This window comes from Pterocles gutturalis, unplaced genomic scaffold (genome assembly GCF_000699245.1).
Source record: "Pterocles gutturalis isolate BGI_N339 unplaced genomic scaffold, ASM69924v1 scaffold8732, whole genome shotgun sequence".
In the NCBI taxonomy this organism is placed as follows: Eukaryota; Metazoa; Chordata; class Aves; order Pterocliformes; family Pteroclidae; genus Pterocles; species Pterocles gutturalis.
This window is the reverse complement of record NW_010112798.1, coordinates 18,683-85,531: the sequence shown is the minus strand read 5'-3', so window position 1 is coordinate 85,531 and position 66,849 is coordinate 18,683. Positions and strand designations below refer to the sequence as shown.

Sequence of the window (66,849 nt, the reverse complement as noted above, 5' to 3'; positions counted from 1 at the left end):
TGTGCCCCCCGGCAGCACCTGCGACCCCCGGGTCACTGGGACGTGGCGCAGGGAGGGAAGCCGGGGTTGGGCAGCGGCAGCTGTGGGGGGAAAAATTGTCGTTGGTTTTCATAGTACCGGCAGGGAGAAATGGGGGGAAAGATGGACAACTGTGCTCAGGGTTTTGTTGTTTTGTGTCTGAGAGATGTGGATGCTGCTGTGTGTGTGCTCAGCACCTGTTCCCTTCCCCTCTCACGCTGGCTGTTACTTTTCTCTCGGGAATCGCTTCAATCGTCATCATTTTCCTTCGGAGCTGGTGTGGCAGCGGAGCTGGAGCTGAGGATCAGTTCCCAGTGTTTAGTACCTGTGCCCAGTTGACGAGTGGCTGGCAATCTGGGAGCATCCTGAAATGAGCTTTCCTAGAAGACATTTTTTTTTTTTCCCCAGACAGTTGGAGCAGACGGTTCTTCCTAGATAGCTGGTTCTCAGTGCTCATGTTCCTTCAGGAAAATAGGATTATTATTTTTTTAAGTGATGGGAGCAATATTAGGCTCTTATTACACAACTTGATGTGTACCAGCGACCAAATTAGTTTTGCCTGGGGTTTATCTTTTGTTGTCCTCTTCTGCTGTGTGAAAACATGGTGTTTCCAGAAGATAAACTCCAAGGTGAAGGCCAAGTTGTTTATTTTAGAAGTAACTTGCATTAACAATTACACTGGTATGGGGCAGTGAGCTTGATTTGAACGATGTATCCAGTGGATGGGCCTCAGATCTGGGAACATCCCTGTAGGTTAATGTAGCTGGATGTCTTGGCCTGTTCAGACACTGGGCTCTCCAGCCTGTACTTAATGGGGAACATGAGGTTTGTGACCCATGTGAGTATTTCCTCCCCCCACCCCAAGGTGTTGCCTGTGGAAAAAAAAAAGGCAATATCCATCAATCTGAATAAGGACTAATAGATGGAGGGCTGAGATTTTTTTCATTCTCATTGGTGCTTTTTTTTTTTTTTTTCTCTACTAGTCACAATGGGAAATGCAAGGAATTCCATGCTAGGTGAATATACGAAATAATGGTAGCATAGTAGCTGCTGGGTGGCTCATTTTGCTGTCAAGCAGGGCTGTAATGCTATTTGAGAATTGGCAGTGTTGTTTTCTCAGAGGTTCTTTTTTTTTCTTTTCTTCAGCCATTGAGTTAACAAAAGTTAACATGCAAAACTTAAAATGTTCTGAGCACATGGACATACTTCGTTAAATGCCCGAGGGGTTTACAGCACTCTCCAGTACCTGTATGTATTCCACTTTCATCAAAGCAGTAGATAAGTGTGTATCTCATATAGCAAGTTACCTGCAAAAGAGCACTTTGCTGTAAAATAGAAATACTCAGCTCTGCTACAACTACAGTTGCCTTCCAGGGTTGCATTATCACTGGTGAGCTGTGCGAGTTGCACGCTTGCTGTTTAACATCAGTAGACCCACTCAGCTGCTTCACAGCTACTGCCAGGTTGCACAATCCTGTGTGTGTTTTGGAAGCTTCCCCTCAAGCCAGAGGAGCCTGCAGGCTGTGTAGCGTCTGCTCGTCATTCCTGGCTGGAAGTGGTCGTAGGGCTGAAAGGTGATCAGGTCACCCAAGTGTGCTTCCAAACAAGGCAAAATCAATTTGCCGATCTTCTTGACCTGGGTCTGTAAATACAGAAGATTGATCAGGATGATGATGGACTCGCGGTCTAGCCTGGGAGAGGGAGTGAGAAGAATGTCTGTTGGCTTTGCCCAGTGTGGTATGCACATATAAATGCATGCAATGCTGAACAGGCCAAAATGGGCTGCTCTGTGAGACACATTGATGACAAATAATGGTTTTAGTTGAATCAGTCTTGCAGTTGGCTATCATTATAGATGATGATTATTTTTCTCTGTCAACTTGTGGAGAAAAATAATCTTTAAGAAGATCGTGTGCATGCATGATAAATAGTGAATATCAGAAAAAAGTGCAAATTCTGTGTGGTCTCTGCAGTCACTGGGGGATGAAACCAGGTGAATCACATACATATGATTTAGCTGGTGTATACATGTATTTTGTAGTATGGTACTATAAATGGAGGAGATAGAGGATATTTTGCTATTCACACTAAACCAGATGAATAATTCCTTTGAAAGTCTGGAATATCAATGATCCAATTGAAAATGTGTCAGCTGAGATGAGTCATGTGTTAGCCTCATTCAGTGACTAAGAAATGGAACAGCCATCGATGTCCAGGCTGAGTCACAGCTTCGGCATATCTCCTGAAATAATTTCTGATTGATAATGATGGAGCAGTTGAAATTGCTGTATTTGTTTGTATTGTAATTTGCAGTCTGCAAAACACTAGTATACATGTTGTTTAGAAGATTAGACAAGTAGCTAGAACAAACCGAAGAGGTATTTCAGACAGGGTGTGGGAATAAGGAATGGTGTCCTGTAATTACCTCCCTTTATTTTTCTTTTCTCTGTTACAATTATTTCTTCCTTGTGTCACTACACATGTGCATCATGACGAATGAGGCAGAAGTGACCCTTCTGACTCTTTGACTGCAAGATAACAGCACTTTAAAAAACTGGTAACAAATAAAAGAAATTCTAAGTATAGCAGACAGTATATCAGTTTTGTTCTTAAAGGCAGTCTTATTCATTTACTGTGGGTGTTTCAGAATAAAAAGCATGACATCCGATAATTTTAAAGCTTTACACTTTTTTTTAAAGGTATGAGGAAGGATTTTAAGAATGTAGAACTCAGTGGTCCTCTTGTTTTCTCGTTGTACTTCATTAATTTCATCAGTTCATTTCAGTGGAGTCTTACAGTGAAATAAGAAAGACAGATCAAAAGCAACACATCTCCAAACCAAAGTGTGAATGGTATTTTTGCAGTGGAAGGTGTTGGGCATCCTTGAGTGCATGGGACAGAGCAAGGAGAGCCAAGATGACTGTTGCTGGTCTGATGGTGAAAGAAGTCTAGGATGCAGCTTTCTGTCCACAGGAATTTCCACACTTAGGAAATAAAAACACAGCAGAGCTAAACCACAAGTATAGAAAACAATATTCAAGATCCTCAAAATTGTAGTTGAGGCAGAGCATTGCAGACTTAGAAAGTCAGATTCAAAGATAACTTCCATGTTTGATAAACTCTGCCTCCAGAGATGCACAGGTGATTGAGTCTGTGGAGTTCACACCAATATCCCTGCTCCTTCATGGAAAGGTTCTTGCAGAACCCCCATGTCAATCTTGGTAATTAATCTTGGTAATTAATATCCTTCCCTATCTTCATTTGCATCCAGCTCTTGATTTAGGATTAAAAACACACGACTGCAAGAAATTGTGCACTTTTTGTCACCGGATCACTTTTCATTTACACTTCTCCCTCTGCATGTGCCCTTACTTAAAGTTCAGGAGTCACTTTCTCTGGCTACACACCAGAACAGGCTGTGCTGGTTTGTACTGATAGAGAATAAGCACAATTTATTTCTTATAAAACCATCAGTCTTCATGAGGCATGTTTTCCTGTGATGTTTTGTGCAGCCAAACTTCCCTTTTTCTGTGTCTGCTGTAGGTTAAATCTCAATGAAGGACTTGATAAGGTTGGGTGTCTTGGAGGCAGTTATTGAACTAGCCATCCATCTTTGTGCCCTCCAGGTTATTCAACGGGAAATAAATAAACAAACTGCTGTTTTTACAGTACAGTGTAATAGTGCTTTCAGGTCTATTGGTGTTGGTAAGGCTTGTTCAAATTTGGCAGGTAAAATAAACCAACTTATTTCTGTCCTTATTTAAAAGTGGAGAAGGGTGGGAACAAATGCATATGTGAGAGTAACAGGGATATGACAACACACAGATGTATAGCAGATTAAAGGTTAAGTGAATGAAGAAGAAACTCTCTGGAAAGTGATTAGAAATGCTGGTCAACAGCCTCTGTTCCAGCTAGTAATTAAAATGATAAAAATATGTGACTTGAATATCATGTACCTTGTGTAGTGTTTTTTCTCTCCTTATCACACCTGCTCTAGTATCAAGTATTTAAGTCCATTGTAATGGAGATGAACTCTCTATTTTATTTAATATTGCTGCCTTTTGTTGAGGATGAAGACATGAAAGAGAAATTGAACTAGAACAGGACTGAATTGCTAGTATTATGTCACTAGATGCAAAACTGAATATGTGCCCTTTCAAAAATTGTCAGACAAGTTATTTCGTAGGAATGAATGTTTCTAGGAAGAGCTGCAATAATGTCTTTGTAATCATATGTCATTACCAAATAGCTATGGTCTTTGCCATATCTATTTGTCTGCTTGGTACCTACTTGTTATGGTGTCAGGGTGCGTGTTCTTACACAGGTTTCCACACCACGGTTTTGCCTCCAGCTGCTTTTTCTTGCAGGAATGTAGAAAAAGTTAACTTTTTGTAAAATGCTCACAGTGTAGAAAGATGTGTCCAGAAGATCACCGCTGAAGTTAATGTACACAGGCAATGGTTGCCACCATGTATGTTGTGAGGTGTTTGGTTTTGTGGTGGGTCTTTTGATTTTTTTTGTGCTTTGTTTTTTTTTGTTTGTTTGTTTTGTTTTTCCCAAATGATTACTGCTTTGCAGGCATTTTGTTATTTGGAATTTCTCTTTCATTATCAATAGTACAGTGGTGATGTAGGAGGTGATCTTAGCCACTGGATAAGAAGTGGCCTTTCCAAAGTAATTTCAAAGCTCTCAACTTAGTTGTGCTAAACTCCTCCTAACCTTCCATATGGTTAATGTTATGAGCTTTGTGTATGAGCATGTTGAGGGGGTTTTTTGGGGTTTGTTTTTTAAATTATTTTAAATTTTTCTCCTGAGTTTGTCAAGCTAGATTGTCAAAGTCATGTTTTTGAAAAATAGTCTATAATCTTGCTTTTACAGAGCTGAAAGTTGTGGGTTCAGGTTGCTCTTAAACCCTCCACCACAATTACAAGTATTTACATTTGGTGGTTTTTCCTTTTTTCCCCCTCAGTGACCTACGTCCCATGAATGCTATCTTGTCTTTGTGCCTATGCTGTGTGTCTACTCTGTCTTTTTGTTTGTTGAGTCTGTTCAATCTGTTTGTGTCTTGATTAGTATCTGACTAAAGCTCCGTCTGATAAATACTTGTGCACATCAGTAATTTTATGTATCCAAGTAGTTACTGGCATCTGTGCCTGACTAGGACTGGCTGTGTGTGTAGCTTTGTAGAGTCGGGGGAGTTAGTATGCAGCGATTTCAGCTAACAATAAATCCAGGGCTGTGTTTTGGAACAATGGATTAATTCTGAAGCATGTTTTAGAAGTTTTAACTATGTGTGGCATTTGTGCCACTAATCAGTATATGCACATAGTAGATGTTTGGTACTTTTTTGTTTTGTTTTGTTTTGTTTTTTTTTTTTTTTGTGGCTGCCTAGAAAACCACAAAATTTTACTTAAAAAAATTGGATAGCATGTAACATACAAAGCAAAGGTGCTTCAGGATTTTTGCAAAATTGAGACTACAAGGGAAGACCTGTTTGTTTTTTTTTTTTCTGAGTAGCGACCCTGAGAGCTCCAAAGAGCCAAATAACCTTTGCAAAACTGTACAAAAGTGATCCAGGAGGAACAGTTATAAAACAGCAACCTATCTCATGCTTAATAAGTTCATGCCAAAGTTTGGACTCCTGCCTGGGATGAACACGAGATTCGTTCCTGGAGCCACATCAGAGGTTAGGACAGTTACATCAGGTTGCTCGTGGCCCAAAACATTTGTAATGTGTGAGCTTTGAGGTTCTTCTTAAATGGAACTGTTTACTTGCCAGCTGGTAGTACATTCATAGCAACCATAATGTTTCACTGTATTGAATTTTAAAATGCCCTTTTTGAATTTCTACATGTGACTGCTAACAGTCTTGTAAGCTTTGGGGCTAGTGATAGATGTGGTTGCCTTGGATGTGTACTCTTCTGCCCGAGGCCTGTACAGCACAGGGTGAAGTCAGTGTGTTCTGTGCATGAAGAACGTGAATGTGTGCTGAGTCCCTCTTGGGCTGTGGAACCCAGCTTTTTAGTGCTGCCCTGAAGCTTTCTGGCTTTCCCATCTTTCGGGTCAAGTTTTCCTCCTCTGCTTTGATCTATGTTAATAGTCTTGATTTTATTTTTTCCTGTGTTTTACAGTGGTTTGAACTTTATTGATTTGATGGTGCGACAGGGGAATATCGACAACCCTCCTAAGACGCCACTTGTTCCTGGGTTTGAATGCTCTGGAATTGTAGAAGCTCTTGGAGATAGTGTGAAAGGATTTGAGGTAATATTTTCTTTATTTGCAGAGCAAGACTAAATAATCACCAGTTCACTGAGTATGTTGTCTCTAATCTCTTCTGGTCTGCCAGTGACAGCAGCCTTCGCCACCCTGTTGAGATTTGAAAGGGCAATTTTTCCTTGCTGCTTCCCAAGCATGAGAATGACCTCTTGAATTAGTTTCTAAAGCCACCACTGTCATCTCCTTCAAATCCTTCCTGAAAAGTCACTTATGCCATGTGCTTATCGTCATGCCGGAAAGCATGACTGCTGTGCTTTATGAAAGTAAAAGAAATTGAGTAAACTTGTTAAGTTTCTTTTCTTGGCCATGTTTGGTATCATCGTTGCTCTGTTCCTCAAAGCCCATGCACTGCTAATTCTAGTTCCATCTTTTGATCTTAACGAGACCTCCAGCTACAATAAGCATTGCTTCTTACAACTATGTGCATCCATGAGATGCAGATAAAATTGGGGCCCTGATTCTGGGTGTAAGACTTACTCTGATCAGTCAGGAAAAGGATCTTTTTCACCTAATAAACAGTGATAAATGACAAATAGTTAATGTATATAATAAAGCTTTCATAACTGGTTAGCATCATGTACTCTTTGGTACCTCTAACTACATATAAATGGCATTCTGTCCTACCTCCTATTCCATTATTGATGTTAAACGTCTATATTCCCTCTAATCTTGCACTTCATTTCCTCAGTAGCTAGAAAAATTTTGAAATAAAAAATGAGTTAATGCATGTCAATCCTATCTTAGATGTTTGCTGAGCCAGTCATGTCATCAAGTAATTGCATTTTCTGAATTCTTGGTGTATCTTCATCTGAAGAAGGCAATTACCCAAAATATTTTTATTAAAGGTAGCATTTTTGCTCTTCTAGAAGAGCTGCAAAGGTTCTCAGTTGAGTGAAGATAATGGCCAATTTAGCTTCTAGTAGGGTCTCAATGATGAGCTCTTCTTAGGACATTTCTCTGCCTTCCCTCTCCTGCCCCATCTCTGCCTTGAAACAAGTTATCATCTTCCAACCTTTTTTGTGACAAACAGAAACTGAACAGTATCTTTGCTGTTTTAAAAACTCTGCAGCTTCAGTTGTTCCCCTCTAGTATCTGTGTTTTATAGTTACGTTCCATATCAAAGAATATGCTACGAAAGGAGCAAGCCTCTGCTCTAGATCAGTGTTCTCAGTTTAAAAGTTCTTGCTATTTTTGAAGGGCATCGTGAGGCTACAGCATATGGTGCTTGTTTGAATAGCATCGCACTTGACTGAATATACTGGGTCTCTTTTGAAGTGATATCTTTGTTCTGACTATAGAACATGTTTGTGCTCTGGTGTACTCCCTGAAATTGAAATGAGCCATGGTATTTTACTTTTTGCATATAATCTGCATAGCCACGGTAGTGTTTGAGTGATCTGGAGGAAGGGTTGACACTCTGTGCACAGGTATGAACCCATCAACAGGAGAATGTACCACGGGGAAGATGCAAGAATATTCTGTCAGTTTCTTTATGGGTTTCTTGCACAGGACAGGAACGGGGCACATGCTTGTTGTCTCCTTGACAGAAGCTTCTGACCTTCTCTCCCTTTGTAGATCTCTTCCAGTTCAAGTCATGTTAAAGTCATGAGCATTTCATGCTCTGGAAGAATGTCTGTCACTGGCCTTAGTCTTTAGTAAGATACTACCCCTGAGATATTTCCAGCCATTTGTTGTTTTCATTTGCTGTGATTGCATCGCATGACAAATGACATCATTGAATGGCAGTCCATTTTGACAGCAGTGTGTAAGTACGTATTTTACATTGAAAGAAAGCCTTATTGGAAGAATGGTGTAATGCCTTTTCCTTCTCCCATTAAAACAGAAAGCTGATTACTACTGAGGTCAAGGGTATCAGGGCTTATCTCTCCAGTTTTGGGGATGATTCTCAGGAGCTAAGGCCTAATCGGACATGACAGCTAGGCTCTGTATAGTGTTTGTGGTAAAATACGGTATTCATTATTACCGAGAAATCCATTAGGAATCACCAGGAGGGACTTCTCTGCATTCTTTTTGGTAATCAATTATATTTGTTTGCAGGGATGTAGGATTTATTAACATCTTTACAAATTAATCCTAGCAGACTTCACATTTAGATGCTTCTCTAACAGCAAGGGGAACCACAGAACGGTTACCAGTGAGGCATTGTTAATTTGAATGTGTTTTTCAAAGGAGGAGGCATTCTGGTGGAATTGAAATGACAGTTCTGTTTCGGCATCCTCACTCTGAAAGAGACAAACCCTTCAGAACTGTCAGCAGCACCTTGGCTTTTAGCAAACCTGCAATATCCCAAAGCCAAAGTGATGACAAGTACTTAGGAGACCAAAATGTGCTTGTGCTATAAACACTTCCCTGAAGGTAATAGTGTTGTACATTACTCCATTGCTGTGGAATATCGTTGAAATAGTCCAAGAAGTATTTCTAAAGCATTAGTGGGCATTAATAGAATGTAAGATAGAAAATATCAGAGGTAGATAAGCAAAGGTGTTTTAGTGAGACAGCTGCTGTTAGTTTTAATTAAAACATGGAGTCCTGAAGTTTGATGCTATTCCTGCCTGTATCTAACATTAGCATAAAATCTTTATTTCTCCATAGTGGAATACTCTTTCACTACTATACATTTTCCAAAGCAACTGGGTAGAGAAATGCTGCATTCAGAATCCAGAGGTATATTTTTGATGTTTAAGGTGGCTTATTTGAAGTTTCAGGATCAAATTCTGTTCTGACACATGGCTGTAGAAAGGACAATTATGGAAATGTATTGGTGGAATCAGTTATTAAGATAATAAAAAAGAGAGTGGATACAGATGGTGTTATGTTTGAAATGAGTGGTTTCCAAACCCTTTCATGTGCTCTATCTACCAGAGTACAAGGCGTCTCCTTCTCAATCCACAGAGAGGAAAAGTAGCTCTAAATTAGTGTGAAGACTGAGAAACCAAAGCGAAAATTATTTTAGATGTAATTTTGTTTATTCCATGCATCTCATCAATATCATTATGATCTTTTTTTCCTAATAAATAAAAATAAAAAGTTTTTCTGTAAGCAAAGTTTCTGGTTATTAGTAAGAATGCTGTTTTCATTGTTTACAGCCCCATTTGTTGTTTAGGAGCTCTGCTAGCAAAAGATGATCTGTATTAGTGATGATGGAAAATTGCTCCATCAGAGAAGCAGAGTAGCAAAAAATAAGAGGTGGCTTTAACTTTCTTTGGATATTTTTGTTGAGTTTAACTTTTTAAATAAATACAATTAAAAATGTTAAAAGCCCAAAGCTGAGCAGCTTAACTGCTGTTTTGCCAAGGATGTGGAGCACCATTATGTTCGCAGCTGGTGACCCACAGGTTGAACAGGAGAGTTACAGGTGTTACAAGCTGCTCTCTGCAGTGTCAATATCAGCTGTATCCTCAACATTGTTTTTTTCCTTGTTTGTAGATTGGAGACAGAGTCATGGCTTTTGTAAACTACAATGCATGGGCTGAAGTAGTATGTACCCCAGTAGAATTTGTCTACAAGATCCCAGATGACATGAGTTTTTCTGAAGCTGCTGCGTTTCCCATGAACTTTGTAACTGCCTACATGATGCTCTTTGAAGTTGCCAACCTAAGAGAAGGCATGTCTGTGCTGGTTCACTCAGCAGGAGGAGGGGTGGTAAGTTGGAACTTTTCTTACTTTCCTGTCACCAAGTAACTGAAGCAGTCTGATGCATCTCAGTTTCTGAAATGAGCCAGACCATGCAGTTTGATTCGATATCAGACTTCCTATGTGAGGGATTGCGGTGGGAGGAACTGCCTCTGTTTTCCCATCAATTGGTGATGTGAATGGTTGGCAGTAGGTTTTGGTGAAATAAAAATGTTCTGATGATAAACCCCTCCATAAACCCGTAACTGGTTGTCAGAAATCAAGGAGCAAGTGTTGTCCCAAGCATTTCCCTCCTGAACTTATGCACCATGTACTTCTATGTAAAAGAGGGCTGTAATGAAAGGAATAAATAAATCGACTCCCTGCACAAGGTATTTGAAGGTAACCATAATCCTCCTTGCAGTAAATGACTCTCTTGGAATACTGCAAATACCATGCACAGGCGTGTGTGATGCTTTCTCTGTGAAAGACTTTTTTTTTTTTTTCCCCTTTTGTTGTAGGGGGATTGAAAGCAATGAAAAGCCTTATCATGCCAACCCTGAGGAAAAGATACAAATGATGACTTTGAGTCAGTGGTGGCTGCTGCCTGTCGTAGTTCCGATCATTAGTAAGGAGGCATTGTGTTGCATGGGCAAAGCAACAGTAGGATGAATTTGGTGGAATATCAGGCCACACAGTGAAATAAAACGTCATAATTTTGTGTTACCACTTCCTTGAACTATCTCTTAGTAAAATCTCTCTCGTTTGGAAAATATTTAAGCTTGTGCAAAATATTAAGATACTGACAGGGGAGTTTGCATTTGAAATTGTGCAGTCCTTTTCCATAAGACAGATTTTATGACCTGAGAACATCTGCAGATCTCAGCCTTTCAAATTGGAGTACCTCTTCTGTTTTCATGTTATACCTTATTTATGCTAAATTAATGTTCCGTTGTCTGCTGAGGTCTGGTGGGCAACCCTGCACGCCTTATCCCTAATTCTATGCCCTTAGACCTTCTTTCAGGTTCTCATATAAAAGAAGGCTGTAATCAAAGGAACAAATTCATGAGTTCCCTGTACTAAGTATTTTTAGCTAACGATAATCCTACTTGCAGAAAATGCTCCTCTTGGAATACTTCTGTAAATGAATGGAATTTATAATCGTATTATGCTTCGGCACAGTACAACCTACAGCGTTATGGCTGACTTTATTGTTCTTTAATATTAAATCTTTGTGTGTGGAATTTAGGACTGTTAAAGCAACATGAGGCCACCCATTCAGGAGGACTGTATATTCTACAGGAATCAAAGGCTCAGCTTTAGCTGGAAGGCCATTTGCCCATCTGACATTATACAGACACAGGCTGAACATATAGAATTAGCAAAACACTCAAAAGCAGTCCTTACACATATGCATGTATCTAGAGAAAATGAACTCCTCCTTATTAAGATAAAGCATCCTTGATAAATTTATTTCTTTCTTTCTCTCTTCCTCTTTGTAACCTCACTTGCCTCTCTTATTTCTTCCTTCTGTTCCTGAAGCACTGTTAATGCTCTGCTAACTCTCACGTAGTATTCAGTAGTGCCTGCTCTCTGTGCTGGGCTGTTCCTGTGAGGGCACTGCTGGGTTCCTCTCTTTTGTCAACAAGCAGTTTTTGACTAGTTCTCTGCTGTGGCTGCTTGTGGACCTTCTCTGAGAGAAGCTAAAGGGAGGATGGGTCCCGGTTGGCTGCCAGGAGAACAAGGAGAAACCAGAGCCATCACCTGCTAAGTAGTTAGATAAAACAGACTTTCCATGGGAAAGACCAGAGCTGCAGGAAGAGCAGCTGAGTTGGCCGATAACTGCTAAAGGTCTGTGGATGGTCCAGGGAGACTGTACATAAGAGGGAGACAGGGTCGGCTGGGCTGCGAGACAGGATGCTGACTGCTGTCGCAGAGGAGAGTGCCTCATGCAGCCTGTTGTTCCTGTTGGGGAAGAACATGTATAGCTAGAATTGGGAAGGAAAGACTTTTCTCATTTGTTGGTAGGTCTTACAGATAAAATACACTCTGGAGATGCATGGAATTTTCCATTTCTGTTAACTAGACATAAAGATTTCAGAGGGATCTGTGTTACTCTTTAAACCGCTCAAATAATCTGCCTGTTAATCCTTTGAAAAATTTAACAGCCTCAGTTGAACAAATCATTCTCACAAAGTTCATTGTTAATAAAATGGAAAACTGGCACTGAAATCGCTATGGGAAGAGGTATTTTTTGTGCTGTTGCTTTAATAGACAGAAGGCCCATTCCCACTTTCAGCAAGTGAGAAACCTGTCCAGTTTGTTTCTAAATGTCATAGAAATTCCAGAACACTTTAATGAGACAATAGGCTCCCTGTGGGACTAGAAGTTTGTAATTGTTCCTTTCTCATTATGCAAGATCATTATTTTAGCTGCTTCGGGCAGTTTATGAAAAAGAACTTGTTGCTTCAAAAATGTTTATGAGGTTCTTTGTTCTGGCTCCCCAGTGACCTTTAGGAGGATCCTGCAGCTTTTTCAATAAATTGAATCAGAGAAAATTCTCTGGACCTTTACTTACATATTGCCTGAGTTTATTTATGTGGCCTTATTTTTGTTTATAGATATTTTTGGTCATGAGGTGAGTACAGCAATTGTCTTCCCATCTGTGCCTGGGGTATGATAAGTACGTGATGGTATCCTTTAATGCCTGACAGGATGCTTTAGATAACTCAGTTTACTTATTTCCAGAAGTTCCAGGGGATGTCAGAAGATGATGTAGAGAATAAGGAAATGTAGCAAGAAAACTTGCCTTGAAGAAAGTCTCACATACCTGTCTCTCTCTTACAGAGACTTGAATCCTGTTCCATATACCAAATGAGTCTGCACTCTGCTGCCCACGCAGCTGAAAGGGCAGGGCGTCATGCCATCTTCCCTGTTCATGGTAGGAGGAAACGTGGCTAGTTGTAGAGAAGCACCTTGTCTCTCTGAACCAAGAAGAGACAGGTGGATGCTCACAAACTGCTTCTGACACTGTTGGTGTGTTGTAGCCTTCCGTCTGAAGAGGAGGACCTGCTGCAGTGCTTAGGAAAGGGGGTTTGAAAGAGGAGAGATTGTATTTGCTGTTGTTTCCTAAGGCCAGCTTATTGATTTTGATTGTTTGGAAAGGGGGCTGCTGTGGGAGTTGGTTTGGTTTTCCTGCCTTTTCTTCCCTCTTGAGATGGGGGCAGTTGAGAGAGACTGACTCTCAGCTCCCAGCCTGGACAGTGAAGTAGGCTGGAGAAGTTGTAGGGGCCTTCTAGGAAAACATGGTACAGGCTCACGGTTGCATTGCGTGATTCAATCAGACTTCAATGAGAAATCTATACCTTGCAAAGCATTCTGTTATCAACTGGTCGAGCTGCTACTGACCAATATTTAAAAATGACAACAGTTGTCACACGCTCCCTTTCAGGCCTCTCTTTGGCAGGATGCTTAACACTTCTGCTTAAACCATTATATCGAGTAGCAGGGCAGTTTTTAAATGCTTAAAGCTATGGAAATGTTTAAGTGTCCTTCTGAACTGATTGCTAAAATGAGGAGAAAGTCAGCTAACACTGAACTTCAAAAATTTCCTGTTATCCATACATAGAAACTAATGCTCAGAAATAGGAGTTTGCATGAACATATGACTTACTGTAGGGCATATATTGGCCTATCTTAACTGTAAAATGCTGTAATTTATGTTTGAAATGACTAAGACAATGGTAGAGTAGCTCCCTTCACAAATATACTCCCACAGCTTTTTTTTTCAAGGGAAGCAAAGTGGTGACTGAGGAAAATACGCTGAGAAAACTGAGCAGTAGCATGCACCCCACTGGGACTGATCTGCTGTATGAAGCAATTAGTTCTTTAAAATTAAGACTATTTAAGCCAGTGCATTCGGTGCGAGTCATAGCACAGGCTTCTATGAGATCATAAATCGTAGAGTCATTAAGGTTGGAAAAGACCTCAAGGATCATCAAGTCCAAGTCCAACCGTCAGCCCGCACCACCTAACTCACTAAACCATGTCCCTAAGCACCACATCTACATGTTTCTTGAACCCCTCCAGGGATGGTCACCCCCCCAGTCCCCGGGGCAGCCAGTTCCAATGCCTGATCACTCTTTCAGTGATGAAATTTTTTCTAATATCCAGCCTAAGCCTCCCCTGGTGCAACTTGAGGCTGTTCCCTCTTGCCCTATCAGTTGTTACTTTAGAGAAGAGGCCAGCACCCACCTCACTACACCCTCCTTTCAGGTAGTTGTAGAGAGTGATAAGGTCTCCTCTCAGCCTCCTCTTCTCTAGACTAAACAACCCCAGCTCCCTCAGCCGCTCCTCATAAGACCTGTGCTCCAGACCCTTCACCATAAAGCTGCTCTTAAAATTATTAATGTAAACTTGTAAACTGTATCCTGGATTAGTTGAATTAGTATAAGTACAGGACCGTTGTATTAAAAGAAAAAAAAAAAAAAAAACAAAGCCAAAAATCAAAGCAAAAAACCTTAAGGTCTTCTAGCTTTAATAAATCCAGTCTCTCTCTGATATCGATCTGGCAAACGAATTCTTTCAGGGATTTAGATTTCTGAGAGACAGCCATTACGCCCATTTGCTTATTTGTTTGCTCTTTATGTACTCTTCCTACTCTGAATATTTAGAGCACAAAACTTTGGTCATTTACCAAGATTGTGTAAACACTTCATCACTTAACCCCTCAGATGCAAGGCAGAATTATTAGCCAATTCTTGAGCATTTCAATCTTACAGATGCTAAAGTGATGCTGCCTTTCATGCAGGAGCATCAGTTGCTATCCTGAAGCTGTGATCTGACCTTCCCTTTCGGTCTCAGCAGCAGAGGAAGTGCAAGCAGAGTAAGTTACAGATGCAGCTATAATGTTTGAATTTGAAGGGTAAATCTGACTTGGCAACAGATTTAGGTCATCCTGGCAGGATTGGTTAAAGCTTGGCAGGAACCCTCTCTTTTTATTGTGTCTCCCCTGCATAAATTGCAAATATTTGAGGATGTGTTCCAAACTGAATCACTGAAGTGGTGATATTTTATCTGACAAAGAACTGGCACTCCTTAGTAAATCTAGTCACCCACTATCACAGGCAGCATATAGGAACCCTTTTGAGAGAATTATCAAATGTCTTCATGAAAAAATGCCTACATGCTTATTCCTTCAAATTCTCTCTGGTCTGTCTTGCATGGTGAGAAATCTTTCTCAATTTCCAGACTTTATTTATAGCCAGTTCTTTGTTCTTTTGCTGGTGTTGTCCATTAATTAAAATTAGCTATTGCTTCCTCTTGGGGCACTTCTTTCAGACCTTTTTGATAGGATGTATATTTGTTTATGGCTAGAACAAGCTCAGAATCAACTCTCTCCTGAGAGATTTTCCTCCTGAAAGCAGGTTGGTTTGTTCATATGCCTTTTTTGTAAGGTCAGATGTCTTGTTTCCTTGGTCATCCTACAGGCACTGGTCCGGACAGATACATACATATTTCCTGGGCTCTGAGCTGCTTGGCAGCAAAGCAGCAGTAAGCTGGTATGAAAGCCAGAGCCTTTTAAAATAGGTCTCACAGCAGCCCTGATCCTTTTAAACATTGTATGGGTAGCTAGACTTTAGGTCTGTCTGCACCTCGCAGGTAGGAGCGCATTAAATAGCACTCTTGTGTTTGAGTCAGTCCTCCCTGAATGTGAATAATTAGAATTTACTCTGCTCTTCTGGTGGTCCTGGCCAGCATACTGTACAATGGCATTGCATTAATGCTTCCCATTTTGCTGAAATCTTTACTCAATACTTCCCAGGTCTGCACTTGCTGTTCTCATATTAGCAGGTCATAGCCACTCTGCATTTGATGAATACACCCGAAGTGCTTTCCTCTTATTTCACCTCCAGCAGCCAAGGAGGGGAATAAATCAGCTCCCACAGCTCTGTGTAACCAAGGCTAGGATGCTTTAAGTGCCCAGGCTGTCTCACTTAGAGCCAGACCCGGTGTCTGTAGCTGAGCTGCCCGCTGCTGCTGAATGCCTCTGGAGCGTGGATGTGCTCCCTCAGCAGCTCAGGAGAGTCCCAGGGCCATGCCCCAGTCTATTTCCAGACACTGCCTCAGAGCATAATCTGTTAATCAAACACAAAAGCCTGGTGAGCCATACACAAAAAGCAATTTCCCTGACCAAAGCCGGCTGCAGTCTCTGAGGGCCTTTCTTTTTGCCTCTCACAGCCCCGCACTCCCCAGAGGACGTGTCCTTGCCCTGAATCCTCTGCTGAGTCATGTCACAGGCAGGCAGTGCTTAACTCTTCCTTGGCCATTCTGCCTTTTCAGACAGAGTTTGTATCTTCTGGGCGAGGATCTCTGATGGAGTATATTGTCATAGCTCTGCTAAACTGAAGAGGATTTATAACAGATGGAGATTCAGCTCTGAGTTTTGGCTGCACCTCAGCTGCACAGTTTTGCAAGAGGGTGGGAAAAAACACACCCTGCTAATTGTTGCAGAAAATAAGAGATTTTTGAGGGTAAAAGATACTATTATGTCATGGTGACTCTTTCTTCCCTGCCTTCTGCTCCAAAACTTATTTGTGGTGGCAGCGAGTGTAGCAGGTGCTGCATTACGCTTGTTCAAGAATCACATTTCAGTTTGTCCACTCTGCAATGTTCACCTTAGTGTTTGGTTTCCAATTTCCTCTGCTGTAATTGGAAAAACAACACCTTCAGGAGATGGGGTGTTGTGTGTCTGACTTCTAACACCAGAGAAAAGTTTTCATTGATGCCAGAAGATGACTAGATGTCTTCTCTTGCAATTTTCCTACTGTGTTTGTGTACTCTGTACCACCTTCAGATGTGGTTATATGGTATTTTGGAAATGTGGATTCTCCTCACGTTCAGTTCCAGACAGGTTTCTTGTGCAAGATTAAGTCTGAATGATTTTTTTTTTTTAAAATGCTGTAGCAGCTCTGGGCTGCAAAAACGTATCATAGAAATGATAATTTCTTACTGATGCTATTGGTTCTAATAGATGTGGTTTTGCAGGGTGGTATCTTTTAGATGGTTTGTTCTCTCCTGCTATAAAACTGGGCTCAGTTGACATAATAGCAGAAAAGATGCTTTCATGAAAGTATGCTGATCTGTAACCGCTGTGATTCAGTGTACAGCTTGGACATCAGACTGAGGTCTGGCTTGTGCCACTAGATCAGACTCTTTCAGAGATCCACTAACTTATATTGCTTATTTATATTTCATCCAGTTATATTAATAAGTATTCATAAGCTAATTAAATCAATAAGTTTTCTTATCTTCATGCTTTCTATATTGACTTTTAAATGCCAGTGACCTTTTTTTACTTTGAAATTGTTTAAATGTGCAGAACAGTCTATTTCCCTTTTACTTCCTAAAAATCTACTTTTCTGTTCTTTTACATTATTATCTCAGTATGAGAAGTTTCCAATCCTGCAGGTTTAAATTTGGGTTTTAAAGCAAAGGAATGTAAAGAAATCAATCTTTTTACTGGTTCTAAAACTACTATAAGCATATCAATTTATAATAAATTCTATAATAATTACATGTGTAGATTAGGTTCAACATGCTGATTTTATAAATTGACAGGATACCTTGAAAAGGAATCCATCAAACGGACTTTGAAGCTAAAAAGACACAAGACTTCTATGCCAAATCCAGTATTAGGAGACATGCTTCACTTCACAGAATGCTTTAATCCAATTTATTAATTTATTTGAGGATGCACTGTATGGAGTTCTGCATGATAAATAGTATTCTAAAAATATATTTTAAAGGAGATTAATTCCATTTTAAGGGAGTATTTTGTAACCATGTCTATGCCTTCAGTGAAGCAATTGATCAGTTTTTTCAAAGACTTCTAAATCCTGTTAAAGGTAAAATTAATTGTCCAAGTGATAATTATTTTTTGCCACCTATTAATTTTCCCAGGTTCAGGAAGCAAGAACCTAGTCTGTACTTACATGTAGAAATTTGCATTGTATATGAAAAATTAGATGTGTGAAGACTTTTTTTTATTTTCATTTTTCAAATCATGCCTGTCTAATTGGCCACCCTCTCAGAAGGTTTTAGAGTTCATACACTATTTCGGATAACACGGTGCCTGCGTACACATCAGTGTGGTCTCCACGGTGAGAGCTGGTAGCAGAGATGATGTGGTTTTGTCTGGGCAGTGAGGAAATGGAAAGCGCTCTTGTCTCTGTCTGCCACAAAGCAGTTTTTAGGAGGGGACTGGCTTTGGAATCCAAAAGGCAGGAGAGGACCTGTGTGCCCCCACGATCAAAGGCTGCTTTCTGGTGAGAATGTGCAGTGAGACAGGAGCCGGCATAGATACCTCGTCTTCCCCTCCATAGCCCCGCGAAGAGGATGTTCTTCCTTCCAGCTGCAAAAACCTGTGTGCATACTTCATGTGGGAACCGTGGATGTTCCATGTGTGGGAACCAGAGCCTCACACACTCACAATTAGCTAAACACTAGCTGCTAATCCAGAGGTAGCTAGATGACTCGAGGGATTACAAGAGATTTAAGAGTGACACGTTGCTGTTTTGGAGTTTAGTGGAATTCCACTGAAATTAGTGAAATGTTTAAGTCCACAAGTTAAGTTCAGTCGTGTTTTAGTGGGGAAAGCATGAAGGGTCTGCTATCAGACCTTTCCGCTCCGCTAATTCCAAGATTTCTGAAGTACGAATACTAAGAATACTTTAGACAAAAATAAGTAAGGGTCAATGTCAAATGAAGATCTTCAGAAAGCTGTGCAAGAAAGTTTTGTGGAATTGCCTCAAAATACTTCAGTGATGTTGTTCATCCAATTATAAAAGTACTGGTCATATGAGTCAGTTTTAGGATTTAAAGGTCTACAGAAAGCTGGCAAGTATTCTGATCTGGGATTTTAGATAAGCTTATCTCTGTGGGGGGAGAGAGGGGTGAACTAACGAGTTTGAGTCAGGAGGAAAATAGGTTATGCAGATCCTGGGTGTTTTTGTGCATTTCTCCTATTCATCTGACTGTCAGTTTGTTAAATGTTAAATTATCTTCTGCAGGATGAAAATCAACATGTTTTCTACTCTGATACGTGACCTTTTAAACATTCAGTGTTTTTGATTCAGGATATTATTCCTCATCTTCCCAAGTTAGATTGAAAATGCAGAAAACTAATTAGAGGATAGATCAATAATGTCAGAATTTCACTCAACGAGCATACGGTATAAAATACTGACTTATCTAAATCACTATGGGTGATGGTTTTCTGGGAGGTGCAGATAACTGAGAAAAGAGGATTGCTAGTGAAAATGACTAAGAGAAGGAGAGATAACAAAATCCAGAGTAATTCTTCTTGTGTTTTCATGATACAATATTTGTGGAGACTCAAACCTGGGCTTCAGAATGAGACGGTAAGTAATAGAGAAATGAAGTATGAGAAGAGGGAAATATTTTCTGCTTCCAGAAGACATTACATCTTGTGAGATGAGACCCTTCAGTAATGGATTTTCCTATGATTTCTAAGAGATTAGGGATTCCAATCCAGGAAAATGGTGGATGATTTTAAGAAGAAAAGGTCATTTATGTTTGGTGTTGGATACCATTACGCATCAGCATTCTTCCCTGGGTCCTGCTGTAAGTTTCTCTGAGCTATTGCACAGATTGTTCAATTTGCTGTGCTGTTCCATTTCTTGTCTGTAAAGTAAAAATGAGAATACATCCCTTCTCCTGCCCTCTCCTCTGTCTGTTGGTACCTGTCCAAAGCACCACGTAAACTGTGCTTTGCTGTGTAGCTGTTTACTCACTAATCCAGTAGGAAACCAAGGTGAAACTCCTGTGTGTCACCACATATAGATAATAACATTGCTCTCTCTCACGACGTTCAGCTCAGAGTACTGTCACTAGCAATTACATTCAGTATTATATGTGAGGATGCCAAGACCCCCAAGGTATACAGAGTTATCTAATTATTCTACTGCAAATAAAACCTAAGCACTGATTACTGGTATTTACATACTAATAATCAGGTTTTCTGGTTGGAATTAACAGAAATGTGTTTATCCATGGATTATTTTACTGGTCATGCATACAGTTTCCAAATTACAATCTTTTGGCTGTAAATATAAGAATAAGAATGTAAGAATCTGCTGAATTCCATCAGTCAGTATTTTTAGAGTGGCAGTGCCTTTTCTTGCTTTGGGGCATATCCATGTAACCGTGCTAGCTCTGGTGGTGTAATGTGGTTACAAAAAGAGGTGGGATGTGGCTACCAAAAATCTGTCTTCCATTTGTTAATGTGTTAAGAGTAAAACAAGACCCAGGGTTGTAAAAGGATGACCCGTTAGGATCTTTTTTGAAATCTAGATGGCTCAGCATTTATGCAGCACTTTCTTTCTTCTCTTGGCCTCATGAAATTAGAGAAAGTTAGAGAAGTTAAAAAAACTTAGAGAAGTTAAAGTCATCTGGGGCCTGAAGCTGGAAAGTTGAAGTACAGACATTTGAATGCACAAATTCTCTAATGCCCCAAGTCCTACCTAAACACTGACATAGTGTCTGATTGATTTGCTGGGACGCAGGACGGATATGCTGGGAGAATGATTTTCCTTTATATGCTCCAGGCCATTTTGTCCTCTTTGCTGCTGATCAGTTTTGAGGTTGCAGCACTGGCCTGAGCAGACCTGTTAGTGTGACTTAAGGCTATTCTTACATTTTGAATAATTAGTAATAATTATTGTTATTAGTAAGAGGTAAAACAGATTTGCTTTACTTCTAGTGTTTGTTATACCAACTCACTGTTTTCCTCTGAAACCATAAGAAAATGTGATCACTTATGAGTAGTAGACTACATGCTGTCCTGGGACTTACTGCACTAGAGGACCTGTATTAGGACTGCAAAAACCTGAAGCATAAAAGCTGTATCTGAATACCAGAGGATCCAAGTACTTTTATATTATCTGCCAGAAATTCTCTTCTGGCATCAGGTGTTGCAATGCCTTCCCCATGAGCAGAGAGGATTTGTATCCCCCGTGGAAGCAGTCAGGTCTGTTCTGAGGTGTGAAGTGCAAAGAGGGCTGCTGAGGTTACTCGAGGGGCTCTGGGGGAAATGCGTGTAGGATGCAGGTAACAAATGAGAAGTGCTTCTCTAGTACTCTTTGAGTAATTGTATTTGGTGGTTCTTGTAAACTAATGCCATTTCCTTTCAACTACACTGCCTTTGTTAAAAGATGAAGAACTCTTTTCCAGTACAATTTTTGATACATTAAATTACTTTTATCCCTGCAGTTCCTTTGTCTTCAACATATCCTTTTGACTTAAGTGTATTTTTTTTTCCTGTGGCCGAACTGCATTACACTGTCAAGAAATGAGTTTGGGAAGTCCTTGCACATGTTTGGTCTTGGTTTGTGCTGTGTCATGAGTGAATTGGAAGGTGCAAACTCTGTCAACTGATTTCCATGTCAGTGAACTAACATGATAATGTGTTTGCAGGGGCAAGCTGTTGCTCAGCTCTGTTCAACTGTTCCCAATGTTACTGTTTTTGGAACAGCTTCATCTTTCAAACATGAAGCAATCAAAGACTCAGTAACTCACCTGTTTGACAGAAATGCAGACTATGTTCAAGAAGTAAAAAGGTAATTTTTATTTTCCTGAGTAAGGGTTGTATAGTATCTGGCAAAATGCTACGGAAGACGCTGGGCTGGTCATATTTATGGGAAGAGATTACGTTTGTGAGCTTGGGAACTGTAGTTCGTTCCAGACATTCCATCTGTCCACTACAAGGTATGAGATAGCAAGCATCTCCCTGTTTCCTCATAAGCAACGTAAGCTTTGTTAGTCGATGTTCATACTTGGACATCTCTTGCAAGCAAAGTAAATTAAGTGACAAAGAATAAATGTCCTAACAGAAAGATGTACTTTGCTGTTACCTGTCTGTGTAGTAGGTCACTGTAGTGCATTGAGTAAGATATTTTCAGTGTATCTGTAAGTTATCCAGATTTGGAGTTCTCTGGTGTGTTTCCATCTGCCTGGGTTTTTATCCTCTGCCAGGGATTGATATCAGAGCATGTGATGCCTGTTTTAATTTCAGATCCTTGGATTTTGTTTGTTTGCGTTCAGATTAGAATCACATCCTGTTGCCTTTTGAAGTCATTGTTTCTATTTACATGCTTTCAAATACTTTGTTTTCCAGTTTGTCTGTTTCTAGAAATTGATGTTGATACAGGTGGCAGAACTTTAGAATTGATAAGCAAATCTTAATAAAAAAAAGTCTTCTTGATTTTAGTTCTCAGACAGATAAGAATAATGTTTTCCCTTCATCTTGTATCTGTCAAAATACTAGATTATGTAGCTGGGCATAAACGAAGAAACTTCTCAAAGGGGCACCCCAAGGCAGTACAGCTGACAGGCTTCCTGTCAAACTTATGCGTTCCTCAGAGTGACGTGCAACGTCTGAGAAGGTCTCTTAGTACGAGGGTTACAGGCCCTCAAAGGGGCCTTCAGTATACAGCAGACTTCTGCCTGAGCTGTTAGCAGTCAAAACAGGTGTTGGAGGAGGAAGCAGGGTGTCTTGCCACTGTTTCTGGAGCACTCCCAAGGGCTTAAGAGAACATCTGAAATGATCCATCACAAAGGCTGTTTTACACCACAGGAAAAATTTTCTGTATGGGAAGTTTCACCAAAGGAGATAGGACTTGTCCAGCAGATGACACCCTCACCATCTTCTTAAAGCTCACAGGAATTGCAGTGCTTTTCTTTGGCCCTTTGATAGCCTTTCTCATGGGGACGCATACATACCTAAGTGTTTGCTGCCCCTGCAAGATTGCTGTAGCAAGATGAAGACTGAATTCTAACAATCCCCACTTTACAAACATTGATTCAGCAAGGAAGAACACTTGAAAACATTAATCAGAGTTCAACAACAGCCTTGATCCTAACTCTTGGCAGGGGAGCAGCACATCTGATCTAAGCGGGTATGTGATGTGGGAGCAGATACAACAGAAACCAGTGCTTGAAAAAGGAATAAAGCCCCTTTAACTTCTGATACCTTTATGGCTGCAGATAACGTTGGTTGCTTCCACCCTTCATCAGGACAGTTCTTTCTGGGAGAGTTCCCTGACTCTGTGTAACAGACTGTATCTACTGTGAGGTCAAAAGGAGACCTGGTTACGAAGGGGTGGAATTCTGCTCTATTAAGTCTGTTAAAATCCCTTTTGGTGATCCTGGATTTTCACATACTTTTCACCTCGCAATAGAACAATGAGGCAGAGAACCAGTGGGTACAAAAGACAAAATCTAGATGCAACAAACTAGTTTGTGCTTCTTTTGTGGTATAGAGGCGTGTAGTATTAGCACAATTGATAGTCCTGATGAAAAGTCAGAATTGGCACCCTGTAGAATGTGCCAATACTCTGCTTTGTTGCTCAGATCTGTGTGGTTTTTACTTTGCATTGAAAAAATAAAAGTACAGTGGCAATTCTGCGAATGCTATAAAGACAAATTGAATTTCTAGACTGTCTTTTGAAAGAATCAGTGGGGGGAACAGTGCTGTTTGTCTTGCTGGATGTTGGCTGTGTACTATGTTCTGCTTAAAATGTTTGCCTGGCCAGTGGGAAAAACTGCAGCTAGTCTGCCTTTGCCTGCCTGCTGCACAGAGTCAGGGCAGTCAGAAGGGAAGAGAAAGGCTCTTCGTCTGTTGAGAGGCTGTGAGCAGGAAGGGATGGCCCCATGGCTGAGAAAGGTCAGTGGTAGGAACCTGCTTTATTGCAGATTGCTGGGGTACTCCAGGAAGAGCTTTCATCAGGGAGCACAGTCCAACAAAAGAAAGAACGCCAAAACCCCAAACAAATGAACAAACATAAAACCCCTTCAACCCACAGAGGTGATACGGATGTGGAAATGTTCCCGGGGGATGAGGAATCCATTCAGCTGTGGAAGCCACCAAAGTCTGTTCAATTGCAAAGTCATCACTCATTTACAGTGAGAGCTCATCCAGTGGCCTGCACATAACACTTTATTACCCCACATACCACAGCAGTACCAAAGGGTAGAGTTGTCCGATTTTGCTGCTGTTTGTAACCAGTGAATGTTTGAGTGTCACCTTTGTTTTGTGAGGAAATAGATGCATTACAAGCCGTGAAGCTTTCCCTCTTTCCTGACTTCTCATTGCAGTTATTCCACTGCAGAAGGCGTGGTCATCAGGAGCTAATTGACGTTCCTGGGGGTTAGTTGTTATTGATTGCCCCTTAAGCCTTTGATAGTCTCCAGGTTGCAATTTTCTTGTAGTGTCTGCACCAGTTATTTGCATAATTGTTTAAGAGTATTAATCAGGAATTTACTACTGCTTGGGCTATTTACTTGGTTAGGAGGTAGGATATTAGACTTATATCAAACAGTGGTAGGATTTTGCAGGATGGGATTTTGCCAAACAAAAGGAACTAAAGATATTTGAGTGTATTTATTTCTTCAGCATCATATTGATATTGCATTCACAAAGCTATTTATTGGAGAATTATAAATATGTGAACTGTTTATTGAAATAGTATAAATACTTTCTGCTTTCTATAATATGACCCAATTATATCCTTAGAGCTGGGTTTCTAGCTCCTGTGACTTATCTTCATGCTTGATTTAACTCTTTGCTGATGTCTAGTTGATATAACGTCTGAAACAGAAGGACTCTTTACAAAGACATCGTTTTATCTGAGAAGAACTTTTTGCATTCACTCAAGAAGAGCTTTATATCTGTCACCTGTTTTTTGATAATATAATTTTACTGAAAGCCCTCAAAAGGGGAGCAAGATGGCTTCCCACTCGTCTAAGCCTGAAAGGCGTGGGTTGGCTAGCCCGACAAACTCACATTCCGGCACTGAAGGAGTTTGGATTCCCTTTTGATAAGGAGAAGGCTTTCATGTAGGCAAAGCCTCAGCCTTAGGGTTCTTTTTAAAGTACCTGGAAAATCCTAGTACTAAGTTAACACTGAGCCTGTATCACGCTGGCTGTCCAGTCCTGTGGATCCTTTTGCAAAGTGAGATTTCTTTTTTGCATTTTAGAATCTCGACAGATGGAGTAGATATTGTTTTGGACTGTCTGTGTGGAGAAAATACTGGGAAAGGCCTCGGTCTTCTCAAACCACTTGGGACTTACATTTTATATGGTGAGTAGAAAAAGCCAGGTACATATTTCAAAACTAAAGCTTTGCAAAGCTTAAAATCTCTTAAAATCACCCATGCCACTTGTCCCAGAACTGGAGGCTGCCATGTTACACTTTCTCAATTTGGCCATTTCCAATCAAGGAAATGTAGGGCTTTGTCAACTTGGCCTCTTTGTTATTTATTCCCAAAGTATAACAGTGTTTGCTAATCCCTTTTAAACCTGGGGAGAATTTTTTTTCTTACATGTGAATCATGGAAATTATTTTACTTATAATAAATGGTCTGCTTGTCAGCATGTAATAAGTTGCGTGTGAATGTGCTCATCTTTTACAGGTTCATCTAACATGGTTACTGGGGAGACAAAAAGCTTCTTCAGTTTTGCAAAATCAGTAAGTGTCCCAGTGTTGTGATTCTGCTCTTTCCTCTGTAGCATTTTCATTTTCATTGTTCTCATTTATCTCTACTAAGTTGTTACTTCTGATGTTGCTAAAGAGAGCATTTTTCTGACTGCAATGTCATCTGACATGTTTTCTTCTGATATGACATCTAGACAGGAATTGGATCTGTGTGTGATGCATAGTTAAATTTTTAGCTATCAGCCATATATCTCTTAGCTAAGTTTAAACTTAAACTGCATTATTTATTTACTTATGGCAGAATGTCATATCCATGGATATAGATAACTGTACTGTGTAGGTTCCTCGTCCTGAAAACAGTCAGGACAGTGCAGTGAACTAAAGGAGATATTAAAGGGATGTATCTCTTAACATAGAGCTTGTGTCTGGTCATTTCCAGCCTTTCAGAAGTTAGTTCCATACAGAAATATATATCTCAGCTCCCCATGTTTATTTCAAGTGAAGTCAAAGACATGATGATGTTGAATTTGTTTCCTAACTAATGACATCAACAAATCCGAAATTCAAATGTTTTATTTTTTATTCAGCTTACTTACAACAACAAAAACCTGCTTAGAAATCCTACAGACTGAAAAAGGGACAAATATATCAAACTGCTAGCAAGAAATAAGTTAACCAGCTGTGAAAGCGGTTCCTTTAGACAAGAAAATCAGAGGGAGAAGTCTTGACTGCAGATCTATCATATGATCTTTCTGCCAAGAGCTCATTTACAGCTTCCAGCAACAACCCCTTCCCAGGAGAAATTAGCTTCAAAAGTCTCTATATAGTTGAAAACAAGATAAATCAAAGATTGTAACAAGAAGCTATTCTTTGCCTCCTCCATTTTCTTAATGGTTATAGTGGCACAGTGTTTGTTCTTGTCATGTGTTTGTGAACTAAAACAAGATGATCTTTACTATGTGGCCTTTTAACTGTTCATATGGACACATCCAGATGCGTATAAATTGTAGGATAGGTTGGCCCAATAAAATCAATTTCAACTGAAATGTTTTTCAGGTAGTGCTGGTAGTATTGACTGAATAATATGAATAAATCGAATTAATACAAAAATAGTGTATCAAATTTTGTATAAAGGCATAACTAGTTTCTGTATGTAATTATGCTATGAAATTAACTCATCAAAATTGTATGAAAATTTTAATTAAAAATTGACCCATTCAAATAAGACTTGCTAGGAAGTGCCATCTGAATCTCAAGGATGCTCTTGGGCTAAATGAGATAAAACAATTTTATTAGATATTATGAGACTTGCTCAAATGTCACAAACAATAATGAGTGAAAAATAGATGGAAGCTGGTAATCAGTGCATAGTTTCCTTGGGTTTGAGAGAAGAGTAACAGTCAAGAGCGGCTTGTGAAGGTAGGGACACTTGCATGGTTCTCTCGAGGTAACTGAGGATAGCGGAAGCAAGCAGGGAGGTCCAAATTCCTTACTTCTAGACCCATGTCCTAAACAGAGATCTGTTCACCATTCTTCTAACACGCTAATCTCATGCAACACAAGTCTGTGTTTTACATCTGCAGGTCACTCTGCTGCATACTTTTTTGCCTCTTCTTTAAATAAAATCCTTATGGCTTCTCTTGGCTGTTGCTTCAGATCTGACAGATGAGTGGTGTATCACATCTGCCCAGATGGTTTTCTTGTGAACTTTTCTGTACATTTCTTGAAAAGTGTTTTTCTAACCCTGCTGTTGTTTATTGCTTTTCAGTGGTGGCAGGTTGAGAAAGTAAATCCTATCAAGCTGTATGAGGAGAACAAAGTCATTGCTGGATTTTCCCTGTTGAATCTGCTTTTCAAACAGAATCGAGGAGGCCTGATCAAGAGTGTGATGGATAAACTTCTAAATCTATACAACAACAAGAAGATCAAGCCTGTGGTTGATTCATTATGGGCTTTGGAAGAGGTAGGACCAAAATTTCTTCCCTCATTTTGAAACTTCTGAAATACATGCAATTTTACATGTAAAATTAGGTTTAAGTATGTTTCCTAGTTATTATTGTATTCTGCTTTTTTGTTTGTGCAAAAGTTGTCCCCAAAGCCCCTGCTATTCAGAAACTTAATGATCCAGAGATATTAATACATTTCTCTGATCAATATTTCTGGATTTTCAAATGCTCAGTGTAAAGTTCTTGAAAATACTAATAATAAGTGTGGCGTTTCAATCTTAGAAAATTATATCAGTTTCCTAAGTGTATGAAACTTCTAACTAACAAGTGCAGCGTGAAATGCGGAAAACAACTTAAAATCTGTCCGGAGGAAAAGATCTAATACATTTAGTTTCAGTTTTTTTATACTTGTGCTAGCAAGTCTTGGAAGCTTGGAGGTTTTCAGGAGGTTACTGAAAACATATCAGAGGCCGTCAAATCAGAATTCACTTTTAATGTAAGCTGAATTTGTGTAGTGCATTTTTGGTGGTTCTTTTCCTTCTAATTGCTCAGCTCTCCTTAAAGACATGTAAAGAAACTAACCTGCTGATAGCTTGGGCAGTTACAAGCCCCTGGATGAAAGCACTGTTTCCTGAGACCTTTATACTTAAGATGCTGATACATGAAGGTAAGTTATTTTTAGAAATGTGAACATACCTTAATGTATGAAGAAATGGCATGGTTATGGTAGCACTGCTGGATTAATTTTTGTCTTTTATGTGTTTGAGATGCACTGAGCCTGGCACATCACTAAGATGGGTGATCTGTGAGAGTTCTGCTGAACGTGAATTGTGGGTGTTTCACTGTATGGTTGCTATTTGGAATGTGCTGCTGCAAAATTCTGGCCATGTCAGAAATCGTTAGCTGGTGTTACCATGCATCCATGAGGAAATAGTAACCGCCAGACTTAAGACATCAGTAATAATATTGTATTTTGTTACAACTCTAAATGGGCAGGGTTTTGAGCCCAGCATGCTGTAGATTATTCAAATGGCATCAAAGGGCCACCATTGGCATGGACACAGGTAAGATATCCGAGATGTGTGGCAGGGCTCCACAGCCTGTGACAGTTCTTGGAGCAGGATGTGTTGCATGTATGTGCCTGGGCCAGCTTATATGACAAGAGGTGTACTGCCTCAGGTGGTGCTAATGTGGGAACTCTGTCTCTTTATGCTGTCACCACATCTGCCCCAGTGTGCCCCAACATGCTGCTTCATGTGGTACAGCAGATGCAAAGAGTCCAGCACAATATGGGCTCCGTTTGTTCCTCTCCAGCAACACGGAGAGGAATGACAGCTTCTCCAGGAAACCCTTATCTGTGTCTTCCCCAAGGAATCTCTTCCTGTTTCTCTGAAATGTCCACCTGCACTTGCAGTGTCACTGACAGCAACTCAGTAACACCTCAGACTTACTAGCCAGTGGCCCAGGAGTGGCATTCAGTGCTTTGCTAATTCTCACCGAACACAGTAAAATGTCAAACTGCTTGCGGGAAATCAGGTGTTTTGATACAGAGCAGCTAGCTCAGGCAAGACAAAATCCTCTGCTGTTGTCTGAAAAAGAGAGCACTTTGGCAAGCAGTATGAAATAGAATGACATGTAGGGTTTTGATGTGGTTTTTTAAAAATTTCATTATTAGATAAGTTTACAAAGTATTTTAAAAATGTAAGTGGCACAAACTTTTAGATAGGTGTTCTGCAATTTCTTTGTTCATGTAAATATGAACTTTTCATGTATTGGAGAGTAAGAAAAGGATAGTTAAAATAGTAACAATAGCTTAAAAATCTTGCTCAAGGATATAACGTTAAAAATACACATGGCAGGCTGATCTTAATAGTCAACGTGATGGTAATTTGTTGCAAGACTTCTGTTTGATAACATTTCATCCAACATTTGGCAGTAACACGCACCATCCCTGCCGTTAGATTGTGGAATGTGTAAATACATCTGTTAAAAAGCACAGTCTAGAAAACTACAGCTCATTTATCACGCCTGCTTGCTTTCTATGAGCTCTCTGGTAATTTACAAAGGAAATGTCTGGCTAGTATCTTCAGGGATATAATGGTGCTAGAGGTGTCCTGAATCGATTGCAAAATATTACTGAAATATTACTCAGGGCATTATAATTTTGGGGATATATTTTTGTGGGTATAAAAATAACTTAGGGCTGACTCTCAAGTTAATATGATACACAGAAAAATGTGTCATAGCTGGGGACTAAATGGAACCAGACTGAAGAAAGGTTGGCATGTATCTTTGTTCTGTTTTGGGAGGTTTCCTTTTTTAACTCTATAGCTCTAACATCTCCCCCCTTCAGAGTCTGACATTTGGTTGCTTTTAATTTCCTATTGAATAAGCCTGAGTTTCTCCAAATGTCTTTCAGTTGACCATTCTCAGTAGTCTTAGTAGAGCCTAAACCAATATGACCAATTTTTACCATTAATGTTTCCTGAGGAAACTTCTGGACCCTTTAGAGCATTGAGAATAAAGATGTTTAACTAGAGAGTGGCAGAAAGGTGGACTCCCTGCATGGTATTTGAAAATGAATGATGGGATAGTTTTCTATGGAAGAATATCACCATCTACAGAGACTCATGGGAGAATCTCTTTGTCCTCTGAATAGTAATTCTGCCATAGAGATGAGCTTGAATCCAGTAAGTGACATTCAAAATGAAAATATTTTAAGGAAAAATCTCAGAGGAGCCTTAACTATGGGACATCTTTCCAAATGTTTAATATTAAATACCTGAATGTATTATCACATACATAAAAGTTTTGATCTATATATGAAAGGCATGTTCCCAAGATATCCCCTCAGCTTGCCTTATTCACTCTGCATCCGCACTTGTTTTCATGTATTATTCTTTCTGCAAATATGAATTCACAAATTAATGCAGATTCTCCAAAGTCAACATGGAAGACACCTGTTTTTCTTCCAAAACTGTACTACAGTACAAATACTTCTCTTCAATCCTGTATCAGTTGCAGTAGCCATCTGTGTATCAGAGCTGAAAAGCACCTCTGCAGTCTTAGAAGATAAGTTATCTGTAATGGTGTGCCCCTTTGCTGCTTAAGTCTGGTTGCTACAGTTCCACTTCCTGCATCGTAACCCCAAAACTGAGGGCTTATTTTCTTGTGCTTGTGAGAACAGACAGAGTAAGGTTTTGTGTCTGTTTTAATACATCTCCGTGAACTCTGTTAAAAAAAATGTAATTGTTCTAAGAGCCTGGTATGGTTCCTTGAAAAGCATCTATTTCTTAATATTTTCTACAGGAGTACACAATTTGAATTTAAAAGAATATACTGATTAGAAAATATTGTAATTGCAGTGAGATTTAACATTTTAAAGTGTTTCAAGTGGCAGTAATACAGGGGTTAGAGAAAGTAATTAGATTCTCATTTGTCTGTCACATTGTAGTGTATGTTAAGTGATGTCTAGTTAATAGTCGAATAATATTCAAGATAGCAGTGTTCAGAAATTATTAGACAGACTTAGCTTGATACTTGAAGATTTATCCGAGTGTCAATGAGACCATTCTAACTGGGATATAATCCCTTTGGGTGTTCCAGTTTCTCTGTTTTAGAGCCTCATCCAAAGGCTGTGGAAGTCAATGGAAGGACCCCTAGTTTCCCTGGTCTTTGTTTTAGGATGAGGATTTCCCTGCCTCTTCAGTACAGTCTGCTTAAACAAATTTATGGATTGACTGAACAGAGAGTGGGACAGAATTTATTCTGGATGGAAACTTAGAAGTGACTTCATTTTCTTCAGTGCATCAGATCATTGCTGACGCAAGGGAGATCAAGATCTAGACTACTGACTACTGCTGTGGAGCAAAACTATTTGCGTTGGTGTGTTATCAGTTGGAGTTGGCTTGGGAAGGGTAATTTTAATGTCAAATTTACATAAATCTGAGTAAAGTCAAGTCTGTTCTCAAGTGGGCCATTAGAACCATTTTATGATGTTAATGTAAGAAAGAACTAACTAAGTAACAAAATCCACATATGCTTTAAAATGGAAGTCTGGGGAATTATTCATCGAGATGAGTGAACTCACACAATAAATTAGCTGCTGTTGCGATGTCTCGCTGTTTTGCAGCTATTTGTTTATGCATTCAAGTGTTTAAAAGACAAGATAATTTGTAGATGGTACACACTTAAAATACTGTTCTGCAGTAGAAAGCTCATTGTCTGGCAAGATTGCATTTCATTACAAACAGGAGAGTTTGAAACAGAATTAGTATTCGGTGAATATTTGTTGAGCTTTGTGATTGTTTCTTTGTTAGTAAGTACTTATCCAATCCCTAATTTGCAGTTAGTCACTCTGCTTTGTTCTGATTAATTTGTAGTGTGCATTTATGCATTAGCATTCTCCTGAGGGTCTGTGAATCTTTGGCTTTGCACAGTAGACGATTCTAGATTATGAAGCAGGATGAAAACTGAAAGTTCTCAAAATAATCTAGTGTGTTGAATAAAAATGTACATGCACTTTTCTATTAAAATTATGTTTCCTTCAGTTTTTTGTCATTACAAAAGAAGGTACATACAGAAGTTACATGCACCTTCTCTGGCGATTTACATCAGTTAAAAGTAGCACTGATAGTATGTTTAAGAATTATTAAGATACTGAAACCGGTGGAACAGAGTTGCTGCTTTCTCTTAAAAAGAGGATAACCTGATAATATCACAAGATCAGGCTGGCACCTTACAGTAGGCACTGAGCATCACCCTGTGTCGCTGTTCTGTAGTGATAATGTAATCGTGCCTTTAGCAGCTCCTTACTTAGCAAACAGTAATGCAGCAACTGTAGCCCATACCCAGGAATATACTGTGGCCCTCTGCTGCGATTGAAATCAGTGGAATCAAGGCGCTAAACACACATATAGATCAAGCCCTGTGGATTTGGATACAAGTACCGGAGGACTCTAATTGGCTGTGCGCCGTGGTCAGTGCATAGAATGTTTTTGACTGGAAGAGCCCTGCACTTTAATTTAGTTTTTAATGATCACTGCACTATCAGTCACAATTTTTTGGCTGAATTATTATGAGAGATGGTGCAGGTCTAGCTGTAAATACAATTTTTATGTAAGTGAGATGCTCTCATCTCAAAGTCGGAGCATCTCTGACTTTTTTTTTTGTAGTAAATTGCTGAGGAAAAATCAAGCTGTGTTTAAGAATCTAAACCTGAAAGGAGTACAGTGCATCTGATCACATCATAGTAACATTATAGAATACCTGTTGATACCATAATTTCCTTTAAAAGAAACATTTTCTCTTATGTTGCTCTTCTCCCATACTTTCTGTTCTCTGCATTAGCTTTCAATGTAGCTAGCATGCAAAGGAAAACAGCAGAAACCTTACACCTAAGATCACAGCTTTACCAAGTTCCAATCTGGTGACAAGAACTGGATGAAGGAATGCTTTCCATACAGAATTTATGGCAGGTTTTGGGGTGGGCAAAGTCATCAAAATGTGTCTGGTTTTAGCACTGCTCTGTGGCTTAAAAGGATTCAGGTACTGTAAACCTGTGGGCGTTTTTTTTTCCTGAACTTATCCTCATATAAATTACCATCTCAGTGCATGATCTTAAATATCAATGATATCAACATTATTCAGGGCCAGGGGATGGAAATTCAAGCCCATAATAGCAGAATAATAACAGTGAACGCCCTAAAGCAGAGACTTTGATGTCATCAAAAGCTGTTCATGCCTTTCACTGATCTTAGTTTTAGGGCAAAAAGTCTGTCATGCATCACTATAGTAAGACATAGGGAAATTGACCCGTTAGTTATGTCTAACATAGTAAGAGGGCAATCTAATAGTATCAGATCAGGCTGGTACCTTCTTAGAAATACTAAGTGCCATCTTGTGTCTTTTTTTTTTTTTTTTTTTTTTTTTTTTGGTGATGGTAATATAATAATGGTATGTGCCAGTTTTTCTCTTTTCTGCTTGATGAAAATGGATTCTTCAGCTGAACAAACAACACCTTTTTTGAAGTCAAGTGACTTCTATAAGATTTAGAACCTATATTTGTTCTTCAAGGTATGCAAAATACTCTAGATATACATGATAAAAGTGAAAGTTCATTTATAACCAAAGTAATAGCCCACCTTGATGTACAGAAAAGCATAAAAATTTACTTTGCAGTGTTATGTTGTAGCAAGAGGGAAATGGAACTCCATCTGTGAAAACTCCCATGAACATATCGGTGTTTCCTTTGCTACGATTGCTCCTCTAGTGTTACAGTGCAGAGTCTGCTTGGTTTGATCCTGCGAATATTTCTTTGACAGCACTTCATTTGCAGTTGTTAACAAACTGCTTTCCTGATTTACAGGTACCAGCTCTGCATATATACTGTCCTGTGATACTGCCACAGAACTCTTTGTTCTTCCTGTGCGTGAGATTCTCTTCCCTTTGATGGTGTAAAACAAACATCTGTAGTTCAAAGTAAATTTAAATGTATCTGTACATCACTGTTGGTTTTTGGTATCAAGACAAGTCTAACACAAGCTTAGTACAAGCTTCATGCAGACATCAAAGCTTACAAAAATGCAAGGAGCTATGTCTCACTGATGGAACAGGTTTCAAACCAGAGATGTAGGGGAAGCAGGTTGAGAAGCAAAAGCTGAATAATTCAGGGTATCTTGCTTCTATGTTCACTATCAAATTATACATAGTTGTAGGCCAAAATATCTTTCAAAATTTGGAAAGAGTAAGGGGAAAGCTATTCCACTTGAATTTTACCTCACTAACACTGAATTTAATGAACACAAGTTCTAAATAAATGAAAATTGAGCCATGTGTAAGGTGATTTTTAATAAAGACTTTGCAAAGAGTTTTTCCCAAGATGCTTATCTGAAGTAAATATTAATTAAAACTCGAAATAAGTTTGGTGCTAAATACTTAGAGGAATAAAGCATACCTTGAAAGTACTGGAGTTTAATTACACATTGCAATTTTTTCCACTCTGAAACATTATGCATACCTGATTATGGGGTCCTTGCTGCTCTTACATGAAATATCAAGTCCCTACTGAATGCCTATGTAATTTCATTCGCATTTCTTCCCCATTTAATGCTGTTTAACTGGACTTCATATTACTTCATAATTCATTCTACCCTTCCTACCTGTATCAGCAAGTGATGGCATTACCCAGTAGTCTTTCTGGCTTCACACACTGTTGATGGCAATGTGACATGATTATGATTTGATTAAAAGAGTGAGATAGAAAGAAGCAAGATAAAATTTACTCCATAATAAAGCCTCAGATACAGGACATTAGCTATGATTACCACAGAATCAGGTTGGGTAAATGAGCTGGTTTAGGAAACTCAGACTTCCCTTGTTAAATCTGTTAAGTATGTAAGCACAAGTCAGTTATTTTCAATTACTATATATTATTCATAAACTTTACATGAAATTCAAGCTACATGAATGGAATTTAATTAAGCAACTAACTTATTTCAGCTCTGTGCTTCCTTTTCTTTTGTTGTCTTTACAGCTTCTGAAGTTTAGCTTGTTTTGTCTAGCCTGCTACTTGAATACGTGTTTAAACAATTTTGCCATCTAGAGCCTTCAGAATGTTCCTTGGTGCGTGCTGAGAATATTCATGCTACAATACTCAATAGATAAATAACAAAAGAGTTGGTGGATATCTTCACTTACCTGATGCTGTGCAGCATGTTAGTGGAAAGATGATGGGTCAGCCTGACAAATCGCTGATTTCCAGTTCTGGCCTGTAGCAGCCAAGCCCCTGGGCTGTGTTTCTGCAAACCTTTGTGAATCAATGTGTTTGTCGGGGGCTCTAATCTCAGAATGGTATGTGTTCTGCCAAATTTCAGTGAGTTGTTCTGTTTCAGGCAAATGGTATCTTCATGTTTTGGAATTAAGTAGCAGACATGGAAAAGTATTTTGTCAGTATTTCTGATGAACATTGATTTGGTGTTCAAATATTGCTGTTACAAAGGTTAGAAGCCGACTAGTGTGAGACTAAACCTCTCTCAATTAACATAAATACAGCCCACAGCTACAGCACATTGCTAATCTACTTAGTAAGCACTCTGCTAAGAATTAATTAGTTATGGAGATACACAGGCAGAAAATACTTTTCTAGAAGGCATGAGACCCTGTAAGTTGAAAGTGCAGTGGTGAGTCATGATACATGTGTCTGGGTCAGGACAGATTGTCATTTCTGTTTGCCCTTGTGTGCCACAGAGATAATCACTTTCTGCAGCTGCAGGCCAAAGGAAAACAGCGTACAGGCTTGGTTCCTGATGGGTAATGTGAGGGTGGGGGGAAACAGGCAGGAAATTAATATAGGAAACATTGATAGATTCCACTGAAGAAAGTGTGCACTGTTTAAGATAAAGTAGTCACATGCTTGCAGCTAATTAAATTAGCAACAGGAGATTGTATATGGGGAAAAAAGTTTTGTCATTTATTACGAAAAAAAGTAGTAAGAACAAACCTGTTCCATGGAGTAAGCTGCTGATTAATTACTGTGAAGAAGCAATATTTTAAAGGAGTAGTTTGCTTACTGAAATATATTAGCTGGCTTTTAAGTAATAAATTGGCACACATTCCTTATGTATTGAACTGATATGGTGATACTGTACCTGTCCAAGAAAATAACCAGAGATCTAGCTAGGGAAGCTTTACCAGAGCAGAGGGGATACACTTCAGACACCAAGGACACTTTTGAAAACATCAACATGTGTGCATAACTCCAGGAGAGAGAGTATGTTTCTTTTATACTTATCTTGAATGTTTGACTCTAACGTGTTTGGTTTACACCTCATTTTTACTGTTTGTCATAGGATTTAGGCTGTTCTTAAAAGTCAGGAAAACAGGGTTTCATGGAGTCATTTCTCCATTCAAAAACAACTTCTACACTCTTCATGAAGTATTGGAGAACAAAAGCTACTTGCTTTTATACCCTTGATCCAAACGTGCTTTAATCCTTTCGTTTTATTTCTACCTGGCAGTTCAATGAAACATCTGCCTGTCTTCTCCCAGTCTTGCACGCAGGTTGATTAGATATATGCCAATACATTACATCCACCAGCAGAAATAATTTTAAATGGATTCTAACAAAGTTTACTTTATCTCCTGTTGCACAGAGTTGGTAATACTACTAACTGGCAAGGAGTTCTTAAGATTTGGAACAGCGAGTCTTTTCTGTCACTCAGAGAAATGGCTATTGGATGCCATAAATGAAAAATGCTAGATAAATAGCAGGTACTAAAGGGAAAATACTAGAAACAAAGTTTTCAAAGACACATTCAGATGTTATTTCATTCTTGTGCTATGCGCTATTAGTGTGTGTAGTTTAAGCCACAGAGCTTGTGAATGGACCCTAGGATTTTTTCCTTTGTGTCAAAAAATTCCACTCACGCTTCTTTGTTAATTAGTTGACTGGTTTGGAAAGAAAGTTCTCGGTTGTTCAAGTTGAACTGGCAGGGACTGCTAATGTGAGAAATTCAGCTTTCCTCCCAGGGTATCATGAAGGAGAAATCTGAGGTTTGTGTTAACATTTCCTAGTGATTGTTTTCATTCTCTCAGGTTTTTTTTTTGTCTCAGTTCAAATTTAAAAAGACCTATTTTCCTAGGTGCTAAGGATTTTAAAAAACCTGTGATAGAAGTAATGAAGTCTACTTGGTGATGTTGAGAGAGCTGAGAGATGTCATCCTTGTGTGCCTGGTACAAGACAGAATACAAATAATTCAGTCTCCTGCCTTTGAAACCTTCCCATTTTCAGACTGGGAACAGATCCCTGATGATTTTGGATGAGGTTTTGGCCTCTGATTTGCAAAAAATCAGACTGGTTATTTTGGGTTGTTTTTTTTTCTGGTCATAATCTATGATTCTAGTACATTAATCAAGGAATGTCTTGAAAGCCAGCTAAGGAGTCGCTGAAAAGAATCAAAAGGGAGTGGGAGATAAGAGTATGGAAAATCTCTCTATTTAAATGTGGTAGGCCTATTTTGTCTAAAAGATGTTACACTGGCACCACGGGTCCCTGTGGCCATTTTCCGTGAGTGACAGCGAGCAGAAAGGTTAATAGAGCAGAAGGGAATGAGATGCTTTCAGAGACTGCAAAATTACCGTGGTGAGAAATACCAGTGAATACGATGCTTTCAGCATATCTGCTGTATATTCTAGCTTGCATTTTTCTGCTTTTGGGGATTTTGGGTGCTTGGCCTATAAAGAAATCATATTGACATAAGCCTTTAGCTGTAGTAGAAGATGTTTAGTTGTCTGTAGACACAGAACTCTGGTAAATGAAATGAATTGGGCCTTCTTGGTTTTAGAAATGCTTTTCTAAAGTGAACGTTCTAGCTCTGCTCTTGGGATCTGCTTCTCAGTGTATCTATGTAACAGTAGCCAAAAAAAAGTAAATTCTTAGTTCCACCAGCAAAATGAAGTTTATCTCTCAGCAACTAATTGTACTGATGACTAGTTTTGTCAGACTGGTAGAATTTGTGGAAATCTCATGAGCAGTAGCACAAAATTAATCTCCTGGGCTGATGTTTTAAATATTTTTTATTTTCATACTAATACTCTAATTAGGTCACTAGATTCTCTTTGTTGCAAAGATGACACAAGTTTTGTGTTCTATTTCGTACAACTTTGCCAATATCATAAGACAGTAACGATTCCTTTTTTTATCTACAAGACTTGTAGATAATTTTTTTTTTCCCTGAAGGCAGTGAAAGTTGGTCAGGGCCATGTACGTACTCAGTCGTAGTAGCAGCACACGCTATGTACAACTGTGTGTGATGCCACCTGATTACTAGGCTGTTCTGATTTGGATTTTTTCTTTTTTGTTATCCAAAATTTGCTGTCATGTGATTTTTAAAATCTTAAAGCTTTAAGATTTTATAACATTTTAAAACATTAATGCATGTTATGATTTAATTATTTTCTAAGTGTAATGGGGAACTTTAGTTGGAAGCAAGTTTACTTTTCTGGTTTACATAATTTTTCCCTGAACAAAATGCAATAGTTGTATCCAAAATAACCCTTTGTTTTAGTGCATGACAATCATTAATCAAGATAAATGTTCTCACCTAATGAAAATGGCTCATATATTCTTTTCAATCCTTTTAAACACAGATGAGTTTTAAAACCAAAATTACTCTTGGGCATTGAGACATCTTTTAGCATAATATAATCCAAATTTAATATGATAATTGAGAGTTTTATGTGGTATTGTAGTTTAGTAATGATATTATTGCTCATTACAGATAATGATATAAATTAAGACCAAGGCAACAAAGCAGATATATTGTTAATACTAAAAAGTTCCTATATATATTAGCCTGCTGTGAATGATTGAACACAAAGATATTTTGTAGGGCAAATCTGAATGTTATGATCACCGACTTGGAGAAAACAACACTAAAAGAAAGCAATGTAATTTAAGATTTTCAAATGAGCAACTGATTTCCCAGTGTTTTGATTTTACTGAATATGCTAGTTTGAATATCAAAAATGGGGTTTTCAATGTGGTATTGAATGTGCACACACTTTCCAATGTAGGCCACATCTGTATGAAATAAAGCCTCACACAACACAGAAAGCTCCAAATCTGTGTTTAAATGCATTCAGTTGAGTATAATAAAGGTTCTGTAAAAGATAATTCCTTACCATCACGAAATACCAACAACCTTGAGAAGAACATGAGATTTTTTCTATTATATGCTATGGTTATGTCCTGGGTAAAATATCTTAAAGATCTTACACCTTCCTGAGGAAAAAGAGCATATCCTTTGAATTCTTTAGCAGAAGTAACACAATGCTGTATCATTTCCTTCACTTTGAAGGAAACATCGAGTGTAATTCTAAGAGTTCCTGCAGTTAAGCCTACATTAGCCTAGAGCTAACAAAATGTGTGTTATTAAAGTTCTTTCCTGTTTTCCTGAATTATTGTAGCTAATATATGCACCACTTGCTTTTTTTTTTGCAAGTCTAATTGAATTAGATTAGAAACTCTCAGAACATCACTGAATCAGCTATCACAGGAATACTTCTGCTTTGGTTCTCTGGTACCAATTACAGAGCGGGTTGATTTCAGTCAATACAGTGGAACGCTAAGCTGAATGAGTATTCGCACATGGGCATTAAACTTGTAAACAAAATCAATTTTTATGGCAATCCCATTGGTGCAGTACTTATGTGGAGTTAAGATCTTTAATATAGGCTTAGAATGACACATTTTTTAACAGTGCCAGGAGAGAGAGTAAGTAATAAAGCAAATAGGACTGCAAAATATATTGTGAAACTGTCAACTAGCAAAGATAAATTCAAATGCCTTTCATCTTACCTAGCCGAACAATTTCAATCTTACTGTAAACTGATGTAGCTCAAACTGAGGGATAAGGATGAATCATACTCTCTAACATTACAACTGTATTACAATTTTAATGAAGTTATGGAGTGGCACCCAATGGTAAGATCTAACTTAGCTTCTTGACTAATAAAAATAAATGACAATGACTTATAATTAGATTTGCAATTCTCATGGTACTATTTTCTGAAACAAAAAAAATATGCAAGAAATCAAAGGAGAAATATTTTGTCATTTGGATCTTTAGAGACCTTTGGGATTTACTTTGATGAGTTTCAAGAATTCACATAATTGGCTAACTGATTAGGGATGGATTTTATTGGAGAGAATCCATTGTTATGAAAGAACTTCGAATTTTTTTTCAAAGACACAGTGTTAATGTGCTCTTGTAATCCAATCCTAGTTGGTGGATTTGTATGTAAAGCTTCCCAGACTTTGGAAATTATAGTGTCAAGACTTTTTCATGATTATGTCTTTACTATCTGGAAGACTGAAATGTTTACTGTGTTTTGTAACGAGTAAGTTTAGTTCCCATGGTTTGGAATAGTGGTTCTGGAGTAGAGCACAATTTCTTCTCCACAGTAGTAATAAAGGAGGACTTAAAGTTCCTTGGGATAAGCAGGCAGGTAGTACAAGAATTTCTAATTTTTTATTACTTATTTTAAGATCCCATATTGTGAAATAAAGCTCAAAATAGAGCTCAAAGGGTCTGAGGAATATGTAATAGAAAGTCTTTGGGAGTAAAACTATTTGACTCACTTGAATTGTTTAGAAAAATGTGATTAAAAGTTAGAGTGGCAGAAGTCATGTTGGTCACAGGTTTTGTGCCTGACTTCCAAAAATATCACCTGCCATTTGGGAATGGTGGAGGAAGAAGCACATGTTTTTGTGAGACAGGATCTTATTACAAGGTTCAAAAAGTAGAAGCAAGCTAGGCACAGTCAGCAACCCCTGATACTGCAAGGCAAAGAAGAAAGGCATTGACAGGGAAGGTTAAGGGGTGGGGGGAAGGAAACTACTGTCCTGCAACTTGCAATGATTTAAGTCTGGGTTTAAAAGTGTTGGTGAGATGACACTGAAAAAATCAGTGGTGCACTTTGTTGTAAAGACAAAGAAACCAAGGCATGTAATGATCTTTAAGGTCCTTTCCAACCCAAACTGTTCTATGATCTAGATCATAGAGTGCCAACTCCCCTGCCATGGGCAGGGACACCTCCCACTAGCCCAGGGTGCTCAAAGCCTCATCCAGCCTGGCCTTGAACCCCTCCAGGGATGGGGCGTCCACAGCTTCTCTGGGCAACCTGGGCCACTGCCTCACCACTCTCACAGGAAAAAATTTCTTCCTAATATCTAATCTAAATCTCCCCTCTTCCAGCTTATAACTGTTCCCCCTTGTCCTCTCACTATATTTCCTGATCAAGAGTGCCTCCCCATCTCTCCTGTAGCCCCTTTGCAGCACTGGAAGGCTGTTAGGTGTCCCCGGTGCCTGCTCTTCTCCAGGCTGAACAACCCCAAGCTGTTATATTCTGGTGTAACTGCATAAATGTGCAGAAACATGATAGAACTGGCGTTGATTCTTGATAAATGCATGTCCAAGAATCACCTAATATTTTTCAAGCTGGTTTGTTGGGTTCCCCCCACCCCAGCAAGTGGCAGTGTTTGTGCCCATTTGCCCAGAGGCAGAGTTAAGATTTGGATTGACTTGGAATACCTTGCAGCTAGTTAGCTCAGAGGCAGTTCAGAACGTGGTGTCAAATAAAAGATTCTTCAGTCTTTAAATAGTGTCCTGCAAGTGTCTAGACAGTCTGTGTGAAAAGCTGTAGTTCTGGAAGTCTTTCAGACTTGGAGTTCTTGTATGGCTGTGAAACAATGTAGTTCCAGAAAGGCTGGCTGATCTTTCACTTGTGTGTGAAGAGGGATGTCTGTTTGCCAGATTCCCACAGAGAAGTAACCAGATGGGGTTGCTGCTGCAAGGCTGTGCAGAGGAGATCAACAACATTCACCTTCTCCAGTCTAGGCATTATAATTAGAAAGACAACACTACAGCTCTACACAAAGCAGAATGCTTATAATGAAGTCTGCATGTTCTGGGGTGGAGGAGGGGGAGAATTTAATGACACTCTAACTGTTAGAGCATGCTTAAGTGAAAGAGAACAAATGAGACATACTTGTGGTTGGTGCAGTTTTTCTCCAAGTGTTTTTTCAAAGAGATCCCAAGGCAACATTGCTAAGGCGTTTAAAAACTGATGTCATGGAGCTTGATGGACAATAACAACATAAAATGTCTTTTTTTTTTAATTGCATAGTGATGAATGTCATAAACTTTATTTCCTGCCATAAATTGTTAAAACAGATTGTGATGAAATACAGGAATACACCAAAGTGAACCTTATATATGGATTCAGTTTAGGCAGGAGACTGCAGCATCTTAACCAAAGACGGAGGGCCTGTTTCTTTTGCCTGTGACTGCCAAAGCTCCTTTGCAGCCAAAGGAATTTTCCCCGGTGTAGGAGCTGCTGCTGTGGACCAAACCAGACCCAGTAGGGTGGAATCTCAGCCACTACACTTCTGAATACCCCGAGGTTCAGGGGAGTCTGGGGCATCATTGTGTGCACAGTTGGCTGCAACTTACTATAGGATCTGTTATTGCTCAGCATGAAGAAAGGTACCATGAAGGTGACCAGTTCTGAGCTCCTCTACTCGTGGGTTTGAGGTGCTTAAAGCCACCTTCCCAGTATAAATTGGGACCATGCTGTCATAATTTCTACAAGCAATCACAGAGTCTTAGACAGCAGCTGGGAATCGTTGGTTCATGGGGATGTAGTGGCAACCAGAAGTGCGATGTAGGAGGGATCTCCCTTTGGTTAGTGGATTTGAGGAACTTTTTAACTTCATCGCAATAGTTCTATATCCCTTCCACAAAACACGTCTCCAGATGGGTTAATCTCCGTATAGAGTCAATGTAATTGTATTGTGCTATCGACTAGACAGACTGCTGCAGGGTCCAGGGTTCTGGCTTTATTGCTGCTCTAAAAAAAAAACTATAGTGCTGAATCCTTAAAGCTTCATCCTGATTCACAAGATGTGGCTTTTATGCTCAAGTGTGTTCCAGGGATTTTTTCACCAAATCGCTACCCTTCAGAAGCAACCCTTGACTTTGAAAGTAACAAGCTAATTATTTTCCATATTAATGCAGAAAAAAATCCCTTTCTTTTCAAGCTTATGTTAATAATAAGTGATAATGAGAAAAGCTGTGCTGTGCCAGTTGAAATCAAAAATAGCTTTATTTCTCACCCTGTGCGGGTTATTCTAAGGTAATTCACATAGTCTTTGAGATGTTCTTTCTATAGCACTTCTCTTGCAACCAAAACACTACCCCTGAGCTGTCCTAACTTACTGGAATTCTCTGCGTTGGTGGATCAAATTTCAAGGTCTTTTCTCCTCTTTTATCAATTTGGTGGGAGCTTTCCCACATCATAATCTCGGCACTGTTGTTTAGTACTTCTAAATATTTAATTTGATGTTGGTTCTGTCTTTTTTTCTGCTTTATCCCTGTTGGCTGGCAAGATTTGGCTCAGTTCTGTAATTACAAAGCTTTAAATCTCTTTTTCTTTGTATTTTACTGAGGCAAAACAAATGCCCATTGACGTCAGCAGGAGCTTATAGGAATAAGAAAGAGTGAAAACAGCACAGTTCTGCAGCTGTAGCTCTCCATCTAAAAGACGTATAACTTAATAGATATCTTCAGCAGCTGAGGGAGGACTCGGAGTCAGAATTTGCCTGTAGCGTCACTTTTTATTCCTTTGACATTTTTCTCATCTTGGGTCTGGTTTTAGTCTTGCTGCCATGGCAACATACAGTGAGGCTAAAAGGTATTCCCAAGAAAAGGTCTCTCCTCGCTGACAGGCAGCAGAAGGGAATAGAGGCCAGAGCTGCTGTTTGCAGCTGTGAATAGCAATGGGGGAATGAAAGGGATTGTTAAAGTACTTTCTATTTGCATGTATGCAAGCAAAACCGTTGGTGCAAAAGTTCAGCATAACAGAGCATAAAGAGGTGAGTTGGATAAAATATTTTTTATTTCAGGTGGATACTAGCAGGATGACATGATACGTTAGCTTCACAGCAAGGAAACAGACTCCGTCATTCAAGTTATTTTCCTACTCCAGTGTCTAAAATAATCTTATCAGCTCAAAATAGTTGCTAACGATAGTAACTTTTTAACACTTAGCAGACTATTTTGATTGTATCCATGTTTTCCCCATGCATTTTTCTTTTTTTCAGTAGGTGTTTATGAAAATGGGGCCCCAGATACCCTGAGTCTGATGTGTGATCTTGCATATGCTCCGTGCTTGATTTCTGCATGTTGAGAGCTGGGTGTATTCACCATGGGCAGGAATAGAGCCTCTTCAAAATCCTGTAAATATTATGCTGCTTTTCCATCTGTCTTGCAAGATGCTGCATACCCTCAGCTTCCAGGAGAACAAAAGGAGTTTGAGAGGTCTCTTTAGAATTAATGGTGTAGGTAAGAGAAGAGATTCAGTCTGGGAAAGAGGATAATCCAGGCCAATTGCAGATGGGGGTTTGCCAGCTTCCACATACTCAGCTCCCATGCAAACAGGTAGTTTTTAGATTTTGTCACAGCAGTTAGGTCAATTAAATACCAGAAGCACTTTGCTGCTAGCTGTTCTGTTACACAGTGCAAGGAAAATATTCTTATCATGAATGCAGATTGTTCCCATGGGAAATGTGTTGTGGTCAATACAGGTTATTCCATTGCTCCTGAGGGAAATAATCCCTATCACCAGGGTGGTTTTATCCAGGTAACTGTCTGCGGTAGGGTAATTGTCAGTAATCACACCCAGGCAAACAGCTTTTCTACAAAAGCTTCTACAGAAAACAGCCTGAGAAAGGAAAGTATTGCAAACTCTTAAAAAAAAAAAAAATTAAAAAAAAGCTTCAAAAAAAGTCAGAAATACTACTCCACTAAATCATATTGCATGAACATGAAACATTTCAAGATTAGCAAGGAGGAAATATGCCAGCAAAACACTAGGTCTACATTTTGACAGATGTCACTCTTGAGAGTAGAAGGACACAGTCATCAGTGCAAAGGAGCCCAGTGACTGCTTGCTGTGTGCGTCACAGGGTAGCCAGAGCCCCTGTGTCCTGTCCCTTCTCTTAGCTCAAGCCACATTGACAAAGCTGTGGGAAATGTAGCCTACAAGGGACATTTATTTTTGCTTTGTACTTCCCATGCCTTAACACTCTGGCACAATCTGCCTGGAGTAGTGTACCAGTTCAGTTCCCTCGGAGCCACCAGCAGGCTAAAGAACTGTTATCCTTGGTTTCTTCAGTTTCCTCCCAGCCACCGACCAAAGCGAAACAGACATAATCCAGAAGACAGACACTACGTGATTTTTCTTTGTAGGGAGTGCTGTGCTCAGTTTTAAAAGCCACGTATGCCAATGACATGAAAGAGAACTCTTCTCCTGGTCTGAGAAGAGCATCCACAATTATAATGCAGCTCACAATTCATATTAAAGACACCATAGCTTTGTAATAGACCACAGCAGTGAGTCTGATCATAAAAATCATGTTTGCCTTATGGCACTAATGAAAGCTATAGTATTAAAGCTTTGCTTATGCTTTATCTCAGCTAGAATAGACTGCAGTATGAATCTTTTTCTTCATTACTGCAAACAAATGATGCTTAAATATTATTGATATTAGTGTTTGTAGTTCTAATGGAGATAGCTCTGGGCTCATTGAAATAATGGCTGTTATGAACAGAACAGATACAGCCCTAGAATGAAAAACAGGAAAGTTTTTAATTGAGATTATTCTTTCATAAATCTGAACAAGATTTGGATCATTACCTGTGACACTTGGGTTGCCAAAGTAACCTTGACTAGCCAGCTAATGTTTGCATACCGCATGACAGCATCACCATGGAGATCCTGCCCATGTGATTTTGCAGACATGATGCAGTTGCAGGCTTCTCAGACACACGACAGTGAGCAAGAGAGGAATTAATTACTGGTAAGGAATGCTTTTGCAGACAACTCTTTTCTCTCTCAGAGAGAGCCTGCATGGAAGTAATGCAGAAGCTAAACTTACTGTTTTACCTGCATATAGAGGGCAGGGGTAATAGGAGGAACCTCTCTCACCTTCCATAAGGAAAATACTGAATTCTCGTAATGGAAAATTCATGCTCTGCTGACATTGGAGGAGGGGTCAGAAAATGCTGGCCTGTGTGAAAACTGTGTTTGAAGGATAATATTCATTTACAGAATGTACATACAAGTGATTGAAGTAATGAACACTACTAGTATTCCTTTATCAGTTGAGACTTTATCCTCTCCCAATACCTGCTCTTCTCACTCACCTGCAACCTAGTGAAGTCAGGGAAGTTACAGCAGTGGAACAGGGGGTGAAATTTGTTCATATACATAGAATATTCCAAATTCTTCTCAAAAAGTAGCTGTTATGCTGTGTGCTTTACTTTCCAGCATCTACTGAACCTCACAACAGCACTACGAAGTAGATTTTGGACCTATTCTGCACAACAATACCAAACCAAAGACCATGCTGAGCATTAGAAAAATCCCATGAGATAATCAAATATCTCTTTGTCTTTTCCAACCTATTTCTGAACCAAGGCTTCTAATTTTTAAGTTCTAGCACATGATTAGATGATTATCTAAATCCCTTCACTACTTTCTGCATTTCTTGTATTTGATCCCTACATTGTTGCTATTTCTTTATTTTCCTGAACTTGAAAGTTCTTTTATTGACAATAAAGCAAACAAACAAGCACACAGAACTTTCAAGAAGAGACATGATTCTGTTTCTGATTGTTGAGCAGGCTAAATGAGTCTTCCCTCCTTTTGCCACGTATTCTTTGGAGAACAGAAGTAAGAGACCCTCAGGATAAAGGTATTTGCTGTTGCAAAATGCTTTGTTCCAGCTCTTTTATTTATATATAAAATTGTCTGTACAATGACAGAAGGTTAAAAAGTGCTGTTACTCTTTCTGTGTGCTACAGCTGTGAGTAGCAGGCTTGGCTATGATCAGGTGGGGGTGCTGTTGACATGATGTACACACACCCCTAAGAAGACACAGTCCCTGCTTCCGTAGCTGTCCAAGAGCATCACGTGGTGTGAGCCAGTAGGTGAGGGAGCATGGGGTAACTGTTACATGACTATGGCAGCTACTCCTCAAATAACGAGCTGTTTGCAGCCTCCCATATATGCACCAACAGAGACTTAGGAAGAATTTGAGAGGTACAGTGATATTACCATTTTGGGCATAGCTGTAAAGAATGACTAAAGCACCAGCTCTGGAGATGTCTTTGTTGGACTATCTCTTACGTGTAAATGCAGCACAGGAAAAGTCATGCAGATGCTTAAAATAATACTGGGTGAAAGTGCTCATGGTGATGTGGGCAGAAAAGACTTGGGGTGATGGCCACATGCAGAGAGTAAATGTTGCTGCTTATGTCTTCGCTTTTACTCTGAAGGATTAGCTGCAGGATTAAAGAAGGAAGGGACAAAGCTGCCAAAGCAAGACTTTGGGGTGATCTTTGCAGTGTGGGTTTCAATGGAAGAGGGGATTATTTCATGGCTAGAGGGGAAGAGTCTTGACATGCTGGAAGGCCTGGACATTTTCAATGTGTAAACAGAGGACAAAAGGTGATTCTTTGAGATGATGTGTGAAAATAAACAGCAATATTGAACCTAAAGGTGTGTAACTAATGAGAGGGGAAAATTACGGTTGTAGATCATAAACTAAATTGATGCTCTGTTCCACCAGAGGAAGAATGTCCAGGAGGTAGAGGACATTCCCTCTATTTGGGTGCTGAACACCTTTTGACAACACGTGATGATTCAGCATTAGAACAATTGGTGAATTTGACCGATGATACTAAGATAATGGAACTAATTTCACTTCTAGTTTGGATTAAATTGGTAACCTTGGCATAAGATTCTTTAGCCTTTCATACCTCGGCCTAATTTACCAAAAAAGGGGAATGAAGGATTCCTTTACTGTAAGCAGAAATCCTTTCATATGCATCAGGGAAACCCACTATCACCAGAGGAGCCCAAGAAAAGAAAGTATACCATCGTGTGCTGCCATTCAGTAAACTTGCCTTACCTGAGAGTGGGGCAGTAAAGAAGTCATCTGCAAGAAGGAAACTGTTATCTGTAGATAGCATTTTGTGCAACAAACTGCATTCAACCTCATGGAGTTAAAAGAATATCCACTTTTCTATTGCACCAGTGCCTTTCAATTTTTTTTTTTTTTTTTCTAAAGTAAATGTATAACTTCACTAAAAAAACCTGATAAAATTCATTATATTACTGAGCTGAACAGCTTCGTGTAGGATGATGAAAGCATTATGTTTTGACATTTCCACTAGGAAGTTTTTCCATGGCATGTTGCCTTCATTGTTTCTCTCTGCTAAACATCATTACTAACACGGGCCTAAAGCCCCCAATGTGTTATCTTGGCATAGTGAGCGGTTTAGTGTTCCAACTTTGCAGTCTCTCTTATTTTACTCCTGAGATTGGTTCCTTATAAGAGCCAAATACAGAAATGGATCATTATGCTTAAAATAATATCCAAAGGCTTGAAAATAGCATCCGTTTCTTAGGCAGGCTGCATTTATTTTTGTGAAATAGTGCAACAGATAATTAATAATGCGTTTTCCATTTAACTTTCCCTATATTTATTTACAAAGCAGTAGTCTGCTTTTGCTATATTCCAACAAGAAAATGAAGCTCCAGAGACAATGGAATGTCAGCATTTATGAATACCTCAGTAGAGGTTACTGTTGGCTCTTGTTTGCAAATGCAGAACAACCGAAAAATTGGTTTGAAGTAAAATGGGTAAATAAGTGGAGGCTTGACTATAACAATACAAAGTTGAAGCATAATTGTTTGCTTCAGGCATATATTATTTATAAAGCATCAGACTTACATCCAGGAAAATGCCTCTATTCAGGAATTTTCCAAAGTAATCATGTTCTCAGTACAGTTTGCAAGCTTGTTCTGGAATGGGGATCCAATGTTAAATCATAACATACCTTTCGTAAGGCGCTGCACTCCTCGCTTCATCTCAGTTCAGTTGCAGGCTTCAGCAAATTCAGCAAAAAATGTCATGACTACCAGGACAGTAGAGGCGGAGACCTGAAATGAATGACTTAAGATGAAAAGCCACCAAGAAATCTATTTTACTAATGTCGCATGGGGAAACAAACATGAAAAGTCCAAGAACCCAGGAAGAAAACTAAGGCAGGTGTACAAGTTGCATTTCAGGAAAAAAGTTATTTTAGTCAATGTAAAATGGAGGGATTTTAAACACTCCCATCAAAAGCTATGGAAAAGCAATGGAATCAGAAGCTATCTGCAAATAGCCAAATGTCATAATCTGATGGCGTGTTATGTTACTTGCTCTGTCTGGAATATTCCTTTTTTTTTTTAGTACTTTAGATTTGCAGAAATTATTTGAGTAAAAAAGTGTGTTGTGGCTGCTATTTGTAATTTTAGTATGAAGATCTTTTTTCTGCTTTGAGTGGTTACAGGTAATAACATGCTTGATTTTGTGCTTTTTTACATATCTTTCTCACGCAGAAATGTGTTGCAAATTAGTCGGGAGTGCTGACAGCACTTCACTAAACTTATGTAAGTCATTTGTGGATATAATGTGATTCCTAAAAGAGCTGGTTTCTTAGTTGCAGTATTAGTACTTTACTATTTTAGAAATGCTAGTAAGAAACCAAAATAATTTTTTGTTTCTTTTTTTTCAGTACAAGCTTGTACTTTATTTTAAATTAGAATTGCTATCAGCTCATTAATGACGGAGTGGCTACAATGAAATCATGCCATGTTCCCAGTGCATACACTGCTCTTGTATTCATCTGAGGAAAATAATTTATGGCTGTCATTATAGTGTATTCGCTTTTGCTTTTAGTGAACTAAAAACTTTACAAATCCTATGGTCTACCATGAGGAGCTAAAGAAATATGGAAATCTGCCTTTCTTTTAGAGATAGAATTTCAATTTAGCATGTAATTGCTACAAGGAACAGGAAGTCTTTTGTATCTATAATACCATGCTCTTTCTCTTTACTGAGTCCAGTGCTATTGTGATACTATTAAATTAGCTGTTTTGTTAAATTGAGGCTATGTAAGCATCTCTGTGAATTGCAGCCTAGTTTAAGACATTCATTTTGCTGCAGTGACAACTTAATTTTTTTACAAAAAGATACCATTTTAAAATTCCACAGAGAAACTTTAAAAATTATTTCATTTTTGTGTTTTCTTTTTCTGGCTTATTTTGGTAACAGGTAGCATCAAGACCTGCGTATCTCTAATTTCAATTTACATAATCAAGTCTTTCTAAAATTATATCAATATCCCCAAATCCAATAGAATTAGCAACACTGAATGAATCATTTTAGCAGCCTATATTGGAGAGATATCTTTAAAAAATCTGACAAAGTAAAGACCAGAGTAATCTTTTCCCCATCACAAAGCACAGAAATAAACACTCACACAAACCACACAAACAGAATACACCAAAATACATGCAGCAGTCTAGTCAAAGCATTGTCCTGAGATGTGCTGAGATCTTCCCGGTGATTTCTTTGTGTTGCTCTTGTATGAACTGGACAGGATTATAATATTCAATAATTTTAATTTTTTAATCAGTAAAGGAAGGTTGCACAGAATGTTGCATGTCATTACCGCAGCTGCAGTATCATCTCTGAATTTGCAAACAACTACTGTCACAGCCAGTTATTGTCAAAGTTCTCACTGGGAGGAAAAAGTACTGAGCTTTCTCAATCCACCTTTTAAAAATCTGTTAGACCCACATGGGATTCCAGACTTAGTCATCATCAGAATTTCCAGAATCCTACTCTTTACTGTATCTCATTATCTGTATTGTGTTTGAAAGCCCATAGTGCTCAGATGTTTGAAAGTAGAAATACAAGGCAGATATGTTTCCCCTGAATCTAGAACCCAGTGTGCCTGATCAACTTGCTTTTTCCTTGTTTTTCTGATTTAGTTTGTATGTAGACTTTTAAAAAACTAACTTTTTGCAGTACTTCTCTATATAAAAATTGTTAGAGGAGGTGGCGTTGTTACAGCTTGTTTTTGAAGACAGAGAAGATCTAGTCTGGTAGATGAAACCATTAAACGGTATTCTGAAAGTTACCATTGTTGGTTAAGATAAGTGCCTTGACTTGATTTTGAAAATATTTGAGGCTGGAGAAGATGAGCCTGTTTGAAGCAAAATAAGAAATTTTAAAGTGGACATGATATCCAAATTTCATGATACTTTTGAGGAGTACCCCAAGAGAGACACTACGGTGGTGCTGGAGAGGGTTCAGTACAGCTGTTGGACTTTATACTTCCAGAGAACACAGCTGTCGTGAAACCTCTTTTAGAACATTCTCTGACCGGTAGCATGAAGGTATTTCTGCTCTTCCTCTCCTACTAAGGTCTATTGACAGTAATCATTGCTCTTCCCGGTATGATACACAATACAGATGGACAGAAATGGCTCTGATCCAAGAGAAGCTCTGAGATCCCAACCATAACATCCCCCCAGGAAAATGTAGTTGAATAGGCTTTTTCACAGCAGGCCTCCGTTGCCAGCTTTGTGACTTTTTTTTTTTTAATTCTGTGTTTGTATCAAGACTCCTTTGAAGAATTCTGTTGATAGCATTGGTAGTGTAACACCTCTTTAAACATGCAAGTGTGCATTAATAGATTAAAATTTTCTAAGAAATGTTAAAGCTGCTAGATTTTGCCTGTAATGCTAACACTCCCAATTAAGCTCTATATATTTTATACTCCTCGCCTCTCTGCTTGGGTCCAGCAGAGTGGTATGAGGAAGGAGCTTGTAGAAGGCTCAGAAAATCTGCAGCACTTGGGGGATTATGATGGAAAATGAGAATCTGAATATTTCTCACAAGGCATGGTAAGCATGACTTGTAAAGGACCTTGAGGTACATTGGTTTTGTCTTTCTAGACCATGTTTTTTGTTTTTGAATCAAACTTCAACCGCTTCAGAGAACCTTCAGTAAATTCCAGAATTTCCACATGCCTGACTGTACTACCAGTTAAGCCTGGGTCTGATTTTAACCAAGTGCAGGGTGATTTCACAATCTTCATTGGTAACGTGCTCTCAGGCACAGACTGAGCATAAGCTCCATATGACACTCTGCGAAAGGCAGACTATACACAGCACTTAAACGTTCACATGAAAAAGTAAATGCTTCTCTGTAGCCTACATAGAACAACTTAAGCCTTAGCCATACTTGCACAGCAAATAAGGCTTTTCATGTTCTCTGCCCTTTATAGTATAAGAGGCACCTTGGGAAACAAGTAGTTGCAGCCTTGGTTGAATAAGTGGACTGTTAGCAGCCATAAACATAAAAATTACTCATTTATAAAATAGCTCATGGTCTCCTAACTCAGACATAGCGTACTGAATGGAATTGCACTAGTACAGAATTTGACTAACTAGGTCAGTTGTATCAGCTCTTCAAACTTTTTTTCAATTTTTTTATATATTTTAATAGCTCCATCTGGATGCCATAGCCACTATTATTGTTATAAGTTTTATCGTTCCCTTTGCCTCTGCCTGCTGTTTGCATTTGCAAGCTACTTACAAGTGTCCTGGAAACAACTCCTGAACCTTTCTCCAGAGTCTTAAATTTTATACTGTGCATGTGAAAAATGCAGGGAAAGCACATTTTCTCAAATTTGCCTTGCTAAATATGATATGGTACAAATTAAAATCAATGTTGCATGCCCCGCTTTCCACATAATGTTCTGGTAATAAATTTCAATGGACTGCAAGTGTGTTTGGTGATTTCTCCAATTCTGTCACATCTATGTTGGTTATTTTTGCTGTGCTATAGACTCCTAAAAGCTTGATTTAGCTAATAAGTTTCATAAAAAATAATATAGCTGCTGCTTCTTCAGAGTCTTTCTTGGGTATTTTTGAAGGAATATTGTTCATAGTGCAGAACAAGCCTATTTATGCTGTAAAGTAACTTCATAGAAGTTATTGTGATTTTGTGTAGTACATTTAGAGGTCAACCTTCTGTCCAGTGGGGTTCGTAAGATTGTGTTTTCCAAGGTTAATTTACAGTTATGCCCTAAGTTGGAAAGTCATTGTGTTTTGCAGTGCAATTTTTCTTTTGTTCTAACAGGTTTTTATTTTAAGTCTGATATTTACTAATTGAGAGAACCACTTGGCAAAATTAAGGTTGTAATATTGAGTTCACTGCAGCCAGCTTTCAAAATAAAGGCTGACAGATGGTAAAGACATTTTATGCCCAGCATCCATTACATTTAATTGGAAGTTGAAAGCTGTATTCGCTTAGTATCTTTAAGAATCTCATACCTCCTTCTGTAGTAGACATTTAGTAATTATTGTAGGTGCCTGGACCCCAATTCAGGCTTTTAAATGTACTTTGGGACACACCTGTTCCCAAGTCAGCATATTGTTTCAAACTTCTATGCCATTATTCTTAAAATATTCAATAAAACTATGTCACAGATGGTAGATCCTATTAACATGAAACTGTTTCTTGTCTCAACATATCCTGCTATGCCAGCGAAAAATAATGTGATGAGGATATGAAACAGCCTTCATGTGTACATTTTCAGTTCCTGAAGTTTCTAACTTACACACACTCGCGCACACACACACACTCTTTCAGTTCATCAACACTGCACTCTCATGAGTTCTGAGAGTTTATACATCAAAATAAAGTCCTCTCCAGTGCACTAGTAAGAAGAGGGTTTTGTTCCTTTCTCACGTGCAAATTGCAGCCAGGTGTTAAATGTCTACTCTTACGTGATATCCGTAGGATGCTACTTCTGCAAAATTTTTTAAAAATTGGAAAAAAAGAAGAAAATAAGTACTCACTTATGCAGTGAGAACCACAATATAGCCTTAATCACAGTCACTGACTGGGTTTGACATTCCCTCTACAGGAACAAAAAAGAAATTAATTGAAAGTATCCTAGGTCAATTAGAAAAACAATTCATACTTTCAGTGAAAGTAGGGGTTTTTAATAAATATTCTGCAGAGAGAAAAGTCTAATGAACAACCTGTAAGGATTAACTCCCTGAGCCTGTATATCTCTCTGCACCTCGACTGACCATTACTTTTATAGTGTGCATTATGCTATCCAGAGATTGTCATCAAGACTCACATCTCATTTTGGCACACAGGATGCAAGAATCAGGCCTTACAAATTCACTGAAAAGTGTTTAACTACAAATTTTGTTTCAAGCAGCTGCTTGAATGATTGCACATAGGATGCCTTAAATGTATTGCTTGTTTTGGAAGGAAGGAATTCCAGATTCTCTTAGTGTGTCCTGAAAATTATCAATCGGTTACCTTTCTTTTAGGTGAAGGAGGCAATGCAGAGAATCCATGACCGAGGAAATATAGGAAAACTAATTCTGGACGTGGAGAAAGCACCCACTCCACTGGTGAGTGCAAAGCACTACATACATGGTGTATGGCACACAAGTTAAAGCACGGTAGTGACCTCTGGAGAAACATACCTTACAATTTATTTTTACTAGTCTTTTATTCTAAATCCAATCCACCTAAATACAACCAATAATCATAATTTATATTTTTAACCCAAGGTGAAATGTAATTGTAATTCCTAGAGTCCCGGCAGTTAATTTTCTATACTGAAATGCTATCTGCTTCTTCAGAAATGTATCTGCAACATCTACTTCTGTCCCTGTGATGGCAAACCAATAGATGTTTCACATAATACAAAATTACAGCATTAATAAATGGATTGAACAGAAGAAGATACAGTCAATATTACTTCAGCATACAAACAGAGAAGTGGTTTCTGATTCCCATACAAAAGTTGAGGTACACCTTTGATAGGAATTTCTTTTACTTCTGTTACAATATATGAATTATAATATCCAAATACTTACTTCTAGAAATGTTCTGAAGGAATACAGTTGTGATGGAGCTCTGGTCCACTGGGTTTGAAGCACTTAACGTGGTACTGAAACATTAGAGAGAGCAGTAGGAAGTGAAAGTCAAGGTCAGGCCTAAACATTCACTGATGATGTAGGAAAGAGCAGTAAAAAAGATAATGAAAAATTGACTTCAAATCAATACTGATGTATGAAGTTTGCTTTCAGACCTGAGATATCTTCTGTTCTGAAAGAACAGAAAAGAACCTGGAATTACAGTTAAGCTCTTACTTGCTCTTAGTCTCAAACTGTCTCTAAATCTCATACAAAATTGCTGCAAGGAAAAGGAAGGCTTTTGGGACCTCACACATGGAAATGGGGCATTATTTTGTAGCTGAATTGCATCTTAAAACTGTAAACAAGAATCCCTAACACAATATTCATGTATTTTTTCCATATGTTCTCCTGATATTGTATATTCACAATAGCCTTTGGTCAGAAGGTGAGAACAAATCTGATACACTTTCACGAATGGGTGTTAATTGAAAACTATGGGTAACTTCAGAGCGTTGCTTTTCTCCATTAAAATCAGGTTGTGTTTGAGCTTTTATTCTTTTTATTTCCAGCAGAGCCTAGTTACCAAACAGGGAAGGTGTAATGTCACTGCATTTCTCTTTAAAAAGTGAATGGGTCCCTTGCTTAGTTGGTTTTGAAATAGTTATAGGCTAATACAAGAAACATCTTGTGTCCTAAGAGAGGTAATGTTGGTGTATAAGAAAATTCAGTCACATTAGTCTATGCTCTTAAACACTACCACCTGTCCAGTTAACCAGACTCTTGGTGTGCCTCTGGAGACAAGTAAAACTGAGAAGGTGAAGTACAGGAGGGTCTTGTACCAATACACAGCTCATAATAAATATTCTCATGTGAAAAAACACAACATGCTCCTTAAACGCTATTCTGAATGAAAATTTCTGTAATTGCCTACTACCTGTACAGGTAGTAAATATAGAAATGCAGTTTCTCCCCACTCCTGCATGATCCAAGATTTGCACTCTGTCACTGGTATATTCTGCCAGCACCTACGTATCCACTGCTCTATAAAGTTTCATTGTTTTTTATATAAAAAAATTGCTCTCTGAGGTTTCATGACACTGTGCCTCACGTGGAACCAGATCCCATCTGTTAGCTGGCATTAAAGAATAGTGTTTTCTGTGTCTGGAAGAGCAGATACAGAAGGAGTTGTAAACCAGAGGTCTCACACATTCTGTGAACTTCCTACACAGTCGTGTTTCCTATCCGAGAGCCTTAATATCAGTTTGCTACAAGTGCAGAGATCAGTCTGCCTGTGCAGCTCTCCTACCAAGCAGCTTTCTGATGCCTAAGACAGCTGTAAGCCATGAGGGAACAGCTTACAATGTCAGCTGGAAGTGGTGTAGTGCCAACAAAAGTTTTACACAGACAGAGTGTTTATTTTCATGTTGCAACAATGTCTTCTTCAATTTTTAAAGTCGCTTTATCAAATGAATCAAACCGAAATAAGAATGAATAAAACCAGGCGCTCTGATGTCCTTCATCTTTCATCCTACAGATGGCCAACGACAGCACGGAGACAAGTGAGGCTGGAGAAGAGGAAGAAGACCATGAAGGGGACAATGAGAACAAAGAGCGCATGCCGTTCATCCAGTAACAGCCAGAGGTGGTGGAAGCAGAAAGATTGATGAAGTAGAAGGGAACGAGACTGGGAAATCTATTCTGTGCATCAGTGAACAAATGCTGTAGTACAGTGTGTGTTGTATTTGTCTGCAGTCAGCTGAGCTATGAGCTGTTGATCATTGTTGTTTTGAACTCCAGTGCCATTCTCATCCAGTGCAGTATTATGTCATTCCTGTGTAATACCCCATTTCCCTGTAGGAGTCCCATGGATTTTTCTGTTCCACTTTAAAAGCCTTATTAACTTACTGTGTAATTTTAGATGGGCATCTTCTTCCAACATTTTGCATAAAGTTATTTGGGGGGGATTGGGCTTTTTTTGGAATTTGACAACAGTAACAAAAAAAATTTCCCACTTGATGTCTGAAAGATTCTGGTAACTGGAGGGAAGATTTTACGTTTGTGGATTTGCAGTGTTAAAATAATTTTCCTGTTATGGACCACAGATAAAAGTTGCAAAAAAAGATGAGTTTTCATTTTCCTCCATCATGCTTTATCATTTTATAAGCAATCCTATCTTCAATTTCAAAAATACCTCATTTAGAATTGTAGAATCTGAAATTGTGCAAGAAATCATTAATTGACTGGCTTTGATTAGTAATGTACAATCATGCTAGTCATCAGCACCAGTAATTAAACACTTCATTCGTTATTGACAGATCAACATCTTCTGCTAAGGACACATTGACTCATCTGTGTCCCAAACCCAAATCAATTTTAAATTTCGCTTTTAGATCCTGTTAGTAAGGATCACTCATCAGTATGTGGAAATAAATTTGTTGATGGAGTTCACTGCTCTGAAATCACTAATGTGTTGATCAACTATCAATCTGGGGCTGAACTCCTACAGAAGTTAACCCTGTAAAAAACGAGTTTTAGGCCTTAATCCCATCAGAAATTATGCACAGGGATAACTTTATCTAGGTGAGTGGTTCTATCAAAAGCTCTGTTCCATATGTACAGTTATGTTTGTGATTATTTGCAGGATCAAGTATTCAAAGACCAGCTAGTCTTATCTACCTCCCACTAGTGGAAACTATATCTAAACATGACAAAAGTAAATATTTTTTCCATGTCTTTCACCTGTCCAAGCAGCAGCTACTCAGGTCCTCAGTTGTCTTATTAAAACAATTATTTTAAAATGACTGCAATCACCTACAGTAGAAATGCTAAAAGAATGTTAGAGACCTTGTATAATGCCATATATCTTTGAATTAATATATTTTTTTTCAAAAGAAAGTATCTCCCCAAGCATGGCTAGTTGTTCACCTAAATCTACAAGTATCCTGTAGCGATAGAAGTTAAAAACTAATACAGAAGAGTGAAGAGGGAGGGCTTCTCAGGCTTTTCTCAATCTGAAAGGAATTGTGGGTATGGATGACTTTTATGTGTGGTTTTAGAAGATTCTCTCTTGTTTTTTGTTTGTCTCATCTTGCAGCCTGAGTATTAATGTCCATCTCTTTACACTGTACTTACAAAGTTGCTGTTCCAATACCAGGTAATTGTGCAGAACGTTCATTCTGAAGGAGTTTCCCTTGAGTTAAACAAATTCAAAAATAATGAGAAGAAATACTGTGGAGAAAAATGCCAAAAAAGCTTTTGAAATGTTGATCTAACCAGAACTTCAGTTTTCTCTAGATGTTGAACTTCACTATAGTTGATTTTCTTTTCAAGCTGGACTTGCCTGCCCTTCCAGTGCCATATCAGGCCCAAACAGGGATTTTATCCACTGAAAAAAAAAGCATGTATTAGGCTTGCCAGTTGTGCTTTTAAGAAGGCCATTAAGTTTTCACAACTCATAAGCTGACAATGGTAGGAAACATGCCCAATTTTGTTTTGCAGTTAGTGTAATGATGTTGTCCTGCAACAAACCTTAACATAAGTAGGAATTTTGATTTGATGCCAAAGTGAGCAATATTGCTAGTGACCTTCGAGCTGGCAGTAAAGTGGCATTCTCAAGGCCTTAAATTAGTAGGGCAAGCAGAATAGCAAATCCGTTCTTCTGTTAGAAACTGCATTATAGTTGGCTCTACGGTTAAATTACCCTTCAAGACAAATGAAGATGGGTGATCTCGGTCATGGCCACAGATGCCATAGGGACAAGAATCAAGTGAAATAATTTTGGCTAGTTCTTTCTGGTTTTGTTAGCAAGGCAAAAATCCTCTTCATGCTAATTCATACCGATTTTAGGGCCATTTTCTGATCGGCAGAATATCTGGTAATTGCAGTGAGTACAAAGGAATACTTCTGTGTGACACAGATGAGTATTACCATCAGCAAGCTAAATTCTGCTCCGTGTTTTACTGGTATTAATATGGCATCTATGAAGGTTGTTACTGAAATTAATGGAAATTTTTCAGGTATCTATTGTGGAAGCAGGATTTGTGCTAGCAGAATTTGGCCCGCAAGCCCTAAGTACCTTTTAGAATACCACAAGGAGTAGTATCGCGTGTGAAGTGGTAGAGGGCGTGTTACACAGAATAACAATGCTGAGACTTGGTTCTGACCAAGTCTTACTGTAGTAGAAATGAAGGTTTGTGCTTACTACTGACAGTGTTGTTTAAACAACTCTAAGACAATTGGATAGTTTCTTCAAGTGAAACAAATTATTTCTCAATTTGCCTTAAAGGAACTGTGAAAGCTTCTCTTTAACTTAAGCCTGATTGAAGTGAACTGAAACACTGTTTAATTGTATTTGTTGCTTTACAGCTTTTGTTATATTGTGCCTACAAAGCAAATTATGTTTACATAAAAATATAAATAAAATATTTAGCATAGCATTATCCCTGGTTTACATGTTTTATTCTAATATTATGGTCACATTAGGGAACTGACTTGGAATTGGTAAGGAGGAAAATTTGAGGTCTTATTTTCCATTTTGGTCACTGAGGGATATACAGAGAATTTTTTGTTATTAAAAAGTACATCGAGGTTATTAAAATGACCAAGTGTGCTCCTTTACAGAATATTAACAATTTAAATGTAAAATGTTGAACATTACAGTCTAAGAAATTCAAAACATTATATAAGCACAATTCATGATGTGTTCAGGGAAGTGTATTTTGATAGGGATAGAAACTAGTTTCCAGAATTTTGGCACTCAGATTGCACTGGGAGATGGATTGACACACGTTATCCTCAGAGAGACAGTGCCTTTCAGAAATGAAGATACTCTAAGGGAATAATCTTAAAATAGATTCCAAAACAGCCATCACCAGATAAGCTAATAGCACAAGGACGTGACTGAATCTAAAATCCCACTCTCCCTGGGTCTTGGACTTAACTCAGGGCTGCAAGGAGGTGGTTCAATTCACGTGTGGTCTTCCAGATAAGCTAATAGCACAAGGACGTGACTGAATCTAAAATCCCACTCTCCCTGGGTCTTGGACTTAGGGCTGCAAGGAGGTGGTTCAATTCACATGTGGTCTTAGACCACCTCTCCTGAAGGTAATTCTTACACTTTTTCTTTCAAAGAACTGATCATGGTTACCAAACCTTACAGGTCACCTCAAGCCTGTACTTCTGTTCGTGGCTTTAAAGGTCTTCCTGCATGAAAGGAAGAAATGGTTCAATGAGCTTCAGTTTAATATCCAAACAAAGAGGAAATTTTACCTGCATTCCAGACATTCAGGACATGTTCTAAAACTGGTTATGTCCCTGGAAAGATCTCACTTCAGTTGTTACTGCATCTGCCCTATAGTCGAAAAGCTCGCATGGACACTTGCTGTTTGTGAAGAAAAGCTGAGTAAATTTCTGTCCTCTGTTTTCAAGTCTTAATAAGCAAATAATGATCAGCGCATCCCTAATCACTGTGTCAGGAGAAGGCTGAAAGCAAACAGCCATAGCCTTTTGCAAACTCTGTGATTACTAACATAGTTCTGCCTTTTACCGACTTTCCCACTGGGCTATCTATACTCGACTGTAGTGCAATCTAACACACAGAGGGTGCTACCAAGCAAGCAGAGATGCAGCAGGCTGCCTTTGCGTGGCATCTGGCCGGATAAAATACAAAATCATCTTAGGATACTGAGTATCCCTGGTCCTCACCTCATCCCGTTTTGTGTTTCCCCTCTCATTTTCTGGAGCTTAGTGATTAATCCTGGTTGTTTTTTGTCAGAAAAGATTCTTCTAGTATGACTGTGATTGCCAGCACACAACATACTTGAGCCCTCCAGCTCCTGGAAAACCACGGAGGAGTTGCTACACCATTGCTTCCGACCCCAGCCCACCAGGCTTGCACAAAGCTGAAAAAGGGAAGGTTCATAGAGGTGCTTTGTACCGTATAAAGGGGTGCCTGACACTGCCACTGCTGTTGCTGCCAGTCAGCATCCTCCTTGGAGCTACACTAACAGGTCCATACCTCTCACCAGGTTTGACCTGGGGGTCCCAGCCTTTGCGGGGTTTCTCAAGTCCCTGCCATACTCAATAATAGTCCTTGTTCTCTGGTAGCACTTTATTCTCTTTTGCAGGCATTTTGGGCAAGATGAGAAAAGGGCAGGAACAAGCATTGTCAGCTTTCACAGTGATTGGCATGTCTCTTAAAAACTCACACACCTGCCATCATGTAAGATCAGCTTTCATTTCGAAAGGAAGGGTCTTCACAGATATTGATAAAAGCTTTAAGACTGACTGAACTAAAACATAACCTAAAAAGACAAAGGAAGAGTCTTTAATCTTGCATCTCCTGAACCCTCATGATCTTTAATGCTTGGTACAGACACCACTAGCCAGCCAACAGCCCTACACAGTTGCAAACTGGCCAGCCAGGGATTGAATGGGTGGGCTAAGAGATTCCACTGTCACTTGCTGGTGTGGGAACAGCAGCTGCCAGCTATAAAAAAGGGAGTTGCAGTTTGGGTGGGTGGGCTCTGTGACTGATGGAGGACTGCAGGGGCTGGGGGGCCTGCTTGTTTCCCTTCTGAGCTTACAAGAGCTTTGGTCTGTCTGGAAGAATTTTTTTTCTGGCTTAGGGACCATGCTGAGATGCTACAATTAGCCCAAAAAGAACTGGGAAAAGTAGTGGAGGAAAAACTGTTCTACTCTGAGGGTCAGGGGGTTGGGGAAGTGGAGGTGAGCACTTGTGTGGGTGCAGGTTTGCTACAGCTGTGAAGTACTTATGCCACCCATGTCCAGAGCTCCTGCAAGCTGCTGTGCTCACCAGGCACAGGGGCTCTTTGCCAGTCTCAGGTCCAAGGTCTGGCTGCCAGCAATCAGCCTCCTGCTACCTGCAGCCCGGCTGGAAGCAGCTCTTCTCCCTCTGCAGCCTCCAGAACTGTAAGTATGCTCTGTTCTACCAGATGTGAGCTGTATCCCTGCCAAATATCATTCTCCTGATAAGCTGCAGGTTCCAGTACAAATAATTTTGTGCTCTTCTGCTGGGTAATCTTCGTAAATACATTTCCCCACACGGAGAGATGTGTTCCACTATATGGTGCAGCAGTAAATGATGCAGCATCTCAGCTGCCCTAGAAGAACAGGGTGACATGGTGGATACACTAGATGGATTATCTGTGATAAGAATTTCTGTACTTTCCCTGAAATGGCTAGCCCTTGGTCTGGCCAGGTGATAAGCTAATAACCAAATAATATTTGTAAAGGCTGGTGGGTGAAGTTAGCTGAATGGTGACTGGGGTGTCTTCTGGTGATACAGGCACTGTATGGCCTGGAGGCTGTGTCAGATCAGGGATGTTTTCCAGAGGCTTCTAGGAGAAAATGCTTATTTTTTTGCTTACACAGAAGAGAGATGATGACAAGTGAAGTGTTTTTCTTTTCTAAGTCAGTTTGATTTGGCAAATTATTTTTCTGTTTCTCTGCTGCTGGTTTTTCCTTTTAGTGTCTGCATTCTATATCAGGAATATTTTCCCAATGTAAAAAAAAAAAAAAAAAAAAAGAACCAAATCTCTTGTGACTTGCCAAGTGTCTCACTGGTCATATAAAAGCATCTCTGAGTTCCTGGACCATGTCTATTGTAGACAGGAAAAATGAAATTAAGTTACTTACCCAATGCCATATTATTACCATTTGGTTTATAGACTTAGGAGATTTATGGTTCTCTGGCATTTAATTCTCCACTTACTGAAGGAATCCTGATTAAACTTAGCAGCTGAGCTGAAAGTTCTTCCTCAAGGGATGAAAACTGTGTCTCCAATTATACCTGCTCCAAAGCAAAGGAGATGCACAGGACTTTATGCTGAGTGCTCTCAGCTGAGACACTGTTGACAAAGCCCCATAGAAATATATGCAGTTGAGCGACAATGGTCTAAATTTTCCTCACTTTCTCATCAAATAGGATAGCTCAGAGCCTGAACCAACACTGAATGTGGCCATTTTCCACTATTTTCTTTATCATCCTCTCTATGTATATCTGAGTAATTGCCTCTGGTAGGGAATCACAGGGAAAGGAGCAACCCAGATCCCAGAACCCCACCTTTTCCAACATGCAGTGCCTGGACTCAGATGAGACTGCAGATCCTGCCCTTCTGGCTCATCCTCACCTCAAGAGGGGAACAGGGATTGCTCCATCTGAGGATCAGATGGGAAATGGTGTTGCATACTGGGCTGTACAAATGAGTGCCATAATAAAGTCTGATTGCCGGGTGATGTTGGACCCGTGCATCAGTGGTGTGTTTATGCAGTGTGTCACTGGAGAGAGGCAGTGCTGAGAGACTCAGCACAGGCATGTGACAGGGGATTTACAAAATGAATTGTCTTTAAGGTCTCACTTGAATGATAAATCTGCAACCACTCACCTAAACGTATTAGATGCCATTGACTGTGCTGTGTGACACTTGCTCTAACCAGTTCTCAGGTTCACATATTAAATGTTAGTTTCATTTCAATATTCTTTCTTGCAGCACATTCCCTAGCATTGCTGGTTAATTTAATGAAGTGTACATAATATGATTCATATGAGATCTTTGATCTGCATTTTGTTGAGCAAGTCAGCAATGTATAAAGTTATTACACAGTGTTCTGTTTGCTAATCATCAGGCAAAACAGAATAATAAAAGGATAATTGTTGCAAGCTTCCTTCATTATTCCCATTAAGATGGTAAATTCACCTCAAATGTGAATATCACAGTTTTACCACTGGCTTTGATAGGGACAGGATCAAGCTGATTAGTCCTCTAAATGAACCTAGTCACAGCTGCAGTATTAAAAATTCAGGGAGTAATATTTATTTCTGTATTATAACTTTTTAGCTGCTGCTGACACTCCAGGGGACTGGTGGCCCTCTGGTCTACCACAGGCAGCACGCAAAGGCCGGCCAAGTTGCCTGGATACGTAAAGCAAGCACTTGTATGGCAAGTCATGCACTGAGATGACTTTGCTAGCTTTTCTTTACAACAGCTGGTTTATTTCCTGGTCACATTAGATCCCTTGCAAATGGGCTGCCGTGATAGATACCATTCATTGCTTCCAACCTGGGGAGCATCTACATCAAGCAGCAGCGTGCAACGCCAAGTTCCTCAAGCTGATGGAGACCCACGCTGTTCAGTCCATGAAGCCGCATGAGGCACTGTGCAAACCTGCCAGCTCGTATCTCAGGAGGCTGCGCCAGCTCACATCTAGTGCAGCACAACTATTACCAGCTCACATGTACGGCTTTGGTAACCTGGCACCTCTGTTGTTCTGCATGGGGACATGGTCTCTGACTTTTATGCCATTAGTTACCAGAGAAGGAGCAAAGGCTGTTGGCCTTCTGCAGGAAAAACTCTTGCCTTTAGAGACAATTTTACTCACAGGAACTTCCCTGTTTCTGTGGGCTGAGGGCCTCTCAGTAACTTGCAAGGGAACCTGGCCCTGCAGGAAGGGGTATAAGGACTGCAAAGACAACTTGTCCTGTGGCTGGAGAAGCACCAAAAATGAGCATGAGCACCAGATCATCGCAAACCTATCCTGTGCGTTTTCCCACTGCAATGAAGTGGTATCAAATACGTGTGATCCTGAGATTCAAAGACCTTCAGAAGATTAATAAGTCAGATGTCCATGTAACTTGGGAAATTATGTCCCTTTGTTATATGAAGCTGATTTAATCCAGGCAGAGCCCATAGCAATATTTTAAGAAATAATATTGACAAAGCCAGGACAAATGATCTCCCATTGCTTCTGAAACCCCAGTTGTACAAACACGTTTGACCTGATGGGTGTCTGTCTGCAACTGCTCTTCCTACAATAACGAAGTGTCTAGAAAATGTATAATCAGACTGAGCCTGATCCTCTACCGGGCAACACTGCTGTAAGGCTGTACAACAAAATGGATTTACCCTGAGTACTAAGCAGACGGAGGAGAGCCTCGTCTTTTCTCTTTTACTTTGATGGATAAGCAATATAAAATCAGAGCTCTCCTAATCATTCCTAGGGCACTTAAGACATCTGCTGGAAATGAGAACAAACTGCAGTAAGAATGTACATGACAGAATGAATAAAGAAATAATGAAAAATTCTGTGAAGCTTACATTTACACAGTGTCTAAATTACTGGGCAAATGCCAGAATATTTTCCCTTCGAAAGTATTATTTGCAAATATTGGAATAAATTTTTTTTTGTTCTAGTTGCCACAGAGGAATCAAATTTCAGTTTGTGTAAGGTCACACAACAGACATACATGCACAACATGTAGCATCCTGTGCTGGGAAGAAGCTCTGACACTGAAGTACAGGCTAGGTTTCAGGCTTTGGATGGATGTGAGCATCAGCTGCCTTTGTAGTTGGATACAGGGGATAACACGAATCTCTTTCTGCCTTTAGTTACAAATCTTGCTTAAAAACATCTTGCTTTCAAATAATAATGTGACTCCAAGTTCTCCTTAAAGAGCTTCCCAGAACATTGTCTATTTTGTTGGGTTGCGTGGCCATGCCACTTGCATATCCACAGCTGCTTAATCACACACCATAAACCCACAGCTCAGTTCTCCAGCGCACTCAGATCATGAGGTCATGGTGCAGGGAGAGGATGCACCACCAGGCTGGAAATGCATGGGATGCATACAATGATCCCAGAGTGCGATATGAGGCGCTACCTTGTCGTGGTTCTTTCCACCTAAGCTAGAATTCATCAGGGAAAAGTAACCAAGACTTCAAAAAAGCCCTCGCAGATTTCTGTACTGTAATCGGGGAAATTTAAGGGACAGCGTTTGAAATTATGTCTAGTACAGTAACAGCATATAACTCATCCATGTGTTATTAAAACACAGCCTTAAGGGCAGGGGAGCTGAAGAGGGGAGGGGATGTTATACTATTCACCTTTCACAAGAGGGCAGCATTCCCAGAAACGAATGTTATTTGTCAAGAGACAGTATTGGGCTGTTAAAGAAAATTGCACTGATACAGGTTATTTTTTCTTTTCCACCATCAGCATCCAGTAGGTGACGTGTGATTTGCACTTTTATCCCATCATGGGGTCAGGGATTGCATGATGTGTGGTGGTAGGGCTTGCTGGGTAGGAGCTAGGCACTGCCCCTTTCCCAGCCTCCAGCGAGGCGGGATCACTTTCCACTTCTCACGACTTCAGTTTGCTTTCAGAGACAAACAGACATCTCCCCAGTATTTACGTTTAGGTGTTATTTTTCCTTCCTCACCAGGCAGATAAAACTTCCTTTGAATTTTAAAGAACAGTGTTTACTTGAACCACATCACGTGTTTTCCTACACAGGGGGTTGGCGCATGAGCTGATTATGCCTGTGCATGGGGGTAGTGCTGCTTCTGCGACATGGCAAAGCAGGGTCAGCTGCTTGCAGGTCCTGTGACAGCCTTGAATTGCAGAGCTGTGGTTTGGCTCCTCACCCTAAGATGGGCTGGCAGCCCCTAGCCGAAGCATCTCCTTGTCAGTGGGCAGACACACAAGCTGGGAGGGAGGAACATCAGCAGGAGTGTCTCCGAGAAACCTGTGTCGAAGGGCCATGGCACAGGAGTATGCCCACGCATGAGGTGGGAATTCAGGTTTCTGGGTTGGCAAAGCAGAAGGCCTCAGTCCTTCAGCAGAACCTTCGAGTCCTCAGTGAAGTGCAGCCACCAAAGGGAGACATGGTCGCATTCCTGAGAAGGTCTGATTTCCATCTGGTATAGGAAAATCCTACAAACATCTACAGAAGCCAAAACACAATCCTCACACTGGCCAGCCCTGCTGGCACTACGCACAGTTGCACTGTAGGTAACCTGCTATGAACCTGTGAATGTGCAACTCAGACTGTCTGGAGAGCTTCACAGTGCCTAAATCAAGGCTTTGTCCAAACCATTTTGTCTGGCACATGTAAGGATGAGCAGAACCTATTAAGATCATGTTAATGTGAAGCTGGAAAACCTCATATTAGGGAGACTGGGATGATCAAACCCAAAATATTTAAAGGAAGAAATTAAAAGCTCAGTACTTTTTCAGATCATTTCCAGG

The 66,849-nt window shown here is 39.4% G+C and overlaps 1 protein-coding gene across 1 annotated transcript; it reads left to right on the top strand.

Annotated features, from left to right (window-relative positions):
* Window positions 1–6,149: 6,149 nt before the first annotated feature.
* VAT1L (vesicle amine transport 1-like) lies at window positions 6,150–56,919 on the top strand (the record flags this gene model as incomplete). Its single annotated transcript, XM_010074201.1, has 8 exons — window positions 6,150–6,279; window positions 9,742–9,957; window positions 21,424–21,566; window positions 24,984–25,087; window positions 25,419–25,474; window positions 27,210–27,404; window positions 54,208–54,291; window positions 56,339–56,919. Coding segments are annotated over 8 exons (1,027 nt in total), but the record flags the coding sequence as incomplete, so codon positions are not given.
* Between the last annotated feature and the right edge of the window lie 9,930 nt (window positions 56,920–66,849).